Source organism: Xiphophorus hellerii, chromosome 15 (assembly GCF_003331165.1).
Source record: "Xiphophorus hellerii strain 12219 chromosome 15, Xiphophorus_hellerii-4.1, whole genome shotgun sequence".
Lineage (NCBI taxonomy): Eukaryota > Metazoa > Chordata > Actinopteri > Cyprinodontiformes > Poeciliidae > Xiphophorus > Xiphophorus hellerii.
This window is the reverse complement of record NC_045686.1, coordinates 24,108,053-24,180,141: the sequence shown is the minus strand read 5'-3', so window position 1 is coordinate 24,180,141 and position 72,089 is coordinate 24,108,053. Positions and strand designations below refer to the sequence as shown.

The window sequence follows — 72,089 nt, the reverse complement described above, 5'->3', positions numbered from 1 at the left end:
GGAGTGCAGCAGCGCTGCAGCGTGACGGCACAGCGCCGCCTCCTCTGGCAGAGCCCCCTGTCTTATTTTGCTTCAAACACTTGAAACCACATGTGAGAAAATATTCTTCAGGAAGTGTGTTCGAGACTCCTCTAAGCTCGTTTTTACTCTAGCCAAGCTTCTTGCACGTTTGGGTGATTCACCGCTTTGTTGAGATTTTGGGAGTCCACCTGAATGCACCTCCCCTGACTTCCAGACTGAAAGGAACGTTTTATCTGTTGGACCAGCCGTTTAAAAAGCAAAGCTAGTTGCATTCACACTGGTGCATTTCTAAAACAGCTGTTAAGTTTTGCTTTTGTGCAAAGCCTCTCTTTCTCCTCTCAAAGCATTCAGCCACTAAACCACAACGGCTTTCATGTTGGACTTGAAAGAAACTTACTGAGCCAAGACCCTAGAAACCTTTCCTTCCATCCTTTTGCTCTCCTCTGTTCATAGGTGAACGGGATCAAAGCAGGGGATGCAGTCTGATGGCTTCATGTCAATACCTAGCAGTATTTTCATTCATTCATTCATGTTATGACCTGTCAGTTTTTCTTTTTGGGAGTTAAATGAAAGATTAATGTCTGTCTTTGTTTTTTTTCTTCCAGGATGAACAATTCAACCATCTTCCTACGAACCAACTGTAGGTGTAATTCCTTCCTGGATGGAGTGTTCTCTATCAGAGGTGGGGACTCGAGTCACATGACTTGGACTCGAGTCAGACTCAAGTCGTTAAAATCATGACTTGAGACTTGACTTGAAAAAATGCTCAAAGACTCGGACTTGACTTTGACTTTCATGCCATTGACTTGGGACTTGACTCGACTTGAAGCTGTTTACTTGAAAAGACTTGATATTTTTTACTCAAAGTCTTAAAATTTAAAACACATTATTTATAAAGTGGCGTCATTAATTAATTTCACTCATTCCGTATCAATATGCGCAGACCGTCACTATGGTTTTCCTCTCTCCTTATGTATGTATGTGTACGTAGCTGCAGCACAACCAATCAAATTAACAGGATTTGGACGTTTAAAAAAACGCGGCAAAGCTACAGAGCTCAGGGAACGAAATACGAAATAACCGCTCGAATATGCTTCCGCGAGTAATTTCTTTTGGCTACGTAGGTTATGAACTTTCGACTAAAAAACGAACTGCAACTTGTAAAACATGCAAGAAGAGAATAGATGCCACGACGTCCAACTTTGTCCGGCATTTGAAGCTTCACAAAGATCGGTAGGTGGCACTTTTCTTTTGCTGTAAGATAGCTGACTTTAGCTAACTTCGTGTTAGCATGTGTACTCCGGGTTAAATTGGTGATTATTTACCATAAATCCGGTCCTTCAAATGCCTCCACAAATAATGTGCACCGTGTTAGCTCAGGAAGCCGGTGGATAGTGAGCGGGGCTCCGGAACAGAAAGCAGATTCTGGACCTGAACACAGGGAACAGAGTCTCTCTGTCCCATCATGATGATGAGCCGGGTCTAGTATCATCTAAGGATGGTTGGTGTATTTGAAGACATCTACGTTGGGAAATTATATTGACAATATATTGTTTACTGCAGTCAGTGCATTAAGTCAACTGTTTTTGACTTAATGCACTGACCGGCGTGACTGTCACATGTCGCACAGAACCCATTTCCAAGTAGTATAGCTTTGCTGGGGGAAAAAAAAAAAAAAAAGACCAAATACAGTGACTGTCCCAAATAAATTTTGTGTTTAGAATATCTGTCCCATATTTACGGAGGACTGAAACTAACATACTTAGAAATAAAAGCAGAAAAATAAATGCACCAGACCTTCCTGAGTTTACTTGTGATAACTTCATTTATACTTATTTTATTTTTTGAAAACTATGATTGTTGTAGTGTTGATGTTTATTTATGAATAGAAGGAGTAAACTAAAGTCAAATGTAATTCATGAAAGGCGGTAATTTATTTTCTGACATCTGTTTACTTCTGACAGATTTGAAGAATACCAGATGAATAAGAGGATCACAAATGAACCTCAAATACATATTTTAAAAAGAGCAAATGGTCTAATATTTGAATTTTATGTATAATTGCAAATTATTAAAAATAAATAAATAAAAACGACTCGAAATGACTTGAAATTAAAGGTTCCTGACTTGAGACATGACTCGACTTTTGCCTGTTTTTACTTGAGACTTGACTCGGACTTGAGGACAGAGACTTGAGACTTACTTGAGACTTGCAACACAGTGACTTGGTCACACCTCTGGTAAACACACATAATATACTTGGAAAATAAGATAAAAATGAGGTGGCAGCCATTGTCCGTTAGAATGTTTCACCCAAACCGCACATTTCAACCGGAATAACGTCCGATAAACGGCCCAATTAGCATAAGCTAAAGTTAAAGTTAACCACAACATTTGAGTAGAAAACTTACCTTATTATCGCTGATTCCCCAACGAGGCATACATCTTTAAAAACTTTATCCAGCTGATCTGTCCGGGCTTCAGATCGGCGCTGAGACCTTAGCCAAGCCCTTCAAAACTGCTTCCATAGGACGTGTCTTGTCCGCCGTCAGTTAGCTGATCGTTGCCGTTACTCACCGCGGCTTGTGGCGCCAGACTCTAACAATTTCGCCATCTAACAATTTAAAATGTAATCAAGATCAAGCGAGCTTTTGCCCTTCTGCTCCACGGGAGGTTTCTGTCCTCCCTGAGCTCGCCTTAGGACACCTGCGTTACCGTTTGACAGGTGTACCGCCCCAGTCAAACTCCCCACCTGCCACTGTCCCCGGAGCGGGTCACACCCCGCGCGACGGCGGGGCGCTTGACGCCAGAACCGAGAGCCCACTACAGGCTCGCCTTCCCGCCTCACCGGGTAAGTGAAAAAACGATACAGAAGAGATAAACAGAACAGTAACATTAGATTGTGTGTGGATTAGATTGTGTGTGGTTAGGTACGGAACAGTGAGCTGAACAAACTGTAGTTTGGAAATTATGTTTGTATTCAGGTGAGGCATGAGGTGGTTAGCTCTACCACTCAGTGGTCCGCTCTATGCTGTGCGGGTATGTTTCTTGAATATTTTCAGAATGCTAGTGGTACCCCTTATGGCTGCCACGCTGAACAGTTTGGCCATCGCCTTCGTTCTGGACCTGGGGAGACCCATCTCCCTCAGTACATCAGAGTTGCCTTCGTACCATTTTCCTCTGACTCCTAGCGGGAAACCGAAGGTCTTAACGTTAGCCAGGCCAAACATGTTGCGAACCAAGGGTGCAAACTTTTCGTATTTGTTGACTTTGGTCTCGGCTCTACGCCTCAGAGTAGAGGGTTTCATTTCAAAACAGATGGCCACGTCAACCACCAGACCTCTGCCGTTCTTTAGCATGATCAGATCGGGCACCGCGGTTCCCAGGTGAGGACAGGTGATCCTCTTCTCCCGCTTGACATCCCAGCCAAGGGTCCGACCGATGACAGCCAACATACCGCAGATGTTATTGTGGTTGGCCATTCTGTTCTTCTTGAAAGACTTGCATTGGCTCACAACATGGATGATGCCCTCCCACCCCTCGCCACAGGCCCTGCAGTTCGTGTTACCGCGACGCCAACGGCTGAGAGTGGTCAAGGTGCCAACCGTGCTGGAGCGAAGTTGGAGAGCCAGAATATAGTCAGACTCGTGCAATCCCCTGTGGCCACCCAGCCAGCTGTTGCTGACAGGGTCTCTGGCGAAAGTGGCGAGGCCGCGACCCTGGCATTTCAGGCCGCACCATCGCTCATACTCTCGGTCCCTCCATCTCTTACCAATCGCGATGGGGCTGGTCTGGGCTAGCCTTTCGAGAAGACTTCCCTCACCCTCCCCCCCAGTGGCAGCTACCCACCTTTTTTCGATCTCCGACTTGGGGAGCAGTGAGGGGGCTAGAGCTCTGCACTTGACATCTCCAGATTGGACCATCTTACACCATCTTTTGACCTGGCTAATTGGGATGACCTTTTCCAGCTTGGGCAGCCCCAGCCCGCCGTTCACCTTGGCGCTGTAGAAAAGGCCATCGGCGGTCGACTGACTCAGGTGAAGCCAAGATTTAACTCTGTTTCTTATTTCCAGGTCAGCTCTCCTCAGGCCCAAAATGCCAGCTAGGCTCATGTCGGCCCCGTATACTACTCTAGGGATACCGTAAGTCACGAGCATTTTGACTCTTTGGGAGGGTTTGAGGGGGGCACTGCTGATCTTCCGAAGTATGGGCGTGATCTCCTTCACCGGGTTGGAAGGCAGGATCCCCCTCTTCGGGTTGACTTGGACTCCCAGGTATTTATATGCCCGGGTCTCGTCAACCATTGGGACAGGGGCAGCGCAAATTGTCCACTCTGCGCAGTCGTTCACAGCCACGCTCTGCTTGGAAGCACTTAAGTAGAAGCCGCCACACTTCTTGATTTTGACCTCCAGGCCGGTGTGATCTAGGAATTTCTCTAGGATCAGGAGGTTCCTAGCCATGCCTGTCCAGGACCCACTGAGAAGGACCAGGTCGTCGGCGTAGGCGAGTGCGGTGATACTCTGGCCCGAGAGGGTGAACCCGGAGCCTCTCTGGTCCAGAAATGTGAGCAGTGGGTCCAGGCAGAGGTTGAAGAGCAGAGGGGACATTGGGTCTCCCTGTTTCACTCCGACCTTTAGCGTAATTGACCGAGTACGCCCCCCGTGGGTGAGTACCCTGGAGCTGGCGTGCTTGTATGAGTTGCTGATCAGGTCGCAGATGCCAGCGTCAACCTTCCTCAGCTCCAGCACCTCACGAATGTGCTGGTGTGAGACTGAGTCAAACGCGCGCGCCAGATCAATAAACACCACAGCGAGGGTCTCCTTGTGGCGAACCGCCCTCCGCACCACACCGTCAAGTAGCATCAGGTTAGTGCTACAGCCCTCGCCCCTAGTAAAGCCCTTCTGTGACGAGTGGGCAGGGCAGGCTTCGCTCAGTCTGTCACAGAGAATTTTAGACAGGAGCCTCAGGATGGTGGAGCTAAGAGAGATGGGCCTCCAGTTTTCTACTCTACTCAGCTCCACCAGATCCGAGCTCTTAGGGACCAGAGTTGTACGGCTCCTCTTGAGGAGCCTGGGGAGCTTACCATTGTATAGGATTGCATTGAAGATATGGGCCAGCTTCTCACCATCCTTGTCCCACATCAGCAAGTGGGGCTTCCTGGTGCCATCGGGACCGGGCGCACTCTTACCCCTAGAACCTCTGATGGCCGCCAACACTTCACTGGGGGTTATGGCCATTAGTAAGAGTTCATTGTTGGCTTCAGGTAAGGTGCCAAACACGCCCAGTTCCTTGTACCTATCCTCTTTCTCCCACAGTTCACTGTAGGCTTCCTCGATTTTTTAAATGTGGATGTTGCACGAGGTAGCTTCCTTTCCGTCCAGAATTAGGGATGCGGCAGCAGCCATGTCATTCTTGTACAGGCTCTGGATGGTCCTGTATTTATCCCTCCAGTTTGTCTTGGTCACACGGAGCCTACGAGGTTTCCAAGGCTTACGCACGCGTATTTTATTGGAGCTCCTCATCAGCTTCACATGAAGTGATAGGGTCCTGCTGACCAGAGCTGGCGAGGACTTGAGAGGGTGAATGCACCCCGGGGGGACGTTCGCATCGCTGAATCGATGTTCCAGGCAGCTTTTTAGAGTCCTACTAGGCTGGGTCGCCCGCTTGTTTGTAAGTGGGGGGAGGGGGGAGAAAAGGCCCTCGTGGTGACCGGCGTAATTGTCACCATGTTTCTTGGTTCTCGGTTTTTTACCAGCGTTGCCGTGCTTTTTAGTGTGTATGGAGAGGCCTCTTCTAGTTCTGAAACTAGAAGAGCAGATCTCACATACAAATGTGAAGTTGGTCGCAGGGCGGGCGCGCTTGTTGGCTTCGCATTTGGCCGCGTGGCAGGTAGCACTGTGGAGGCCTGGCTTCGAGCTGTCACATTTGATGCAGAACCAGCTGATTTTCCTCGCTTGATGTTTCTTGAGAAAATGCCCAAAGCCGTCCCTGGCCGTCTTTAGGACCACATTACAGAGGGGACAGGGCAGCTCCCTCCAAGGGACTTTTAGTCCTACCGTTGTTGCTACGGGGAGTTTGAGACCTGAGCCAAGAGCCTCCTTCACGTCCCCGTCGGAGTTAAAAAACATGATGTTACTGGCCGAATGGGGAGCCGAGGAGGACCACATCACTGCTGCTGAGGTAGTAGCTATAATAAGCGGAGGCCCGTGGCCGAAGATAGTATTTAAGGTCGTCAGGCTGGGTAGAGATGAAGAGGACGTTGCTGTTGATCTCTCAGGTCTTTAACTCTCAACTGCTGCGCACTCAACTGGTAAAAACCGGCTCAAACAGCTCTATAAGTGTTCCGTTGCCATAGCGACTGGTCGACCAATAGGGCGGAATGTGTGTTAAGGCAGCCTTATCCAGCATTGTGAGACATTCAGTCTGTTCCAAAGGGGATGATTGGTCTTGTTAAATGGCATCGCAGCACGCTGTACTCTAGAATGAATGTCAACATTGGTTTACATTGTTGTGTTTGTCTGATTAACCTTGTCTGTTTTGAGTTCCTAGTGCTGGCTGATCCGGTCGTAGAGGAGAGCCTGGAGGTGGAGATGAGGTGAGCGAGCTGGCCGAAACGGCAAAGTCGCTTACATCACTGCTCACCATAAAGAGGGGGAAAGGGAATTTTCTATGCCAATCTAGTTGGTTTTGTTTATTTTCCCTTTTGTGTCTTGTGTGTGACAGGATCAGCCAGTGTTAAAGTTCTCATCCTGTCTCTGTTGGTCAGGTCCGTCTATTTGAATTAATTTGATTTGATGTCAGTTATTTTAATCTCCCCTATGGACCCGATTTTGTCTTACTACAGGCTCAAACTCTCATCCCGCCAGGACACGCGAGGAGCAGGAAGGAGCGCCAAAAGACCACAGGAGACCGCCAAAGCCAGCCCGCTGGAATGGAAGGGCAAGCCGGAGCCCCCGCCACTCGGCCAGGGCTGCACTGAGCCGACAGACCTCGCTGGTCGACGAAGCCCCAACAAGAACCACTGGACAGTGGAGGCCAAAAATGCCCCACAAGACCTGCGACAGTCTCTCAGCAAGTGTGTGAAGACTGCAGCCACAGCCACACAAATATGACAACGCCCACTTCCATCACACATAACAGGCCCACAACAACCGCTTCCAGTACTCGGCCCGACCAACCACCAACCAACAACTCCCAAATGCTTCAGACAAATCCCGGAGCCAGAAACTCATCACCGCAAGCACCCCAAGTAACCAACATTTAAGTATGTCTACTACTATCTGATTCTTTTATAAACTCTATGTTTGCCTTGTATTTGAAGCTATTATGTTTTAAGGAAGGCAGATTATTTCCCTGTTTATAGAGATCAAACTTGAGGGTGTAATTTGGTGTGATCAGGTGTCGCATGGTGTGACTGTTGTAATGATACATTTGTGTGTTTGAGAAACAGTTTCTGATTTCGAGATTTAAACACAAAGGCAATGCTTTGTATTATTGTTGCCACAGTAGATTATGTTTAGTGTTTAATATTGTTTGGTGTTCTATAACATGTTAAAGTATAACGGAGCATGCAACACTAGGGAAGTAGTTACAGTGTGTATTTGTCATTTATTGTTTACGTCTGTTTTACTAGATCCTACTGCCATCAAGCTGGGCTGTGACGAAGCACCAAGAACGGTCCAGGCACAAGACCAGGACGCGCGGGAAGAAGTCCAAGTCGGCATCTCGAAACAATCTAAAGAAAAGAACTGGGCCACATGTCACATGGGCACCAGAGCCTGAGCCAACCAGGCCCCACGAGGCTCCAAGCTGAGCAGTCAAGACTGGGCAGAGATAGTCACAGATCAGTTAGTGTAATTTATGTCTAGAGCTAAAAATTGACAATCTACAAGATCAGCATTAGTGATTGACAATGATCGGCTCTCAAGAGAGGTCAAGGGGTTGATAGTTTAATCAGAGCGTCTTTATCCAGGTCTAACGTGGTGATTTTGAGTCAATTAACTTGCTCTATTTTGAAACCTTAACTCGTTATATATGGTTCTGTTTAAAGCAGTTAAGGTAGGCCTTAGGACGTGATTTAAGATGATCCAGGCTGAGGGAGATCAGATCTGGGAAGGCAGGCTGCCCACAGGACAGGAGCAGCAACAGAAGAAAGCTCATTCTCCTTCCTCCCAAGTCGAGCACAAGGAACCGTCAGCAGTGACTGACCATTAGATCATAAAGTTCTGGACACAGACCGGAAATTTAAAAGATCTTGAAGATAAGGGGTAGTCAGATCACTGAAAGCTTTGAGGTTCAACAAAAGAATCTTAAAATCTATATGGTAAAGGATAGGCAGCCAGCGTAAAGATGCCAGTGTTGGCATTAAGTGGTCATGCTTCCTGGTTTCTGTGAGGGGCCGTGCAGCTGCATTATGGGTCATTTGAGGTCGCTGAATCTAAGATTTATCCATCCCTCTATATAAGGAGTTGCAGTAATCCAGACGAGTTGTTATTGTTAAGGAAGAAATTATCTAAAATAGTTAACTTTGGAAAAAGTTTGGCTCTCTCTCTTCCTCTGGATCCCAGGTCCTCTCGGCGGGCCATGTGTGGCCACAAGGAAAACAACAATGCGTGTTGACGTCACAGAATTACAGAGTTTAATCCAATGTAAGACAATGTATAAACTTACACCAGAAACTGCAGAACAACGGAGACATACATTCATTTACCTGACATAAATGGAAAGAAGGAAAGAAAGAAAAGCAAAGATGTGCAAAGACATCTTTGGAGAGTTGCAAGAGCAAATCTAATGTGTTACTTCTGTGTAAAAAGTTTTATCTTCTTTTCTTTAATTTATTCAAACAAGGCGTATCTTTGCTCCTCCAACCAGGAGCTATCTCTGACCCTCTCCCTGAAGCCTAAAACCCCTGCCGTGTTTACGGCCTTTCACAGATGAAATGAAATGAAATGAAATTTATTCGAACATGATACAAATATAAAAATAAAATAGTGCACAGTAACAAGAAGTGCATAAAAAAGAAGAGAAAATACAGATTTTTTGTTTCAGTTAACATATCATGCTCAAAATGGGGTAGGAAGAAGTGAGAACTTATAAACTCCTACCCCCTAAACACTTGAAACTTTAGAGTCCTACTGTCATTAAAAAAATCAAAATCAAAGTGGCAGTCAGAAGTAACAGTTACTAATATTTACCTATACATTTCCCATTTTATGCTGGTTTGTCTTTCTAAACCCTTACACCAAGTTGTTATCTGCAATACACACCTTATTACCAGATGAGTGTGAAAAGCTACAACTTCTGTATTGTTTTCCCACATACAAAACAGTTGAATGTGAAACACAGTTACCCACCCAGCAGTTTGCTGTATGACACTGGGTAAACGGTTATAAAAATATGACTTTGCATGGATGTGTCTGCAGGCGCCCACATGAACCTCCGCAGAGTGAAATATGGCCGACCATGTCGAGGCCTAAAGACGTCTGCCACCCTGACACGCAGCATACAAGACCATCGTCCCACACTCCGAAACCCTCCTGAGGTGTGGTGCTGTATAGGTTAGGGAGGAGGGGGTGGGACATTCTCTCATACTGGCCCCCACCTGTTCCCTCCACCTCCACACCAGTGTAGTGCCAAAGGAGGAGAGCACAGTCCACAGTTCACTGCATTTAGATCTTTAAACAAATTCAGCTAACTGGTAATGACAGTTCAGTAAACCAGTTGTTGGTTGAGAACAAGAAAGCAGGGCACAGTGGCATTTGGCTGAAGTAAAATAAGAAAGCAGTAGAGTAGGTGACCACTCAACATGGCTGAGAGAGTACCTGCAGACATGTTGACATGAAATGCGACACGCACTGGAGCATTAATGAGAGCTGCATGCTTCGCTTTGTCATTGTTCACAAATAAACCTGCAACCGCAGGTGCAAATGAAGAACTACTCATAATTACACCTGAAGCAGTTTTATCGTTTCAAGTCCAAGTGCTATGTATTGCAAATTTTTTGCCCAGGTCCCTCTTTAAAGTGAGATCTAGATCTCAACGGGGTTTACCTGGTTAAATAAAGGAATATATAAGAGTTGGCCATGAAATATGGAGATGCATCTGGAACTGGGCATGAGAAACCAGGCATTATTCAGCTAAAATGACTTCATTGCCTAATTGTTAATAAGCCTGTGAACAAACCAAAATAATATCTGATTATCCAACTAAATGTGGGTTGCTCAGTGCAGTTGGTAGCACTGTTTCCTTGCAGCAAGAAGGTCCTGGGTTCGATTCCCAGCCTGGGCCTTTCTGCATGGAGTTTGCATGTTCTCCCTGTGCATTGTTGGTTTTCTCCGGCTTCCTCCCACAGTCCAAAAACATGGTCTCTTTAAATTCTCCCTAGGTGTGAGTGTGTGTGTGCATGGTTGTTTGTCCTGTCTGTCTCTGTGTTGCCCTGCGACAGACTGGCGACCTGTCCAGGGTGACCCCGTCTCTTGCCTGAAAAGTTCACTGAAGATAGGAACCAGCAGCCCTCCTGACCCCACTAGGGACAAACGTGTAAAGAAAATGGATGGATGTATGGATGTCAGCTCAGCACTTTGCCATAGTCAAAATGGATGTTCACAATGTGTGTCGTTAGAAGAAAACAGTCTTTGACTTTCCTGGTTCTAGGGGTACTTGATGGCCCATGAACCCAGCTCATTAGAAAGAGAAAACTCCATGGTTCTGGTGAAACATGTCCTCTCATAAGCTCTAGACAGTGATCCTTTAACGGCTCTCACACAGTCACTTCCCTCTGTTCCGCACTGGTCTCATCTCGTCTCGTCTCGGCAGACGGTACAAATGCTCACAATGACAAACGTCGTATCTGCATCTCCACAGCTCCTGCTACAACTTTTATTGTGTTCTCTAAAAACGGGTAGGCTAACAGTAGAGCTGACCAGAAGGTTTTAAAGATGGCACATTTTACTGGTCTCCATGGGAACACACTCCTCTCCTGATGACTAGTTCTTACATCTAATCTAGCAAGATCTACGCTGAGGCAACAAATGTAATTTATTAAAATAACATATGACAGCATCAAAGCTAAAGTGAAGGCTATGCACATTAACCTAACAAACCACTACATGACTACGAGTGCTCACAAGATATTTTCTATTTTCTTCAGACATGAAGCGGTCTGATGGAAGGAATCCAATGACATTTATTGAGAGCATCGATGGCCCTAAGCAGACTAACCTTTTCTCCTGAGAATTCTCCATGAACTTTACTCCAGACAGGATTCATCATAAATTCAGACTGACAGGAAAATCTGCAATATTGTCATCCTCAAAGCATTTCATAAGTGGTTCATTTCCAAGGCTTCTGGTAAAATTGCATGAGTGTCATGGATAATGGTGGCATGACAAAATGTGCAAAAGTTTATGGGATGTGAATAAATTTCCAGAGCGCTGCAGGCTGTGGAAGCTGCTGCTGTGACCAACCATTCTATACTCTTTTTTTCTATACTCTATAGGGTTTTTTGGGGAGATAAATGATTCAGTGTAGAACAATTAGAGATGCAAAATTTATTAGCCAACAAGTCAGTGTTGTTTTTATTAAAGTGCAATACTCTGCAGTTAATAATATAATTTCTTATAAGCAGTGAGAAACTGTTTTTCTTCTTCCCTGGATGTCACGTTAAGCAGACGTAGCGCTCTGCTGCCGGGTCTGTGCTGCCGGGTCTCTGCTGCCGGGTCCGTGCTGCCGGGTCCCTGCTGCCGGGTCTGTGCTCCCGGGTCTGTGCTGCCTGTAGCGTCTCTGTTTGCTCCAGTTTGTCAGGTTGGATTGGGCTGTGCTGCTGCTGAAAGGAGAACTTTACAGTTTTCTTCCTGTTAGTGTTCCAGTTACTGCACATGCACACAATGAAAAAAAAATAGACATCAAAGCTTCATACATGCAAACTTTAGCATGTGGAAGCCTGCTACATACAATGCAGACAGCCTCATAGAAAGCACACGCATGCCATTCCCACACTTTTATTAGAGCTGGTTTGGCAGCTGTTGAAGTAAACTACAGGTATGTTCTGTCTTCTGGTGGAGGAGCCTGATATGTTTATGTTAAAAAAGGTTAATAAGAAAGTTTTGTTCTTTGGAAAGTTAGAGTGCAGTTTCGTTTTTTTTTTTTTCTTTGCTGTGGGTCAAAGGGGCAGCATTATAGTAGTATAGCACAATCACCTTCAGTTGTTGTAAAAATGCTCTACATATCAAACGTGAGTTAAGAAACTGGACTTTGCAATTTGACGCCTTGAAATTGGTCTCTGTCTCTTTCAGGAGCTCCTGCTCTTTCAGCACTTCTTCACAACATTGCTTCTCATTGTGCTGCTTACAAACTGTCCTTAGGTGCGTTTGATTGAGAAGTAGTTCATATGAGGAGCTCAGCAGACTCACAGTTCAATCAGGTGTTTGTTCATTTATGCTGCCGCTGAGTCTGAAGGATCTGAGTGTGGAAGGAGCTGAGTGTGCAGCTCCAAGGAGGAGCTTTGTGGAAATAGGCGGTGCTCTGTGTGAGCAAGTGCTTAGTCATTCTAACTGGTTGCCATGGGAGATTAAAGAATTCCTCAGACATTCATAGAAGACTCGAAGCAACACTCCAGGCACGTTTTTGATGACGGAATAACATTATTACATCATATGCAACTCAAAAACATTTCTTTTTACATGACACCGCTCCCCCTCCACACGGGGTATAAAGGAAACTAGATGTTAGAAACACTCTCCATATTCAAACTGGATCTTACTGATGTGAAAAGCTTAAGAAAAAACAGGAGTGCAACATGACCCTTTACGATTTTAACTACAGTATGATCTGCCTTGAATTTGGAGTTTCTGACACGATCACAGTCCAAATTTTCAGCTTCAGATTTGGAGAATCTGTAGTGTAGTGGTTTTCCTGAGCCAGAAGAGAGATGAAATCCAGGCTGACTTTGAGTCAGACTGAAAGTTTAAAGTGGAATCCACAGCAGGGACTAACTCAAGTAAAAGCCAGTTTGCCACAGGCTCAGATGGGGTTTTTCTCTCTGCTCCAAAGACTAAGTCTGGAACATAAACCCTCTATGAAAGGAGTAAGAGTTGAGACAGTTGGGAATAAATACAAAGAGCAACACTGCTGCTCTCCCCCCTCCATCCCTCCACTCCATGCTACGGAATAATGGCAGTGTACAATGGGATGATGTGTTCTTTTGACCCACACCGGATGTGTCATCTTGCACCGCAGTGCAGAACTTCCCAGCATTGTGTACCATTGTGGCTGAGCAATACTAATACTTTGCAGATATTTCACAGTGGGTGAGTGCTTTCATTTTACCCTGGTGGTGGCGTTCCCTTCCTGAAACAGATTTCCCATAGAGGAGCTGCTCTAGCTTTGGTGGAGATGCTCCTGTAGGTCTGGTGGCTGAAATCTGTGGGTAATTTAGCTTTTAATCCTTATTAACCAAAAATGTCAGCAAGACCTTTTCCTTTTTAACCAAATAAAAGCATGTTAGCTGTTGTTGAGGAAAAATGATTATTTTTAGTGCTTAATACAGTTAATCTTACAGCATGTGTAAAAGGTATATTGAACATTCTTATTTTGAACAAATTTCTTAATTTTGAACAGGTTTGTGTTAAGGATTTAAAACTAAACTATTGATGGGTAAGTATTCAAAGTACAGGAACCAAATGCAGATCAAAGGGGATCTCTCAATGAGGCTCCTGCTGTGTTATCAGAGGACAGGAGGCCATAAAATTAGCATCTCCTGCAGGGCAGTATCACTTGATCCTGTAGGAGAGAAGTCTGTTTGGTTCACAGAAGATCAAAAGTCTTCCAGAACCAACATCTGGGATGGTGTAAAACTGAATACAACATAGAATGTTGAAACCACTAACATTTAATTTCTAAGACATTTTTCTAAGTACTAATAGCATGTTTTTAACAAAGATTGTATTATCTAATTTTAGAACTACTAATCTAGTAAATGATGAATGTATTTGAAAATTGTACTATCTGTGACAATATCAGAATCAAATGGAAATTGTTTGAATGAAAATGTTTTGTTTAATATTAGAAAATTGCTCAGGATTTATGCTAAATGGGGTTTTGTGAAGATAACCTTTCTTTGAACCAAATTACTGGATTTAAGTTTGTCCTGAGAATTTATGTAAGGAGAGATAACGGGAGAGACTCCGGATTCCACAGGTATCTGTGAAATCTTATCTTATGTTTTTCTTTACCCAAATGACCGTAGAATCCAGGAGGCCAGGATGCAGCTGTTGGCTCTTTTGTTGAACCAGAGAGCAAATGGCCTTTGATCTTTGGCGTAAATTAGGGGGAGTTCTAAGTTTCTCTGAGTGTCCAAGGTAGCTTCCAGTTGGTCAACCAGAGGTACGCCTTAATTGAATATATTAAAAAGGAAAGATACACCTTCAGTATAAGAGTTCGTGCACAGGAGTAATAATTCAGAGAGCTGCCACTATTTGCTTTTTTGCATCAGCTCTCTCCAAAGAACTACTAATCTTCTTTGGAGAGAGCTGCCTTTTCTTTGTCTTTTCTTTCTCTATTTTTTCCTGTCTCAGGTAATGAATGCATATCTCTGTTCCTCTGCAGTTTTGTTGTTAATTCATACGTTGCTTTGTATGGGGTTAAACTCTGTAATTCTGTGACGTCAACACGCATTGTTGTTTTCCTTGTGGCCGCACGTCGCCCGCTGAGAGGACCTGGGATCAGAGGAAGAGAGAGCCAAACTTTTTTTCCAAAGTTAATTTATAAATTATTCTTCCTTAATACTGTTTAAGGGCTTTTCATTGTTACTAGCTGACTGTGTCTGTTACTGTACAACAGTTTCTCTAAAAGACTCAGTTTGGGTTTTAATGTTGAAGCCACACACCTTCATCTGGTCTGAACCTGACCACAGCCGTGACACCTGGAGGGATTTTGATCCTCTTCATGCTGCGGTTTCCTTCCACTGAGTGGAGCTTCAAATTCAGACCTTCCAGCTGTGAAAACACAAAGGACTGAGTAAAGGTTCAGTCTGAGGCAATTCGGTAAAGTTAGTTAGTTTAGAGTTCCTGAAACATGTATCAAATATGCATGATCTGACGAGATCATATTTGAAAGGGGTTTTTTTGTCGTTTTTTTTTTTTCATTTTTAAACTCGTTTGCGATTAAAATAAAAAATGACCTTGTTTGGAAGCTTGAGTTCTTAGCAGTTTTTATCCAAGATGTATAAAAATGAAGTATACATGAAACTGATACAAGTGCAGGTTTTATAGTCTTTTAGTGCTTTTGGGGGACTGTGGGTGTCTGGTGACCTCAACTCACCGTTGGATGGTCAGGCAACTGCTCATTATCTGTCCTCTGATTTTCATTGTAGAGTTAAACCATTAAGGTCTGTATGATTTATTAGTCATCTATAAGTACAGCCTTATTGTAAAGTGCTACAATAATGAGCACTTTGTGTTCCTGCTCTTAGATTCCTAAATTCCATCCCCAAATTTCTGCTTCCTGTCATTCAAGCAGATCTTCAGTTCACATTAACTGTTTTCTGGCTGTTGGTTTCCTTCACTGCTTGTTTTTCCTCTTACACTGTCATCATATTCACTGTTATCAGAGGAAGGTCATACTGGAGTCACTAGAGGCTGTTTGTCCTTCATTAATCATTACGAGCTTTAGCTCACATTCCACTCCCAGTTAGAGAGTAACTGATAGATGTGTTATCCTCCACAGATAAAACTAGAGAAGTGTTGTAGATGTTGTGGAGGAGGAACGCCACTGAGCATCGGGGGAACTTCAACACATTAGAAATGCTCATGTAGAAATCATCAGGTTAGTTTTTTTTTATTTTCTCCACCTCGTGTGTAATACATCGTAAAACTTACGACACCATCCCTCCCGTCCCCCCCTCCCTCCTCAGCTGTGAAAATAGTTTTCCTGTCAAACATCTGTTAGAGGAATGTGGGGATGGAGATGGGGTCTGCTTCCTGTCAGTGACCCCCCCCCCCACTCCCACTCCCCTCACAAACACACATCCAACCACTTTCCCCTCTGCTTAATGCTTTCCCATGGAAGCTTCCATCCCTTCAAAGGTAGGAAGAGCTCCACCGTTACAGAACAATCCTCCAGTACCTCAGAGCATCTGAGTGTGTTTTAGAGAGCTCCAGGAGGTTGAAATGTAATAATTCAAACTATTTTCAAAAAGTTGCCTGGAAAAAAAAAGAGCCGCGAAGAACCAGGCTATTGTCCGACCCACGACCGGCTGCTGGTACTTTACAACTAATGATTAAGACCAGTCTGGAGTAGTGAAGGGATGAAGACAACTGGACTGTTTTTATTTGAACTATGGAGATATGATCACATCTCATATCTCATAATGAAAAGTAGTAGATCAGTCTATATGTGCAATAATAAATTTTTCTGGATAATTTATATCTAAATTAATTGTCCCAGAAATTATTGTGATAAACAATAACATTGTTATCTAATTGTTGTTTTGAGGCAATATTTAAGTAATGTATTGGCAATGGATTAATAATGCCCATAGATCAATAAACTGTAATTCTGTAAAGAACACTTAAAACTGGAACTAGAAGATATTTTTAATATCCTCAATATTAAAAATATTGAGGATATTTTTATCCTGAATATCTTTAATGATAAAAAAAATATTGAGGATAAAAAAAATAATCCAAATAAATGTATTATTTATGGATAAATAATCCATTTATCCATAAATAAATGGATTGTGATCCTCTTTGAAAACTGTTAATCATCAGAACGTCAGTTTAGCTCATCTTAATTTCACTTAATTTCACCACTTCGTTAGTTGACTTATTGCTTATTGCAACAAGATCATACTTGATAACCAAAAAGTAGGTGAATGGAGGAACTTATGAGGAATGTTAACATAAAAGCACTTCTGAATTATTTTCTTTAGTTGTTCTGCTAATAAGAGCTCAGCTGTTTGAAAGCAGCAACTCGCTCTGGTTATCAGGAAGTGACCAGCAGACAGAGGGGGGGCGGACGGACGGCACAGCCTGGTCATGGCTGCTGCATGGTGGCTGGAGAAGGGAAGCAGGCTGAGCGCTGAGAGAGAGAGCTGAGCGACGCAGCAGAAACACAAAAAACACTGAAACACACCAGTTCTGCGTGTGTCACCTGATATAAGATCACAATCATCCACACTGATTAATAGATATTATTGATTATATATATATGTATATATACTGTATATATATACGTATATATACTGTATATACACTGTATATACACTGTATATACTGTATATACAGTATATACACTGTATATACTGTATATACACTGTATATACAGTGTATATACAGTGTATATTACTATATATATATAATCTCATATATGGGAATGTATGATAATGTATTACATATTTTCCAACTTGCTGCAATATATACTTTTGTTTTGTGAAGGGTAACTAGTTTCTCTTCTAAACCCTTTACTGTCCTATCAGCAAAGGTCAGACAGGCTCCAGCAGAGGTCATCCTCACCAGCCTCTCCTTCGTTGTCATAGCGACCTCCAAGGTCAGGAAGCAGATGGGCAGGTCTGTGTTCTCACCACAGGCTGGGTTCGGTTGTGATTGGCCCAGTTCCTGTGTAGCTGGATGTGAGAGTGTTATCAGAGCCGAAGGGCAGGGGTGGGACGGGGGGGGGGGGGGTCTGACTTTGACTTCTTCAGGGCCCGACTAGAGCAGCTGGGCTGCTGCACAGGGTTCCTATTATTCATGTGTGGTGCTGGCATTGGCATTACTGGACACCGCTGTGCTGAGAGTGCTGCACCAACTGCCACTTACTGTACAATGAGGTCTGGAGGAGGACACAGCAGAGGAGGGTTCCTGCCAGGGCCCCTGGATGACAGTTCCTGCCAGGGCCCCTGGATGACAGCTGCAGGACTGAATGAAGAGGATCACAGGAAGGCTTTTACAGAATATCATGGAAGCATTTCCTACCAGTAATTTACTTCCTGCAACACATTCCATACATTAACCTTTAGAGGTTTCCATCCCTTTTGATCTGCTTTTGTTTTCACTGGCTGTTTAACTCGGTTCAGTTCAAATCCACTGAATCACAACAGCAAAGAGTTCATGTATCTATCCTCTACCTGACTTTTTAGTGACTGCCAGGTCCTGTTCCATTTCTCCTGCTACCCCTGGACACACGAGTTTAATTGCAGTGTTCATATTTTGTATTACAGATTAGCAATGCTACCTGGTTGCTTGTCAAAGCACACAGTTCAGGGTCTGAGCTGGATTTATTGCAGCATTGATTCCTGGGAAAATTAGAGGCTATCTTTGTATTTCATTGTTTGAATAATTTTTCTCACCGCTGGATAAGAATGTTAAACTTGTTTTAAAATTCTTTTATAAACTATTGCTTCTCTGGTGATTTCTGAAGTCTTTCCTGGTAATACACACCTGTGTGGTCCAGACCTGCAGACTGTCTGGTCCTCAGCTTTTACATGGGTGATCAAACTGAGGATGATTACTGCATCAGGTGCTTTAGACTTAGATCTACACCTGGATGCCTCCTTATCTCCTGCATTTTGTGAAGATTTCAAAGACATGCTCAGTTTTTCACACTGAGCTTCCCCATTTTTGCCTAACTGACCGTATGAAATCTGTTTTTCTATCTGTTTTTTTTTTTTTTACTTGGAATATTTAAAAATCTGGCGAGGAGCAGAAAGTGTAGATGACTCACTGGAGGCGAGGAACAGATCTGTTTTCTCCTGAACTCAGCGGTGCAGCCTGCTCTCTGCCCAGCTGCATGACAGCTCCTCCACATTACAGCTGCCTGATTACAGTTGTCGTCCTCTGCTCATCCTGCAGTGAAGCTCCAGCACCTCCCAGGCTCATCTTGTGGAGAAGACTGTCCTCCCCTCTGCCCTCCTCATGATCTCATGATTAGTAGCCAGACTGAGCAGCAACACGTGGCTAATCGCTGCTGTCTGCCTCCTCTGCTGCTCCCTACACCAGGATAATAACCTGACATTTCACCACAGGAGTTCTGTAAGGATCCATTTTATATGGGAACTATTCAGATTAACTGCATCACATGGCCATTATGAGTAAAATTGACACTGAAGTCCTGAATATCTGATACATGTGGCTATTGCATGATTTCACCATTGCTATCCAATTTGGTTGTTGTTATTTAAGCAGGTGTGTGCTCACAGGACCAGAGAGAATTTCATGTGGAACTCATGGAACTCAGCAAATCTTTCGTTTCCAGTTCAGTTTCTGCCATTGAAACCTGTAATTTAAATGTTAAGAGGAAAAGTTAAAACTTCAAATTTTGTGGACATAGTTTGGTATTTTTTGTGCTTTGAGATGCGAATCAGTTGCTCCCAGCTGTAAACACGATACCTTGTTGTTGCCATGGTTATGTGTCAAAACTGCAAATAAAAAAAAAAGAGCAAAAATCCTTCCGGCTGCACAGCATCCAAACCTTAAGGAAAAACCTTCAACAAAACAAAAGTAATCTGAAAAGTAAACAACTGAACCAATAAATGAATTTTGCAGAGTAAAACTCAAGCTTTGTTTCTATTGTCTGCTAAAAGCCAATAAGATGTAATTAGTTTTTGAAGGAAACTTTTCTAATGTTTTTATGGAGAACAGTTTGGAAATTGATGTAGCATTAACCCAGAAGGTTAAAGATCATGGGAGCAATGAGGAATTGAATCTCAGTGTGTGTGAAAGCAGCTGAAACACCAGAACATCAGTGAGGACGTGTTCAGCAAAACAAAGCAGAGCACTTTGATAGAGGAGATGCTGCTGAGGTGTTGTTGGTTTGAAATGAACAAACTGTCATGAAGGAGAATTCATTAAATCTCAGATGGATTTTTCTTCTCCTAGTGTAAGGTGTTTATAAATCACCACGTTTTGCTCTCTGTGAAAAGTATTCAATCCCTGGGATGTTTTACTGTTTTATTGCTTTTCCAATTTTGACAAAAACAAATTTCGAAAACCAATTTTAATGTCGAAATGAAAGCTGAGTTCTACAAAATGGCAGCCAAATACAAATATGTAAAAATTAAGGAGTAAAGAATCAACTTGCATTTTATTACTATGCCTAATGACTGACTGGCAGAATGTGAGTGTTGACAGTATTGGAGAAGAGTTCCTGTCAGCCTGAGGTGATGGCAAAACCTTCCAAACAACTCAAACAGGTTCAAGTTCTTCCAAGAGCTTTGCTGGATGCTTTGAAATTTCAGACTGAGCTCCAAAGACCCGGTTAATGTGTACTCAGTCGTTTTCAGTTTTCATTTATATCATGTTTGAACATTTAGTCTCCCAGGAGCCTTCCCAAGTGAAATAAATGATTTCAAAGTGACATAAGGAGGTATGTGTGGATGAACACAGGATCTACATGCATCCCTGCTCCAACACAGCTGACTCAAATGATCTCAGTTTGTACATAACTTCACATTTTTGTCTGTCTGATGCCATTGTTTTAAAATATCAAATCAAATGATCTGATCAGTTTGTTGTTCACTGGCCTTTAAGGAAATACTTTTTAACTCTGACTTGAGTAATTTCTTGGACGGTTACAGTTTATTTATACTTGAGTATAAATATGTTAAATGACGCGTCTCTTACTGGACACTAGACACTTTACCCACCTCTGATATGCAGACTGCATTTATGGGACAGCACTGGCTTATGTGTGAACACAGCCTAACTTGTGTGTGATATTTGTGTATTCTACCCACCTCTGGTTCTCATAAAAGGAGGATTAATGATTCACTTCCCCAGACCTCATGAAGACTTATGTAGTACAGGTTATGTCAACCCTGCAGAGTCTGCTGCAGAGAAAATTATCCTGGTTCATTGACAAAAAAGGTTGTTTTTTTTTGTTTTTTTATGGGAACAGTAATCCCAAAGAATTCCCAATCCGTGAGTACAATCACCTGGTGGAATTCATTCAAAGGTTTCCTTCCTGTTTTCCCACCTGCTTGTTTTCATCTAGCTCCCATTTCTTTGTGAAGCAGTAATGTGACACTCTGACCTGGTGAGCATTTAACTTCTATTACAAACTAAGAGGAAATAAAAGGCTTTATTGATTCATCAACAAAGGCTATAATTCTTGTATGGTACTCGCTCTGCCACACATTTATTCCCAGGTTCCTTTATCCAGCAGCAACTCTGAGACAAAGGAGGAGGAACAGCTCCATCATCCATGCCAGGAGTCCTGAAGGAAACGCTGCTGCTGCTTTCTTTGTGAGAACAACACTGCCCTCTGGAGTGTCTGGTGCTGCAGCTGCAGAGACTCGGAGCTGGAGGAAGTCTCCGTCATGGAGTGTGTCTGCAGATCCTTGGTAAGTTAAGGTGGGGTCATTTTATATATATAGAGCACATTTTCAGCAACAAGGCAGTTCAGGTGACTTGGACTGAATTATCAGTCTGAATGATTACCTGAGGGGTTTTAGTGTCAGATATCCATGTAACTAATGGCAACATGAATATGGAATCACAACATGTTTGTTGGGAAAGGTAGAGGTGTTATTATGATGATCAAACATAAGAATGCTCTGATAATATCTTGCATTATGTTGTGAAATCTGTACATTAGAACTGTTATTAAATAACCGATCACCTATGTCATAAACACTCAGTTGCTCAATAATACTCCCAAACTGTTGGCTCAGTCCAATTTATAGTTATTCAAAGAACCTCCTGTACAATATTGAAGTTTTTATATATATACATATACAATATTAATACTAACAATGTTACAATATCATTGAAAAACTGATTAATTTCAGGGACTTTGTCATTGAGTGAAACACATTATATGGATTAATTACACACAGGTAAATGTTTGGAAGCTTTTATTTCTGTTAAACGTGAGAATTTATTACTTACAGGTAAAGAAAGAACGGCATCTATAATTACAACATTACATTGTGACATAGATCCTTAGTGACTAGAACTTATTGGCATAAAACTCCTGTTTAAAACTGACAAGGCTTTTCTTTGGATGAAAATGAAACATCAAAAGAAGAGGTTCATTAATGTTTCATAAGTTCTGAACTGTGAGAAAAATCAGCATGGTAGGAGATGAACGTCAGTAAAGAGAACAGCAGCAGATCTGACTGACCAACCACAGGGACAGTCCAGCTGGCCGAGGGCAGAGTCAGAGCAAAGTATCAGGAATGATGGGGAAAACTGCAAGACACACAGAGAAGAGTGATCATCTGCAGCTTGGTCTCCATCTCAGTGTAACACCAGCTCTCTCTCTCTGTCAACTAATTGAGCTCATTTCTCCAGCCAAATGTGTGACTGGGAGCACAGCAAGGCTGAGCCTTCATCTGGCCTCAGCCTGACCTGATCATGTCCACAGGTTGTCTTCAAGGATCTCCATGTATTTAGACCCATCCATCTTCTCATCAACTCTAACCGCTCTGCAAATAGTTGCTGCAGTCGTCCCTTCACCATTTTTCTTTTTTGTCTTTCTCTGTGATTGAGGAGATTTGTGCTGAAAACATCAGGAAAGCCTGGCAAATTTAAATGCTGTCTTACATTAATTAAAACTGCACATGTCAGAGAAGCAGTTGTATTTTCCTGTATTTGTGTTGAACTGTGAAGGCTAAGGCAGGGACAGGGAGACGTTGGAGGTGTAGTGACTGGTCATAATCTGAGTCCAGACTAAACCTGGACAGCATGACATAGACTCAGCCAGCAGGTCCACAGGAGACTTCCAGCTTTCTACTTTTGGTTTTCAGTGAAGGTGGCTCCAGTTTGTGGAGACAGAACCATTTCATTTTCCCACCAAGCCTGACTGACCGCTGCACTGCATTTTAACCCCCCTCCTCCACACCTCCCCTCTTCCTTCCATCTGTTTCCAATCAACACTCACTGCCAAAACAAAGATATACTTCCCCACTAAGAGCCAGCTCACACACCAACAAAAGTCATACTGTTAGTAACCTCAACAGTTAGCGAGCGATCCCACAGGAAAAGTAAAGCTTACAAAACTTTTAGGATTTAAACGGTTCTGAAGAACTTACTTCCACACTGCCACCACTACTAACAGCTTTGAATGTATATGTGAACATCAATCAGACCAGAGAAGGCTCCAAATGCAGGAAGTAGATTAAAGCACAGAGCATTCTGGGTAAATACAACCAAAACAAACGTGTGAGTCTAGGGCTAGTGGGAAAATTAGCTTGTGGTGTTTTGCCAAAGACAAAAGAGAAATCCTAAAACCACTAGAATCTGTCTCCACTCCATTTTTGTTTCCATTTTGTGAAGAAGGAAGTTTCTCTCAGTGTCTACTCCAGAGGTTTTCCTGTCGTTTTCCTCAGTGGCTGTTGGTGCAGCGCCCCCACAGGCCTGCACTAATTTATCCACCAGTTTATCTATAATTAAGTGAATAACAATTTACTTAATTAGAAATAAATAAAGTAAATTACGCTGTAATACTCGCTGGACTTCTTTTCTTTTCACAGTATAACTATAACAATGCCCTTAGCATATAGCTTCTAGTAACTCAACTGGCGAAGGAAGGTTTTTTTTTATACATTTAAAGACAATGTGATTTTTCTCCTTTTTTAAAAAATTTCTGCATCATTCCGTTATGTAATCATTTATGTTAGTATTTATCCTTTGTGTTCTCTACATTGAACTGTTAGCTACCAGCAGGAGTGCAGCGTTAAACTGTGGAAGCATTTGTTGTGACAGAGGTTCTACTTTTCTCTGGTATGTGTGGAGAGCGTAAGAAGACACCCCGGGCTGAGGGGTGAGCCTGATGTCCTGCTCTCACTGACCCTCCACCAGTGAGAACAGCACAGAATACTGTAGAACAAGCAAGAAAATAAAATTTGTGCATTCTTGTTTAATCTCTCAGACAGTCAATGACTGATGTATTGATCCCCAGTGCTGCAGCGGTTGATGCTGTCTTGCTGGACTTGGAACAGAGGGCTGTGCTGCACTGGTTGCCTTCTGTATCTATCACTCTGCTACCAGATCCAGTAATGGCATTGGATCAAACTGGCCTAATCTGAGGAGGCTAGTGAAGAGGACTCAGGACCACCCAGGAAGGATCCAGGACAACCGATCTGCGGTGTTTCTACTGGGCCTGTGCTCACACTACCAATGTGATGCTCAACAAACATGAAGAAGAAATTCTCGTTTGTGTCCCTGAGCTGACTGATTAACTGGAGACCCAACATAATGTTTGTGGTGCTTTGTGTTGTCCATATCTAATTGATTACTGGTTGATTATTGATTATTACTAACATTTAAAAGGTTTTATAGGCCACCGAACAGAGTTCAAAGATGCATAACTTGAATCCACATTTTTTGCAGGAGAAAAGTGAGGCAAACAGTTGCTTTACATGGGAATGTGGTGAAGTCATCTCAACTTGTTTATTATTGTGTGAACTGATCAGATGTGATTTTCAATGTTACTTTGGAGAAGTAGCTCAGGATAAAATTATTGATGATCCCATGCTTTGTTTTTCAAACTGCTCAAAACAACACAAAGGTCTACAATTTCACAACAGAACAGGAGCGATGTTTCCATCTAATTGTCATAGGAATTTAAAGAAACTTTTCAAATATGGCAAAAAAAAAAAGAGAGAGAAAACAAAATTGCAGAATATGTGTGTTTCAATCTGCTAGTTTGGAGTGAATCAGCCAGGCTCCGCAGAGCTTAATTTCATCAGATGTTGGTACTGTGCATGACTGTTGTAAACAGGAAGTAGGGTCTGCACACTAGCATGGACCACACACCTCAGAAAAATGGAGTCACTTCTCTCCGTCGGGCTGGAGGTCTGAACTGCTCGATGCCTCTGGTAAGGCACAGACCCTCCAGTGGATGAAAGAGCCTCTCACTGGCCACTCTAACCGACAGTTTTCCCCTCTGGGCTTGAAGTTTGAACCAGACAGTTTTTTTTTTGTTGTTTTTTTTTTGGTCAGAGTTTGATTTCCCGTTCACATCTTTTCAAATGAATCAGACTTTATAGGATAACAAGCCAGAGCTGGATTAAAGACGACTAAACAGGGCTGGTATGAATCACCTTTAAACCAACCAGTATCTATACCACATGTCTTTTACAGTACTGGAAGAGAAGGAAACTGTCCTGACAAATGTTTGTCTGCTCCCTGACATTACAATAACTACCAATACTTTGCTATGGTAGTAGAAGCAAATTAATCCTTTCCATTATCATCACCCTTCTGAAATCTAGAAACTAGTATGTTAGTAATCTATTTTAGTCAGAAGTGTTAAGTGCGTTGTGTTTGTGTGTGATATCTCTACCATACACGTATGGAATGTAACTTCCTGTTTATTAGTCATTTGAGACACAGCCTCCTCGTGGCCCCACAGGCTAACACTGCATGCCGTTCAAGCATTTGGAGTCGCACGAAGCACGAAACAGGAGCTTTCGCACTCCATTTTCTAACAATATCCAGGATGTCTGGCATTCAGGCTCTTCCTGTGTAGCAGCCTGACACAGTCCCTGTAAATTCAGCCGCTTTCAGGCTCCTGACCAGGGTAAACAAACAGAACGCTAATGTCCAGGGCTGAGAAAAGGAGCAAGACCAAGATATAAGAGCAGCTGTTTGGTTTCTGCCCACTGACTGAAGAGTGAGTGTTGAAGCTTTAGACCTTCTGCCCACCCTGGCTGAGTAGAGGGGGAGGGGTACTCACTGCCTGCTCAAACCAAGGTGAAAAGGGTGCCATGGTCCTGGAAATGGAGACGAGGTGAGAGCACTCAGTATGACTCTGCCAGTTGGGTTGGGGGTGGGGTGAGCAGTTTGGATGAGTGCACTGTCTGCCTTGAGCCGTCAGGAGACAGAAATCTTTCTCTTGCTCCTTTCTCTCTCTTTCTCTTTGTGTGTGTGTCTCTCTCTCTCTGTTTCGCTCAGCTTCCCATCTGTATGTGATTTGGGCCTGGCTCAGGGAAGAAGCAAGCCCACAAGGGCAGGGAGGGAGGAGAGAGAAGAGAGGAAGTCCACAGAAGTTAGTTTTACAGGATTCAGCTCAGGCCAGTACAAGGGGCAGCGCTGGATCTGGACATCAGGAGGAGTGGAGAAGTGAAGTTAAAGGCTGAAGAGACCCACAGGACACTTCTGTGACTGAGACAAAGACGGGAGGGGGGAGACGCTGGATAAACCTAAATATGGCTGCAAAACCCTTGCCCTGCCTTTGCCTTGTCTCCATCCTCTCAGGAATTATCTGTTCAACTTCTGCCAGCCGGTTGCGGTACAAGGAACAGCAACAAACTCTCATGAAAGTAAGAATCTTATAGCTTTTGACTGGTCCGCTGTTCATGTTATCTGGCACTTTGCTTGGTCTGACTGTCCTGACCTGCTCCTGACATGATCCATACATGATTTTGGCTTGTAGGCAATAGGTCTGCTTTCTAAGTGAGTAAAACATTGTCTGTTTGAAACTTTACAAAGACTCTGCCCTGTGTTGGTAGTGCATTATGTCCATGTGGGTACGTGTTTGCATTAGGGTTACCCTGAGAATGGAGCTCAGATAATCTCTGGAGATACTGTCTCCCCTGCTGTCATGTGCCTGCTGCCCCTCCCTGACAGTTTCTTAATGGAAACAAGCTGCCAGTCTGTGAGCGACGGTCGAGGGAAAGAAAACCAAGAGGCAGTACATGAGAAACCATTATGAGTAAACAGCTTTAGTCCCACTGGCTTAGCTTAGCCTTACCAGATGAACGAAGTGTGATATGTCATGAACACAGAGGACCTTTTAAGAAGTTTATAGAACCGCCCTCATTTCTTCACACTTGACTTAGAAAGGCAGACCCTGTAGGGATATGCAGAGATGTGAAGTTGAACCGCAATAGGCTGCAGTTGGTTGTTGGTTAAAGTCAAGTCACAAATAGAATCAGAAAACTATTTCTTTCTTGTTTGTTTATGAAGGGGGCATATTATGCAAAATTTGCTTTAGGTACATTTTTATACTTTCATTTGGAAACAAAATGCCAAAAATAACATCCAGCAAGTTTTTTCTTGTTAATGTTCTTTGATTTCTAGAAAACAAGTCATTTAAAAACTTCCTGGTTATAAAGTCACAAAGAGTGGGCATTGCCCTTCACCTAGCAACCTTGGCCAACTAGCAATCCAAGTGGAGCTCCACCCACTATATTATTAGAAGACGAACACATTTGCTCAGCTAGTTTTACTGCTGTGCGAGCTGTACAATGGCTGCTGGAAAATCCAAGCATTTTTGGTTGACTTGCCATCCAGAAATCCCTACATCTTTGATGGTTGTGCAGGAGGCTCTTCTTCTAGTTCTGGACATTTAATATTCTGTTTGCAACCATTTTCATTTGTAGCAGTGAGTGACTGAATTTAATATCAACTTCCTTAAATAATAGTCGAAGTCATTTTTGCCAAAAGATGTGGCAATTTTACTTTTCAAAAATCACTTTAGGTAAAAAAATAACTTTGGCCATTATTTAGGAAGGTGATGATATAGATGATGGTCAGCAATGGGAGCAGAATCAGTGAGGATGAACAATAACAATATAATAATACATATCACAACTCATGATCTATAGCAATAGATCATTTGTCTGACAGAATAATCGATCATTTCAGCTATACAGAACTGCACAGCATTCTGGGGGATATAGTCAGAGGAGAGGTTTCAGCTGCTCAACCTTTCACGACCATCTAAGCAATGCTAAGCACTCACTCATCTGTTACCAAGCAACAGCAGCACGGTGCCTCATAACTGCCTAAAGTGGCAGTGTTATGTAAAATTGACTTTTTTGGAGCTTTACATCATGTTATAATGTTATTCCCTCATCACAAACATACCTGGACTGTTGACTTGATTTTTTATGCATGTTTGAGAAATTCTTTAATCTCCATGGCAACCATTGACCTGTGCAAAATGTCTGAGTGGACCTAGCTCCGCCTACGAGATGCAGCTCCTCCTCCTTACATTTGATATATACAGCATTTTATAATATCTGAAGGTTACATGGTTACTTGATTGTGCTATGAAATGATTCTATGTTGTTGGAAAACACATAAGACTATCCCTTTAAAAATAACAGCAGAGTGGAGTGAAAACTGTGGATAAAGCAGGACAGGTCATGCTACCACTTCGGCAACATTTGAGATGGTTAAAACTGAAAATCAATCAATAATTATCGATATTGACTTATATTGTGATATGTTTCTCAGTCATATCCTAAGAAGCAGCTTTCATTTTTTAGCAGCGACATCACAAACACCCTCTGTCATGTCTGCCACGGTCGGTCTTCCCACTGCATCCACTACAATACACAAAGCTGCCTCTCAGCCAGTCCACACCAGCCGCTTTCTGATGTGGCATTCCAGTATTTACAATGCATCAGTTCAGCTTGAACTGCCTTCAGAAAGTTCTGCAGAGTTGCCGTCAAACACACCAACAGGATCTGGTTCTACAGATGAACAGTTTGTAAAGTAAATACTCTCTCTGGCACTGCAGCTTCATGCCTGTGCAGCCACACCATCATCCTATAGTTTTGCGGGAAGCCTTTATTTCTGCTGAGTGTGTACAGTAAGTTTGGGTGAATAAACCTTCCGTCACATCTCTTTATCATCTGTTTGTTTGGTTAGTTTTTCCTGCAATGAGGAGTAAATCTGGAGTAAAACAGCCTGACTCGTCTCCTCCCATCGGTTTATGCTGTGCTGTCATTATAATCGCTTGGAGAAGTGGATGGTGGAGGTTGGGGGGTATCAGACACTAGATTCAAGTCTGGTGAACATCCTCAGGAAAACACAGTTCCCAGGTCATGAGAATCTCACCCGGCCTGAAAGTCTCAGGCGGCGTTTCCTCTCAGGGGAATCTGAGGTCAAAAATGTAAGAAAACAAAGAAAGAAAACAAAAGAGAAGCGGAGGCTCTGGTTTAGTTATACTACGCATTTGAGATTAAACATCACAGACTCTGCTGCAGTTTTCATTCCTTTTGCTGACCGGTTTAGACTGACTTTCAACCACTGAAAGTGTCACCATGTGCTGGTTGAATCAATGCAGTATGAAAAGTTTTTCTTTTTTAGGTTTGCAGCGATCTTAAAAAAAATTGGGTATCTGTTTGCATCAAAAAGATGTAGTCATAACCAAGATGACGCACTTTTTAGATGACATACCAAACAATTTCTTGTCTAGCATACACCAGTCATCAAAATTAATTAACCAATCTGCTGACAGTTCCAATTTTCTTCGCACAGTTGCTGAGGCCAGTTACAGAGCTCACTGGTGCCAAGGCCAGGTTCACCATGAGATCATGACAAAGTGGTATCAGACAAAGGGACACATGTGTTTTTGTTCTGGCTATAAGATGGACTGGGTGTGGTTTGCTGTGGTGACACAGAGCACAACTCACATACGGAGGCGGACGTCACAGGTTCGAATCCTGGTGCACCAGCAAAGGTCATCAGGCCAGGAGATCCCCGTCTCTCATTATCCAACAGATTGGGTGAACTACAGGATACCTTTTTGACCATGTGCTGCAGGTTCCGGGGAAATCCTAATCCTTAAAAGAAAGACACCTACCTCAGAAATGAATGAATTAATAAAAAGTGGAACAAATATTTCCAAATTCTTTCTGAAAGTAGAAAAGCGGTAATAGCTTGTAGGTCTCGAGTCAGTCTGGACAGTATTGATCTGCACATGATTTTTAGCAGCATTTATTTTTCCATCTAGATGTCATCTGTTATGTTTCACTGGCCACACATGGTCGCCATTGTGTTGGTCAGGTTGTCAGAAGGGTCATTTTAAGGCACAAAACAAGCACTAAGCTCTTGTTTGACCACATTGTCTAACAAAAATGTTGCGTGGACTGAAAAAGAAGGAACGTGAAGAAGAAAAAAGTTAAAGTAAGATTTCAACAGACCTGGATGTTTAGAATGAACTCATAAAGGAAACAAGTATGTGACAAAATAACAGCCATCTAAATGATTTCCAGCTAAATGAAAACCTTTTTATGACGGTGGCGCAACAAGCTAATTCTCACTCGAATGTTCATTCCAAAGCCACAACAACCAGCTGAAAACATGTGCAGAGGAGAAACGAACTGACATTTTTTAAAAGAAATGCTGTGTGAATAGCTTTTCTGTTAGCCACAAAGGGACACTTTATTTGTGAGGACAGAAAAAAAAAACCACAAGAACGCAGATTCTTGGTGAGAAAATAAAAAGTATTCTGCAGCTCCGCCAACCAGCGGGTCCCTTCTGGTTCTGGTTAAAGCACAAAGGAAAAACAGCTTTAATATGTGCTGAGCATTAAATTAGCTACGGCTTTCTACAGGATGATACTTCCCTTCATAATTAGTTCGAGCTTTATTTTTCTTGGTTCTTGTTCATATTTTACAGCCTAATCATCAAAGGTAACTCGGCTATTAAAACATTCCAACGCTTGAGCTGAAGTCTACCTGCACAAAAGTAATTTTGCATTAAACCTTTGACAATTTAATGGGCAAAGAGAAAGTTTTAGAGAAGTCCGTGCCATGTGCTATCCCAACCCTTAATCCTTAAAGCCCCCCAGAAGCCCTGGCCCCCTGCAGCTGTTTGACCCAGCACAGAGTCTTCTGTCATCTTCCAGTTGTTTTCTGTTGCTTTAATTGCCTTTTCTATAAACTTGTGGTATTTATTTTTTATTTTAGCCGAGTTAACTGAGAACATTTAAAACTATCTCAGGATGTTTTCGCATGGCAGCATGACACCTGAATAACGTAACGTCGCTCTGTGCATACTGATAGTGAGGGAAACCCACAGGAAAACTGTCCTGTGTGGGAGACAGCGTTCTGTTTTTCAGGATGTTTAACATGAGCTGGTCACAAACTCATCTTTGTCTCACAGTCCATCTGTGGATTGAACGCAGTGTGAATCACCAGCATTAACAGCTGGAGTGTCTGTGGAACGTTCCACCCTCTGAATGTCAACGTCCGGCTGGCTGCATGCAGCAGGGAGGTCAAACGCTGAGCTCACAAAGTGCCATTGTAGGCATCACTGGGAGCTGCAGCTGCTGAAGTTCAAAGATGATCTGAGACACGATGAGAGTCGGTGTGGAGCATCATGAGACAGGAAGCTTCAGCTCAGACCTGCTTCCTCAGAACAACACGCTGATATGAAAGAGACTTTTTTTCAACAGATTTAGGAGAATGATTGGAAAGCAAAGGATTACAATACACCGGGACTAACGTTGTTATATTAGTCATCATTTAACACATTAGTTTTAGTTTGATATTAGTAAATATTTATTTCCATCTTGCTGCTATTTGCTTCTCAGATGGTTGTGGTGGTGGGGAGGGGTGGGGGAACAGTGATGTGGCTGTGTTTTTTTCGAGGTATCAAAATGCATATAATAATATAATACCAGTTATCGGGCATAATAGCAATAGTAATATCAAATATTGACATCTGACCAAATTTTCAAATAGGTGCATCCATGCAGGCTGAGTCAGCTGCCTCTCCTGGTTCCCACGCCTCGCTCTTCTCTGCTCAGGGTGCTTAAGTTTTCTCTGGCAGTTCCTCCACCAGTTTGTGTTGGCACATGATAAAATCGCAGTAAAGAAAAGCAAAACGTCTAACTTTAAAAATGTTGACCTTCAAATGTTTAAGGGATATCAATACTACTGCGATGCGTTTGAAAAGACGGAAGGCCCGATGGAGAATCATAAGAAGGAGAGAAGCAGAGCAGGAGGCGGTGGAATTTATTTTGAAAGCTGTGAGGCAATCAGGGCGAGCTGAGAGGAGCGAGGTGGAGCGTTCCCCACCGCAGTGGTTGCAACAACAGTCTGGTGAGACATGGTTCGAGAGCCGAGGAGAATATACTGCAGGAATATACTGTGGAGAAGGTCAGTCAGTTGATTTCTCAAGAGCAGGAGGAGCAGAGCTGGAAGTCTGCAAATGGAGGCCAATAAACAAAACAGAGCAAAGCCACAGGGAACAATCAGGAGGGGAAGCAAGAAAGAAAATCCATGTGTGTCTGTAGGATGTAAGGCAGACAGACATTACACGGACACTAACATGTGCTCTGTGTGTTTAAAATGAGAAATTATTCACCAGGCATGAAGAGTCCTCTAGAATAGCTGGGATTGAACCAACCAGCCAATCAGAATGTTAAAAAGCTGCTAAAGATGCAAATATGTATTTATTATTATTATTATTATTATTATTATTATTATTATTATTATTATTATTATTATTCCCTTTATGTCAAAAGAACGGCCTTCCTTTTTCCTCCCGCTCCACACTTTCCCCAAAACACAAACAAATCATTAACGTTTATTATCGGTGATGAAAATCAACATGACATGTCATAAATCACAATAGTGTTAAAACTCACAAAAAAACAACAAAGCATCATCCATGCTGCTATTGTTGGTGATAACTATGAACAAATCAATCACACTGCAAAAAAGGCGAAGTCACATAAGCCCCGCCCACTAATATGATGACTGATCCATCTGAGATGGTTAGGGATCAGCCAACCAGTGTGACGGAGCACAAAGGCCGCGGCAGCCGCAGTCGCTCAGTCTGTGGTGAGAAGAACCAGAAGAAGATGAGCTGAGAAATCAACTGAAACTGATAGTAACAGTTTCCATGGGAATGAGTCACAGCCAGGCTGCTCTTATTTTAAAGATCTGCCGGTGTTACGACCATTCGCGTTCCCCATCAGATTCTGTTCCCCCAGCGTCTCTTCGCTGCTCCTCACCGCCCACTTGGCAAGTTACGCGCGCACGTGCTTGTTCAGCGCTCATAACAAGCACGCGCTTGTTCAGTGCTCTTGTCTATAGAGAACTACACACACCGCGAAAGCTCAAACAAGGTGTTTCAGCGAAGTTGTTCCACTTTTTTTCTCTCGCTTTTTTGCAACTGTCCTCATCATACACACGGACATAGTGTGTGAATCGATGTCCGGTAACACCCAATGGGTAAAGCGCAGAGTTGGAAGCCACGCCCCTTTGATTCAAAAACCTGTTTGAAACACACAAAAACACTTGACAAATTCTCTCGGGGATAAAATCACTGACGTTTGGAAGTACACTCTATATCTTAATGGAACCAAAGTTTAAATGTTTGACCATAATGTCAGTTACAGTTGGAGAAAAAAAGGAAAAAACTCAGCCTGACATCACCATCCTAGTCATAAAGGACGGCATGGCAGCATCGTGTTGGTGGATCGTTATTGGAAGAAAATAGGCAGTCACCCTGAGGAGAGAACATTAGGGGTGGGAATCTTTCACTGCCTCACAATTTGATTCTGATTCTTTGGGTCAAGATTCGATCATATATCAGTTTTTGATACAAAACGATTCCTGCTGTAATTTATTTGTACACAAAGGATCCTCGTGATCCAGTCCTCTTTGGAAAGGAGAATGACAAATGGAGACATAAAAGTGTCTTTCTCACATGTATTAAATTGTATATATTATGCATGCTTAGAAGGAATCCGCCCCTCCATGCATTCTCAAAACGGTCACAGAGAGACTGCCACACAGTCTTTCGTTATTTCATAAAGAATCATAAAAAAAGTACATCATTTCTGCCCATGTTGGGTTAACGTTGTCTTCTGAAAATACAAGAACCAGATAATAGAAACATGAGCAATGTTGCTATAGTGGGTGAATTTCTTTTTTCTTTTTCAGTGTCCAAGAGGTTCCTTCGTCAGTCAACAAAACGCCTGTCTGCCATGCAACTGCAAGGGCCACGCCGACTACTGTGAAGACATCACTGGCATCTGTATTGTGAGTATCGCTTTTAGACTGTCCTGGGTAATCACCTTGGTGCCAATTGTAATATACGACCCATGCCTGCCACCTCCAGAACTGTAAGGATCACAGCACAGGGGATTTTTGTGAAATGTGTGAAGACGGCTACATCTTGAGCTCCAGACAGGACGGGCTCCATGCCTGCGTCCCTTGCTCCTGCCCCCTCTCTGCCCCCTCCAATAAGTAAGCTGCTTTGCTCTTCCTCAGGCGGTTTCAACATTGCAAACACACTAAATCTTATCAAGTACTTTTTTATTTTTTGTCTAATTTCCAGTTCAAATATCTTAGGACATTTTAAATAAGACAAAACTAACTTACAAGTAACTTTTTAGCAAGATATAAGAGCTTGTTTGAAGTTAATAATTCTTAAAAATTGATAAGTACTAGTTCCACTGGCAGATTATTTAATTTTATAACAAGACATTTGGCCCATGTTATAACTGAACTAGGGGTTAATTAATTGGTAACGATTTCCTTAATTTTGGAAAATCGGTGATTGGTCGATTTTTACATGTGAAGCTGATCTTATCCAGTGATCTTATCTAACTTGGCAAAGGTCTAAGAATCAACCACTGTCTTCTTTTGCTCTCCGGTGAGAAAGATTTGACTAACAGGCCTGCCCACCAATGTCTGCACGTTTATAATTAACAATAATGACCTCAGTGTTGCCAACTCAGGAACTTTCTTGCTATATTAAGCAACATTTCAGAAAAAAAACATGGTATTGGCCAAAATTGGAATGGGCAAGTTCAGCTTTTTAAACGATCGGCCAGAAAACTGCAATCGCTGCACCCTTAAACTGAACTAGTACTTTCTTATTTATATTAAGGATTTACTGACATAAAATAAGTTCCTATGTCTTGCTGAAAATTTACTTGTAAATTTACTTTGTCTTTTTCAAGTGAACTAAGACATTTGCACAAGAAATTAGATTTTTAAAAAATGGATAATATTTTGTGCCTCTCTGTCAAGGTTGAGTATTGGCTAGTGATGTCTATTCTTTGACATACTTTCTTGTGTGTGTGTGTGTGCGCGGGTGTGTGTGTGTGCGTGTGTGTTTCCGGGCAGCTTCGCTGTGTACTGCAAAAAAGGGATTAGTACTGTGCAGTGCAAGTGCAAAGAGGGCTACGCTGGAAATCACTGTGAGAGGTCAGAGCTGATCAGCCTTTCTCTTTGTCCACATTGTTTCTCCGCTCTTTGATTAAAGTGATTTATTTTTAAAATCAGTAATATGTAGTGTTCAGCATTAACTGCATCACTTTCCTGTCGAAAGCAGTCATTATAACCTTGCATTCTACACTGTGCACACCACGCTACAGGTGTGCCCCAGGTTACTATGGCAACCCAATGCTGATTGGTTCATCTTGTAAGAGGTGCGACTGCAACGGCAACACGGACCCTAACCTGATCTTCAACGAGTGCCACAACGTGACGGGCCGCTGCCAGCACTGCTGGGGAAACACGGCCGGCGCCAGCTGCGAGCGCTGTGCCCCCGGTTTCTATGGCGATGCCATCAGTGCCAAAAACTGCAGAGGTAGGGAGAATGGTTTGGGAAGGGGGGGTGGATATCGCACGAAAATACAGTGCCTATTAAAAACATTCACTGGCTTAGATGTTGCTTTTTTGTTGATAATCCACCATTATCAACAAAATATGACCTTTATGACCAAAAACATTTACAAAATAAATTCAATAGTGAAAACTGATTTCTATGATATAATGACAGTTAAATAAAAACATTTAGCATATAATAAGTGATAGCTTAAAGATTCACCTCCTTTGAAGTAACTAAGCTAATTCCGCAAAGGTCCAGAGGTCACAATGAGTGGAATGGAAATCACCTGAATATTTATGCGGTCATTTATTTTAGGTTTCATATTTTTTATTAAAACAGTCAGTATTATGCAGTATTAAAATGAGCTTTACATCATCTTAAGATGTTTTGTCATCATCTAAATCATACCTGGGGTTTTGCCTTGATTCTTTCACGCATGCTTGAGAAATCCTTTAATCTCCATGGCAACCAATCAGCTGTGCAAAACGCCTGGTTGGACCTAGCTCCGCCTTCGAGGACAAAGCTCCTCCTCGGAGCTGCAGTTTCTAAGCTTCTGAGGTTCTGCCTCACAGAACAACCCTCCACCGGCTCCTTCAGACTAGCCAGCAGCAATTAGCAAACACCTGGTTAAAATGCACATCTTCTGAGTTCATAATATGAGCTACCTCTTAGTGCAACACTGGTAAAAACGTTGTTAAAGGTTTAATAGAGGAAACATGTTGTGATGACTTCCCAAAAGCGGATTTTCAGAAAGAGCAGGAGCTTCTTAAAGACATAATTTCCCCAATTTTAAGGCATTAAATTACAAAGTCAAATTTCTTTTAAGTCATGTTTAATATTTACATCATTTTCATAACAACTGAAGGTAACAGAGTTACTCGATTATGCTATAAAATTTTACCATGTGTCTGGAAAATACACAATGCTGCCCCTTTAATTGTCTTTATTTTGTCGCAGTCAATTTCATTTTCACATTAAAGGTTTTTATTGTATTTTTTTATTGGTTAAAAATGCCTGATTTTGTTGATCACAATTGATTTGTAGAAGCAATAAAAGGGTATAATAATCTATAAATCCGTTTTATAGGCGCATCTTTAATCTTCTTTGAAGAAGTCATGGGGTAACGTCAGTGAGTCGGCTGTCTGCAGGATCGGGACAGGAGGGACGCTTGTGGACACAGCTGTCATTAGCTGTGGTCTGTTTCAGTGACAGCAGTTGGGCGTTTCTGTAGTGGCAGCGTCGTGATGTGATTGTTCTGTCCCAGGCGCACCACATGCAGAGGCTGCAGTCCTCAGCGTGGCTGTCGCTGGTGCGATTCCCGGTCCACTTCTCTTCCTGTCCAGCTACCAATAAATAAAGACCTCTGGTGCCACAATAACCTTTAAGTCCTGACTACTTCAGATTAACAGGTGTGTACGACTGCGTGTCCCACAGAGGGAAAGCTGCTCTGTGGAAAAACAAGTCGAGGCCACCGCTCTGGTTAACGGATTACTGTACGGCTAATTCTAGAACGAACCCCTTCCACCTTGCACGGTGTGTGTTGCGACGTCGCAGGTTCTCATCGGTGTGTGTGTGTGTGTTTGTCCTTGTCTGTCCCAGTGTGCGAGTGTGACAAATGCGGCACCTTGTCATGTGACGACCGGACAGGAGTGTGTCACTGCAAGCCCGGAGTCAAAGGTCGTCTCTGTGACCAGTGTGAGGTGAGACCAACCGCAGCTCTTCTGCTCACTAATGCTGTAAATCGGTGGTTAGAGAAAACAAATTGTTGTATTTCATGAAAATGTTGAAGGACAGAATGAAAGTTTTCTAACACATTAATCACTAAATCAATGTTTCTCCTAGGCCTTCATTAAATATCTTGACAAAACATACAACATATTCATGCTGGAATAAAATATTAATTTCTAAACTATCTGAACTTCATTTTGACCTCAGTAATATTGTAATAATGACATATGTAAAAGTAAAATTGAGCAACAAATCTTAAATACTTGAACTCTGATTTATTCATCTGAATCTCAACCTGAGGTTCAGAATATGCTTTCTGATCCTCATCCGGAATAAATGAGTTTACCATAGTGTCAATGGAAAATCATCAACACAGTCAATATGCGTATGAATTATTTTCCACAGGATGATCAACGACTAAACAAAAAGACCTGCTGACTGCATCATACACAACCTTGTCAAAAATGTCACACTCAGGAACTACCCCGTTTTATTTTTTACAGTATGTAACAATAATTTATAATTACAAATATGGATTACGTAGATATTTGATACAATTCATTTTACATCGACTGCTACCAAAATAATGAATAACTCAGCTCCACACCTCCATCCTAACTGGACTATCATATAATACTCCAGTGAAAGTAACAGTAGCTCTGGCAAATTAATAAAAACATGGAGGCGAAAGAATTGTACATGGCAGCTAAAACTGCACTGTGGTTACATTTCCTGTCAAATGATGAGCTGTAGCATTTATTCAGTCACTGCACGAACAGAAAGGGAAAATGATCCCACAGTTCCCAGATTCAATATAACGTGACTTGTTTGTTTTTGGGGGCTTTCTTAATCCAGGAGGGTTACTTTGGCTTCTCCAGCTGTCAGGGCTGCAGGAGGTGTGAATGTGGGCCAGCTTCCCTCCGCACAACGTGCCATCCGCTCACCCACAGCTGTCCCTGCCGCCCGGGGGCCGGAGGCCGCTACTGCGAGCGCTGCCTCACAGGATACTGGGATTACAGTCAGTCCGGCTGCCGGAGTAAGTCAGGAGACCAAATGTTCCTTCTCTGTCTGCAAATTAGAAGACAGAGAATTAGAAGAGCTTGTTGAAGAATGCCGTGTGCATTCCTGTCGGAACAGGATGAACTCAGCCTTCCATTCCCAGGACTGGTGTTATCAGAGGAGAATGCATTAAGAGCTGTGACCCTTAGCCTGAAGACTCTGCAGAGAGCCGGATGACATCACCATGCAGCTTAAACGTGTATACATTGTGCAGCTGCTAAAACCATTAATCCCTCAGCAGGGAGACCACAAGGCAGATGTTCAGGCCTCCTGCCAAACCACCCTCTGCAGCTCCTGATATTTATATGGACAGCATAAGTGTATGCCATATCGTCTTGTTTGTGGTAATACAGGTGGATTTTTTTGACACTGGTATAAAAATTAATAATGCAAAATCAAAAGATGACACCAGTTAAGTGAACCTGTGCAGCGTGTGGCACTATGTGGTCCACACTCCTTACACTCCAACTATAGCAATGCTTCCTATAGTTGTTTGCCATCCACCAAGCTGGACAGCTGGTCCACGGTCTGGACTAACTACCACAGAATTCGCTGATATCTGTGATAAGGGACTGATGTCTAATAGTTTCTGTAGCTGCTGGTGCAGTTGCAGGAACATGAAAGCTAAAAACCAGAACACCGACAGACCATCATTGCTTCAGTGGAGAAGTCCGTCACACATGGAAAAAATGAAAATGAACAAAAATCCTGATCATTACAAAGTGCACAAGTTTTACTTTTTGTGGGGGTTTTATGCGACATATATTTTGGTGGGTTTCTAAAAGAAAGTTTTCCTTTTATATTAAAACAAGATTTTTAGTCTTGCACACAATGTTTGAGTTCTTAAAAAAACACTTCACATCTTGTAAAACTGATGTTCTGAAACACAGCGTTGTCATTTGTGCATTTAAGTATTTTTATTTAAACTTGGTGGAGGATTTCAGAATGTTTTCGATGGCCAAGATTAGTTTACGTATATTTATATTTATTTACCTATTTTATATTTTCTTTGATACACATAAACATATTGTGTGATTTTGTATACCTTTATATGAATACGTTTTCTATTATGGTGACTGTTTGTAATAGAAAATCTGTTTTTAAGTTTAAAATTACACATTCGGCCAAATTCAATTTGAAAAAAGCGTAAAGTGTGGCGTATTGTCTGTGATATCATTATCAAAGTATTTGAAAAAATGTACTGTGATATTTTGTTTTGGCAATATCACCCACCTTCATTGTACATACACGATGAGAGCTCTGAAGTGTTTCATCGGATCCTGACTGGACGTGTGTTTGTCTGCAGAGTGTGACTGCGAGAGCGGCCACTGCAACATGCACACAGGAGAATGCCTGGCAGAGGCCACTGTCAACCTCTGCTACAACGGTGAGTGGAGCTGAGCGTCAGCTCACCACCCAGCAGACAGGAGGAGAAGCGCTTCAACGTCTCTGTGGATATTTCTCTGCTTCCAGACTGTGATGACTGCATCTGGCAGCTGATCAGAGACCTGACGTTGTCCAATAAGACGCTGGACCAGCTGAAGGTCGGAGTGCTGAACATCTCCACGGGGGCCGCCGCCAACGACAGGCTCAAGTACTACAACTACACCGCTCACCACCTGCAGGTGAACCAGCAATATGTGGTCCTGTTTTTATTTTTATCTCATGGCAACAACAGTGAGATTTTATTTTAACATCACTTTGTAGCTGTTTTCACAAAATGCCTTAAAGCTGCAGCATTTAATTTTTGTTTTTTTTACATATTTATGTAAAATCACCGTTATCGCTGTGTGATGATACTGTTGGATGAAACAGATATTCTGTGAAAAAATCGAGCTCCTCTGCCTTGTCTCGGGCTAACTAGAAACTACCAATCACAGCCAGGAGGCAGGACTTAGAACTGTCAATATAAATACTGATCTAAATATCAATACTAACTGTAATAAGGTGAGTATTGATATTGGGATCAAGATTGGCACGTTTGTATTTCCGGCCCATATTCTCAGCAAATTACTCAAATTTGTTGACATGCAGGATCAAAATGCCAAAGATAAAAAAAATTCATTCTTAATTTAAGAGCAGTATTTAATACTTTTGTAATGTTTGCAGTTTTAATCTGGCTGAATATGATAATGCTTTTATCTTAAATATTGAAGGGAAAATGGTATTCATATTTACATCACATCCAGATGAAAGTTAAAGACTTAATTAATCAACAATTAAATAGAATTGAAGGTTATTGAATTTTTGCCACCATGTGGCTCTTATTGGGTGTTTTTATGGCTCCATTTTTGCTGAGTATATATTGAGACAACAGTTTATTTGAAAAGATTATAGCAATCTGTGAACTTTTAGTCATAAATAATGTAAATTATTGCAAAGACTATTTGCTAAAGAAAGAGAGGTTTTACTCCCACTTTTGGGGACGGCAGTCAAACAAATGATGTCTTAACATCGTTTCAAACCTTTTTCACAGTACAATGACATTTCCCTATTTTTAACTTTCTGGAACGTTTTGGAGTAAAGAAGCTTCACTGCTTTCCTTTCAGAGGCAGTTTGAAGTCTGGAGGAATAAGTTGTCTGCAATGAAAGGAAAGACTGGTGAGCTGGAAGATTCTGCAGACGCTGTGGTGGTGGACATCAACGCGCTCGGAGAGTCGGTCAGTAAAGTCTTCGTCTTCTGTTGGATTAAAGAAAAGAGACAGCTGGTTATTATGAGTCGTATTGTTCTTTTCTCCTTCAAAAATGAATTAATCCTATTCCAGCTCAAATCTCTTACCAGTTCATAGTTAAATGAACTATATTTCAATAAAGTAGTTTGGCCTTTGTGTCGATGGAATTCCATTGTTAGAGGCAAGTTTCATTTGTTAATAAAAGTTGTTTGGTTTAATTTTCAATTGTATTCTATAACCTGCAAGGTGCTTTGGAAAATGTAAACTTTTTAGGAAGACTCAAAGAATAAACCACTTACTGAAGGTCAAAAACAAAAAGCAATATGACGGCATCTGTGGCTCAGTGCAGAAGAAAAGCTGTTTGATAATTAGTAGATGGCGCTGTCCAAATATTGTAAATATTTTCTTTTAAAAACAACTCAAATCCAGTTTTGTTAGCCCTGATGAGACATGAATTGACCTAATGGGCTCCTGTAGAATCTGCTGTGTGTTTGTGTTTGTGTTCAGGAGAGCCAGATGAACAGACAGGGGGCTCAGTTGGAAACTGAGACGGCGGACATGTTGGCCATGGCTGAGCAGCTCGACACCAACCTCACAGATCTCAACAAACGCATCGAAGGTACCAACACGGGCTGTTCAGTCTCCAGATATATTCTGGCAGTTTTGGTGGATGAGAAAAACATGTTTAACTAGTGGAGCTTTCATAAAATCTGAACTTACAGGTGATACACAATGATTTGAAATGAAAAAGGATATGTTGAAGATATCACCACCAATGAATGTGTAAACGCAGACTAAACAACAGTTTGCCAACCAACTGAGGAGAAATAAATCCTGTTCTTTTTTGTGGTGGAATTTGATGCTGCTCTACCCCAGTGCTTCCCAAAGATTTTCTGGCCCCCCTAAAGAAGAAAATAAAAATCAACTGGACACATCGTTCAACCAGACATAAACCTAAACACATATTTTGTCTTCAAACTCCTCTGAAGTTTATTTCACACTTCAGGTTGCAACAAAACAAACTACAAACCATCTTTACAGTGAAACACTTTTGATTTTTTTTTTCTAGTCAGCATTTTATGTACTTAACAGCTATTTGTGTATGAAATGATCAATAACAGAGTAACAGCACTGATTAGGCGCCCCTCCCCTCCTGCCAGCCGCTCTCTCCCTCCCATACAGGTAGCTTGGGCAGCGTCCCTTCGAGAACGTGCTGAGGCGCGTTTTTTTTATTTTTTTATTTGAATTGTAGTAATGCCTCTACAACAGGGAGCTAAAGATGGGGCGGCAGAAAAAAAACTCCGGGGCACAAAACAGAAAACAGAAGAGGGGGAGGGATAAAGATGTTGGAGAGACAAAGAAAAGCTTTTCAAAGTGGTTGAAAGACAGAAGGTAAGTAATGTCAGTGTATCAACAAGAGAGTTGTAAATATTCAGGTTAGCTTAAGCTAGCCTAAAATGACAGGTGGTTGTTGTCTCCGTCCCGTATTGAACCAATACGGGACGCGGTTTATTCCGTATTGCTATAAATGTCTGATAGACACACCTATCACACACATCTCAACTGTCACGGTTGCTTAGAGACGGTTGCTATGCAGCCGCAGTGAGCAGCTATCAACCCGCGTCTTTTCAAAATGTCCACCCGATACTACACCGTACAGACAAATATTGAAATTAAAGTGTTTAATAACTTCCTTTGCAGGTGCTTGAGTGTCTGTTAACTTGATTAGACAAAGGCCCATAGAGTTCTCATTGGAGCCCATGTGTGTGTTGGTGCGTGTGTGTGTCCACAGATATGATCCACGACTGGGAACTGTACAACGTCCAGCAGGAGATGGATCCAGAGACCGTCAGGGGTAACACAGAGGTCGCACAGGAAATGGTGTCATGGATGAGACAGCTCGACTTGTCGCCACGGGAACCCATCGCCACGGACGAAACAACCGAAGCTCACGACTGTGAGGAAAACTATTTATTCATTGCAAAGCAGGATTCTGCACATATACAGTGATGACTTCCTGAAGCCGAGCTGTGATTGGTTCTGCTCTGCATTGGTTCATTTATTAAACCAGATCCTGTTCTGTCCTGGGTAACTTCTCAGTCAAACAGAGGGCAGACAAACTCATACTGAGACTTTAAACCCTGCAACTTTTAGATGTGCCTCTGCTGCACCACACCTGAAAAGAATAATTAGGTCATTAGAAAGGCTCTGATCTGATCTACACAAGGAGGAGGTAATTAAGCTATTTCATTCCAGTGTTTTGTACCTGTGGCACATCTAAAAACTGCAGGACAGTGGCCCTTGAGGACTGGAGTTTGACACCCCTGGCCTAAATCATATTTTCCCCTCAGGAAAGCTGTTGTGTTTCCCGTTGCTCAGGTGAATGTTGCATGGTCTAAGCCACGCCCCTTTGGCTCCCCTGTCTCAACAGCTTGCTCTGAAAGCACACAGTGCCTGTGAAATTCAAAGCTATGAGATCATTAGCACCTCCAGTCGTAACGAATCAACATTTGATTCTTGTTTCCAGTGCTGACGCGCGTCCGTCAGTTAGAGAAGAAGCTGGTGATCTCACAGGGCCGAGTCCCGTCCGTCCAGGAGATCCTGTCCCGTTTCTCCTCCAGACTCTCTGAGGCCCGGGACTTTCTGCTGAGCGCAGCCGGCACCGTGCAGGAAGCAGAGGACAAGAACAGAGCCAGCCTCCTCAAATTCCAGAGGAAAGAGGTGATTTCCCCAGCATTGTGCTCTTGGAACCACACTTTGTCGCTACTTTTTGATCAGAATGCACTGGTGGAGTCAATTCCCCATGACTCCGCCGTTAGAAAAGGTTCCAACGTGAAGTCGCTCCAGGTGGCGTCTGCTGATTCTTATCTCGATTTTGGACTTGGTCACGCATGTTTGGTCGGTCTGGTCCTCATGTTTTTTAGCGGTGAGAACAGAAATGCAAAACCATCTGTGGGAGTTTGGGAGCATTACATTAAAAGGGGGAGAGGCAGCGCTTGCTCTCATGATATCATCTCCACATGAGAAGAACTTTAGATTCCCACAGTACAGTGACTAATTTTGACAGACATATTTCTTCTTTGTGGGGGGAAATTTCTAATTAAAACAGTACCAGTTAATGGTTTGGAGTCCTCCAAGTCAAAAATAGGGTTATCTTAATTTTTTTTCTTATTATTTTTGTTTAAAATAAAAGACTAAATCAAGATAAAGGAAAACAGACTCATTAGGACTCCTGGACTACTGCAACAACCAAACATCAGGAGGGTAAAATCTCTCCCCGTTCACTAACATCTACAGCTAGTTCTTATTTCTGGCTTTAAAACGTTCCAGTTAACCACATTTCAAATTAAAAGCCTGCATGGACGCTTCACAGGGCGCATGCCTCTGAACATCTGCAGCTCAGGAGACCGAGGGAGAATTACACTTCAGGAACCGCATCCAAGGCAGAAACCAAAGGAGATCATTTCTTTTGATAGTAAAAGGAAAACTGGAATACCTGTTGAATTTTACTCTTCTGTTAAATAAGTCTAGAAATGAGAACTTTGTTTCTGCCCGTTTTGTGTCTTTCTAAGCGGATTCCACTGGGAAGTCTGGAATGTGGTGTGGGATTTTACATTTTTTTTCTTTTCTTTTTTTTTGTTGAAAAACATCAGACTGAATGTGCAATAAACCCCACAGATCGCTCTGAGGCTTCCGACATAACCCCAACTTCTTCTTTCTGCCTCCCACAGTGGATCATATGTTTCCATCTAGGCCTGTTGCGATAAACGATAAATCAATTAATCGTACAATAAATTAAAACTATCGACGTTATTTTAATTATCGGCATTATCGTCTCTTCCGGCCTTTTTCTCTTTCAGTTAATGACACTGAATGAAAAAAGGCTCAACTCCGGTGCTCTCCACTGGCCCTCCCTTCCTCATTTCCTTAGCGTAATGCCCAGAGGACACTACAAGATCTTAGAGCTGTCGGCCGATTGTCGGCCCATTTTCAAAACCTGACAGATCACACATTAGCCGACAGAAATCCTAGGTATAACGGTTCGATCGGGTCCTGCCGTGTGGTTTCCAACAATGGGCACAAAATAATGGCTACAAGTCCAGTGAACTCATTTTAAAACCAGGCATTAATCAATGCGTTACTACAATCTACCTGCAATGCATGTGGCTAGTGTCAGCGTAAAGTCCTGACTGAATGAAAATCATTAGAACCTATTTACGTCACGTTAACGAAGAACAGCTGAAAAGTTACCGGGTTTATCAACTGCGGTAGCAATTTCGCTCCAACTCCTCCCCTTATCATTTCTATATTCTTTGCATGTTGAATAAACATTAATGTTGTTTCCACATATCATCTCCGATGTCCGCTGGACTTCGGGTTGCGCCGTGTCAGCTGTTTGGGATTCCCCTCAATTTCCCCTCATAAAGCGCGGAGGAGAATCCGCGCTTTCTGATTGGCTATCTGTCACATTCAACAGGCTGAGTTAAAGCTCTCAGTGGGGAAAACCCCTGATTTAGATCGGAGCGGCAACGACGATCTACCGCAGGGTGCTCAAACCTTTTGAGACCAAGATCTACTTTTTCTCTCACCAGCCTGCTGAGATCTACCTCATGACACGAAGACATAAAAATTGTCAATTAAACTTTATTGACTTATTTTATATGCGAATATACATCAGTTATAGCAGAAATAATAAAGTGATAGAAAACCTAATGCAGTATATTTCTTCCTCAGTGAGATTCTCCTACCGTTTTACACTCTCTCTCTCTTTGTCGTTAAGCACACCCGTTGCCGTGGCAACCGCCTGAGCACCGCAAGCGGAGCAACGATTAGGTTAAAAACATAACATTCAGTCCGTTACGATGTCAAGTTTCCAGGCTTGATATTTATTTCTCGATTATTGGTTGATTAGCTAATGTAAACTCCTGCTCTGCTAGTCAGTCGGTCTTTGTCGCCTTTTTTTTGTTAATGGAACTGAAACGCACTGAATTGCGCAACACCTTGTTGAAACAATAATTACTGAGAATATAAATTTTAACAAGTTTTGTTGATTTAAAATATATATATATATTATTCTTTAATGAAGCTACAAACGTTTAGGATCTTAGTGAATATTTTGATAAGCGCGTCAGAAGAGGAAGTTCTGGTCTCATTGTCCTGGCGGCGTTCAGTTTGTCACCTACTGCCGAGATCAACTCAAAACCTTCCCGTGATCGACGTATTGAACATCCTGATCTACCGTAACACACCAAACACTACAGGATGATCGGTTACGAAATCGTAAGCGACAATCTTAGAACGGCCGGCGTTCTAACATTGTCTTAAGGGGAAAAATAGGGGCAAAAAAATCGTGTAGTGTGAATCATTGCATCAGGTAGTCGATGTGCCCATTTTCTCTATTTAAATCTAATTATTACTGAAGGACAACATAGTACAGACTTCATAATCTGCACTCTTTTGGTTGAATGCAGTATTTATTTCCACTTTGGCTTTATGTTGTTTAGTCTTTATTCAAGTAAATTTTTTGTTAATGGAGACTGAGAATCCATTTTATTTTTGTTTTTGGTTGTTTTGTTTATTTTGTTTATCAGTTCCAGTGTTAAGATTTCTTTTGAAAATAAAGTGTATCTATCTTTGGCAGGAAATCGCATGCATTATTACGTCATTTCCATTACATCAGTGTAAAAAGGTCTTCAGACAATATTATCGTTTATCGCAATAATTTTTGAGACAATTAATCATTCAGCAAAATTTGTTATTGTGACAGGCCTATACAGCACACATAGAAAAACCTCACTTAGGCCTTACATTATAGCAGAAAGTACCATGTACACCGTAAGAAAGGCTTACAGTATTCAATTATATTGACGATATTACATAAAATGAAACATCTCTGTGTGACATTAAATCAGACTATCACCTCTGGTCTGTTGTCTCCTCTCTGACTCTTTGCTCCTTCTGTTGTGACAATAAACATTTCTTTGAAATATATCAAAAGCAACAGTGAGAACAACTTTTGCAAAGAAAATAAAGAGAACTGGGTTTATTCCTGGCAACAACTATCTATAAAGGAATATTACATAAGTTAACAGCAACATTAATACTCATGTTAACAGGCATTTCATGATATATTGGTATGAATAACTAGTCATCATGTAACCAACATTTTGTGGACACAACAACATTAGTCAACTTACATGATTATTTGGAAAAAACTGCAACATCTTTTCTGTACTCTGTCCATCTGTGCTGAGCTTCAAGACTCTCCTTAGTGACTCACTGGTCTAACATCAGCATTAGCTATGCATGCTATTGCTTAGTTCAAAGTATCTTCATAATATGTCTTGTGGGGAGCCAGAAATCTGAATGGGCAGGGCCACCAAGGGCCAGCAAGGGCCACTCCTTTTCCAGTTCAGGCATTTGCCTTGTTAGGCCTACAACAAAGGTTACTTGCTCAGAGCTGTTGAAGCCAATAGGACCTCGTCACATCTGCAAAAAGCAGAGACGCGATGCTAAGGCCACTAAAACGGATCCCATCAAAACCTTGACTGCATCTAGAAACTGGTGACAAAGGGCAACTTGTGGAGAGCAACTCTCACCTGACATTATGTTTCTCTAATCTGAACCGTTTGCAAATTCAATTTTTTAGAAATTAATACTACCTTAATGTACATTAGTCAATCACCCCAATTTACATTATTTTTGAAATCCTGGGGGGAACCGGAGCACCCGGAGAAAACCCTCCATTAACACGGGGAGAACAGACAAACTCCCACATAAAGAGGCGCCTGGTTGAGAACAAAGGCCTCTTTTCTGTTAAGATGTCGTTTTAACCACTGCGTCACCGTGCTGACCTTTTTTTTTGTCTAAAATATGAGATGTAATTTGGGGTTTTGCAAACGGTTCAGAAATTAACTAGACATTTTTTCCTAGTTGCTCGATTAAGTAGTTTACTTGCTTTTCTTCTGTTTTTGTGATTTCCTGAGCCTCAAACTGTCTCGTATCCTTTTCCACACTGATTTTTTTTTTGCCGACTGCCTCCACTGGTTCCTCAGACAGTTTTTCCACACAGCTGTCTGTCACTTCGATGGGTTCGGGATCACCCACTTCCACAAGATCATTTACCTCCTTGGGAGATGCATGAGGAACATCAATGTCCTCTGACAGGGTTTCCTTTAAGAGACGGTCCTGATTCATGGCTGCAGGGTCAGAAATGTTGGTCGTGTGTTTCTTATTTGGTTCTTGACACTTTGTCACTTTTTGTCTTGGAGGTCCGAATTCATTTCCGTCTTGAAGCTCAGTTTCCATATTTTCCTGCTCTGTTTTGCAATTGAGCTCACAGCCGGAGTGCAGTTGTTGGAAGGCAGTCAGTTCTTTTTGAAGATTGTCCTTCTCAGCTTCAAGCTCGTTGATTTTTTGTGAAGAAGCTTCCATCTCTTTATCTACGTTCTGCTTAAATATTTCTGCCTACTGCATTAGACCAGAAACATATCCTTCGTGTCTGGCTTTAAGTCCCTCGTAAGAAATTGTTGCCAGGTCCAGAAGACATTGAAGATGTCTTATTGTCATAGTTCATTCCTTTTCCAGGACAGAGAACTCTTCTGTCTTTCTCTGGTCCAGATCGTCCTTTTCTTCTCTGAGTGCGTTGATAAGCTCAAGGTCATTCTTGGCTTTTTCCAAATGAGCTTCTTTCACACGAGCCATTTCAAGCTGATAATCCTCATTTTGCTGTCTAAGGGCAGAAACATCTGCTTCATACCTCCACTTTAGGTGTCGGTATGACCTCTTCATCTGCTTCAGCTCGCTCTGCAGATATTTCTCATTGTCGTCGTCATAGATCAGCTGCATTTCAACCCGCAGTTTCTTCTTGGATTTGGCTTGAAGCTCCTCGTAGCAAGCCTTGATGTGGTCCAGCTCCTCTTGGAGGGCGTTATTTTTTTCTTTCTCTGCCTTAATCTGTGTCATGAACTCTTCCTTGCTGACATTATCAGCTACCTGTAAGTGCTGTTGCAGTTGCTTTTTCGTCATGTCAGAAGCAATAACAGCAGGGCTGAGAGTCGCTGGACTGTTAAACTTTTCTACTGCGTCTAGTTCTGTCTTCAACTCTATGGTCCTGTTCATAAAAATCTTCTTGATGGCTTTCTGCGTCTGCAACTCATTTTTTGTGTCCTCCAGTTCTCTTTGGGTGGTCTCCAGCTTTTGGGTCTCGTCAAACAATCTCGCTCTCTCCTTTTCCAAAAGAGATCCAAGTCTTTGGATCTCTCTCTGGAGCTCAATGGGAGATGGTCTGTTCTCTACCCAGCCTTGTTCAGCTTTCTCACTGTTGGAGTAATGTTGCCTTGACATGTTTTCACAAAACAATGCTTGTTTAAATCCGCCGTTATCTGCAAACAATCTCCCTCTGAAAGCGCTTTGTTCCTAAGTAAAGAGTAAAAATCAGCAAGTGGTACGGGGAGCACTGATTGGACCCAAAATGTTTGCGAAGAAGTGAATAGATGGCTTGTGGATTGTGCTGAACATCAATTCCACAGTTGCGTATTCCACACCTCACAACATCCCTTGCTCTGCCTCTAAGATGGATCAGGATTTCTTCAGGTTGGTGTTCTTGCTGTACACCACTCTTTTTGATGTAACTTTTCATTGAGTCCTCCCATTCATCAACTGTAACTGTATCAGAACTCTCCCCTTTAAAAATAGGTGGTTCTCTTGCCTGGCTTCTGGAGACAAGCTGGACCTGAGAAAGATCTAATGAGCTGCATGGAACTTGATGGCTCTCATTTTGAGTATTTTTTATTGCAGTACCACTTGGGGTGCTTGAGTTCAGGTGTGCCACAACACTATCAGCCAGCTGTTGCCCTATTTGTTTGACAATAGTGCTCATCTGATCAACTAGCCCAGCATTATTAACATGAGAATCTGGGATAGAAGTGCTAGAACACTGACGAGGTTGAATATTAGGACAGGTCTGACTACTGGGTGTAACAGCTTCCCCAGTCACAAATGAGTCATTTTCAGTATTTACATCAAGTAATGCCCCATCCAACACTTTGTCACCCATTGAAAATGGAACAGGGGTGTTAAAGAACCCTCTACCTCTACCCCTACAGAGTGGAGTCATGTTTGATTGTCCAAAATTACTGAAACTCATTTTGACAAAAGTCCAAAAGCATTCAAAAGAAATATCCTTTCAGAAGGATTTATAAACACTCAGATGTGCTACTTAGACTATTGTTGAAAACCCAGATGGTACAGTGGAGCTCCAGCGACGTGAAGATCAGAAGTCACCAGCCCGGTCCGATGTAGTTCTGGACGAGTCACGGCACCAATGTGGCCTATGTGGTTCTGGTGGCTTCTCTTGGTGCAGAAATGAAAGACAAAGAGCTCAATCTGTGTGTGTGTGTGTGTGTGGGGGTGTGTGTGTGTGTGTGTGACACAGGAAAGTGCTGAAAGTGTTTCCTATAGGTGCAACTTCTGTAAATTATTTCACTGCGATGTGTGTGTTACATAGGCCTGTCGCGATAATCATATTGTAATGACGCCAACACCGCAGATTTAGTCCCGCCAACAGGGTTTATTAGAAATAAGTACAAGCTGCTATTTCTGAGGCTGCAGCTCACGCTTCTAACAAATGGGCACACTCAACTGTTAGCTTCACTGCTAACTCCCCTCTGAACTCACCCCACTTCCGGTCCTGGTACTCCCGCTCCACCGATCCCCCGCCCACATGACAGGATTATCACATGTGAGCGGGAGCCAGCAGAGTCAGACAGGGGAAGCCCATAACACTACATATAATAAAAAGGATCACATTGCAACTTATAGCAAATACAAATAACCATATGAACCCCAGCGGAACTAAAACACAGAATCGTTACAGTACGATAAATTAAAACTATCGACGTCATTTCAATTATCGGCATTATCGTCTCTTCCGGCCTTTTTCTCTTTCAGTTGATGACACTGAATGAAAAAAGGCTCAACTCCGGTGCTCTCCACTGACCCTCCCTTCCTCATTTCCTCAGTGAAAAGCCCAGCGCACACTACACGATCTTAGAGCTGTCGGCCGATTGTCGGCCCATTTTCAAAACCTGACAGACCACACATTAGCCGACAGAAATCCTAGGTATAACGGTTCGATCGGGTTCGTTCCTGCCGTGTGGTGTCCAACAATGGGCACAAAATAATGGCTACAAGTTCAGTGAACTCATTTTAAAACCAGGCATTAATCAATGCGTTACTACAATCTACCTGCAATGCATGTGGCTAGTGTCAGCGTAAAGTCCTGACTGAATGAAAATCATTAGAACCTATTTACGTCACGTTAACGAAGAACAGCTGAAAAGTTACCGGTTTATCAACTGCGGTAGCAATTTCGCTCCAACTCCTCCCCTTGTCATTTCTATATTCTTTGCACAAAATGTTGAATCAACATTAATGTTGTTTCCACATATCATCTCCGATGTCCGCTGGACTTCGGGTTGCATCGTGTCAGCTGTTTGGAATTCCCCGACGTAATTTACCCTCAGAAAGCACCAGGAGAATCCGCGCTTTCTGATTGGCTGCCTGTCACATTCAACAGGCTGCGTTAACGATCCCAGTCGGGGAAAAAAAACTGATTTAGATCGGAGCGGCAACGACGATCTACCGTAACACACCACACAATCTTAGAAAGACCAACTTCTAAGATTGTTGTAAGGGGAAAAATAGGAGCAAAAAATCATGTAGTGTGAATTATTGCATCAGGTAGTCGATGTGCCCATTTTCTCTATTTAAATCTAATTATTACTTTAAGGCAACATAATATACAGACTTCATAATCTGCCCTCTTTTGGTTGAATGCAGTATTTATTTCCACTTTGGCTTTATGTTGTTTAGGGTTTTTTTCAAGTGAGTTTTTTGTTAATGGAGACTGGGAATCCATTTTATTTTTGTTTTTGGTTGTTTTGTTTATTTTGTTTATCAGTTCCAGTGTTTAGTGTTCTTTTGAAAATAAAGTGTATCTATCTTTGGAAGGAAATCGCATGCATTATTACGTCATTTCCATTAAATCAGTGTAAAAAGGTCTTCGAACAATATTATTGTTTATCGCAATAATTTTTGAGACAATTAATCGTTCAGCAAAATTTGTTATCGTGACAGGCCTATTTCCATCCAATCATGTCTCAAACTTCTTCCTCTGTCACACCAGACGCCTTCATGTTCTTCATCACAACGCACAGGAATTCTGTGATCTTCCTCATTTACTCCCATCTGGCATCTTCACATTTAACCGATGCCATAATGATGACATAATGTTCTTTCATAATGGCCTCATGATGAAAGACCGTTTTGTGGAAATATTAGGGAGCCGTCAACCAATAAATTTAACTGTACAAAGTGAGCACTATGTCCAGTTTACCTGCTCTGCACGTCTAAACCATCTCTGCCTCGCCTCCAATTTTTTTCTCCAAGCCTCTCTGTCTGACCTTAGATGTAGTCCTATTCACATTATTAAATGGAAACCATTTAATATTTCCTGACATATGATATTAAGCAGTCTTTACTCTGTTTTTGGAAACACATTTATCTATTCACATAAAATACTCAGAGGTTTAAAAAAGTCATTTTCTTTAACTTAACGAAAAGGACAACCCCACCCAGCATCAGCATACAATAATTCTAAATGACCCCAGTGTTGTTTTTCTGTCTCCAGACAGAACTGCAGAGGCTGACAGAGGACCAGCTGGCCATCAACGGCACACTGGAGACCAGCAGAGCCTTCATCTCTGATGCTGAGAGGATGGTGGCTGAGGTGGACGCTATGGCGCAGGTAAGATGGTGGACAGCTAAATATAATGTTTAGCTATCTCTACATAGTGATAATTAAACACGTTATTCACATTTTGGTGCTGTTATTCTTTAAACTTTAGCTTTGTTAAAAATTACAACTGCACAATTGTCTGCTCAGTATTAACCTACAAAGAGCAAACTGTGATTTTATGTTTAGTTATCAAGTGCAATCCATTCATACAAAGGAGAGTGAAGACTGGAGCACTTGATAAAATAGCACTCCATAATTAAAGAATATTTTGTGGAAATATTTGGGCATCTCCTTGAAACATCAGCCAATCAGTGTAAATTGGTCCCAACTGGCTCCTCCTAATGTTCAATGACCTTCAGCATAGGTTCAAGTAAGTAAGTGGCTAATGTTTTGGCCTGGCCATCACAAAGCTATGACTTCTGTCCAATTGACAAGCTTGAAGGGAGATCTGAAAATGTGCGTTTGAGCAAGTGACGTACCGATCTGACCCAGTTCTGTCAGGAGGAATGGACCAAAATTCCAACAAACTGGAAAGAACCTGACTCAAGTCATAAGCTTTCTTCAAAGTCAGAAGTTAACATACATTTGCTTGGTTCTTAGTAAAATTATCAGTTAAAGTTTGAGGTTAAAAAAAAATTCTATCTCTTTAATCTGGAATTTATTGATACTAATTGACCTGAAACAGGAACGCTGGAGTCTGCTTTGGTGTCACATAGCCAGAACAAAAAACCCCAAAATGCTTCTTTTGATACAGAATATGTAAATGTCTGGCTTGAGCTGTGTGTCAACCTCTACAGAATGTGACAGAGTACCACGCCGAGATCGACGGCGCCAGCCAGAAGCTGACTGAGAAGACGGAGCGTCTGTCGCAGGTCGACAGAGACCTGGTCCAGAAGGCCGATGATCACGCTGCGGAGCTGGAGAAGCTAGCCTACGAGCTGGAGGAGTGAGAAACCTCTCTGCAACCGGACAGAAACCTCTGTACACACACATATCATGTTGCTGAAACAGGAAGTAGTTTTGCCATGTGAACACTTTGGCACCCCGCAGGCAATCAGTTCAAAAAGTTAACTTGTGGAGATGCTTTTGTGATAATGAAAGGATTCTGTTTTGTTTGTTTTTTTTAGCAATGCCGCTCTATTGCAATTTGGATGTTTTTATGTTACACAATAGCAAATTAAAGGTGCAGTGTGTAACTTTTATTTTAAAAAAGTCTTTACATATATGTTAAAACTCTCACCATGTCATGACAGTTTGAAACAAATAATCTGTGAAAAGATGGAACCCGAGCTATTATTAGCGTCTGAAGAAATGCTACCGCTCCCCAACTAACCTGAGCAAAACCAACCAATATTAACAATTGATATTTATTTCCATCTTGTTGCATTTCGTTTCTGGGGGGAACAGGGAGGAGTTGGTCATGTGACAGTGACAGTGCAGGACTGTGGGGAGTTTAACTGAAACAGCAAAGCAGCGGGGACGTCATCGATGTCAATATCAGCCCAATATTTCCTGTCTGTGCTTCCCAAGTGAATTGTTTTTTCTATCCACTTTAAATGATTTATAAATCTATCTTCTCCAGGGATCTGAAAGAAGGCGATGCCAATGGTTTTGTTCAGAGAGCAATAAGTGCTGCCAACGTCTATAACAACATAGTGAAATACATCGACGATGCTAACATCACTTCCCTCACCACGCACAACTTATCTCAGAGAGCAGAAGACGTATGCTGCCCGTTACTGTTCGCCTTCCACATTGTTCTACCTTTGTGAGTCAGTGTGACTTTAGTGACAGTTTTCTTTTGTGTTTTAGGCCATTGGCACGATTAAAACCCAGCTTGGATATCTGGTGACACAGAGTGAAAATGCCTTCCGGCAATCTGTTACACTGAGATCAGAACAGCATGGTAGGAAAAGTCCAAGTGTCCGGCACCTTCACTGTCTGTACTGTGTGGTGTGCTTCTGCTGCTCAACTCGTTGTTCTTTCACAGATGTAGATACGAAAGTGGCTGATGGTATGCTATATATCGAGGAGACTCAGAGGACCATGGAAAAAAATCAGAAAAAACTAGAAGAGATAGTGAATGACATCCGGGTGATTCAGACAGGTAAGAATATGTCCGGGTGTCTTTGTTCATCCGTTTGGGGAACTAGTAGAAACTGAGCCTGGAGCCGCAAAATAGATACTGATTGTTCATGACCTCTTAAAGGGGCAGGATATCTATCTATCTATCCATCTATCTCTATATATATGGCTATAGATAGATAGATAGATAGATAGATAGATAGATAGATAGATAGATAGATAGATAGATAGATAGATAGATAGATAGATAGATAGATAGATAGATAGATAGATAGATAGAGTGTGTATATACATATGCATATTTATATGTGTGTGTGTGTGTGCGTGTGTGGGTGTGTGTGCGGATGGCTGAGGGTAATGTAGAGAATGATCTTCCCTCAATGTGTGATGCTGTGGTATGAGAAAGACGAGACACACGTTGAGCTTCCTTCACATTAAACTGGAAGATTATTACTTCTGTGTTATAAACACACTTCATATACTTCATACTTCAGGTATTGCATACTTCAGTAGAGAACCATTAGCTTCATTACATAAGAAATAGCTGTAAACCAAATAATCATTCTTTTAACATGCTCCATTTAACATTATGAATTCCATCAAATGACAAAATTAATTCACAAATAGCTTTTACTTTTCTAAACCATGTTAACTTTGCAGTTAGTGCTTTAAATCCAATACCTTGTCCCCTTTTCTGAGACCTTTTCTATTTAACTATCAAAGTAGAAGTATATAGAATGGCTTTTAACTAATCTAATAGCTTTTACCATTTTTAATCAGCATAAATAAAATATATTTTAACATTTAAGCACCTCAGCTATAAACAATGTTCATTGTTTCAATAGAATAATATTTTACATCTCATATAAACTCTACTCTTAATATAGAACTGAAAAAGGCGCAATACTCCTTTAATGTTGTGCCTCGGTACTCAGCTTCACATATGTCCTAAATAAATGACCTATCTGGTTTTTGTAACAAACCCATAAAGAAGCATCAAATAAAATAAAATAAAGAAACCAAAATAATGTTCTTTGAGTGAAAACTCTCTCAAAAAGTGCAAAACACAAGTTCAAATGAACTCCACAGTCCTTCAGCTAGCTTACACACACGTGTAGAAGTCCGCTAGCATTAGCTCCAATTAGCCTTCCAAACAAGTCCCGTTTTTGTACACAATAACAATCACAAAACGAACTACGTGACTCATTAGTTGAGATTCAATTTAAGAACCTTTTCGACTCTGTTCTGTTCCCTCATCACAAACATACCTGGATGCTGCCTTGATTCTTTTATGCATGTTTAAGAAATCCTCTAATTTCCATGGCAACCATTCAGCTGTGCAAAATGCCTGGGTGGACCAATCTCCGCCGTCGCGATGCAGCTCCTCCTCAGAGCTGCAGTTGCCAGGCTTCTGCCTCACATATCCTACCTCTTTGATCCTCCTCCTTCAGACTAGCCAGCAACAATTAGCAAACTCATTATAGAATCACTTCCTAGTGAAACCCTGGTAAAAACGTTGTGAGCAGGAGTTTTTAAAGCCAGAGAGGCCCAATTTTAAGGCGTTATATTACAAAGTAAAATTTCTTTTGAGTCATATTTGATATAGGCTATACAACATTTTTATAACAACTGAAGATAACGTAGTGCTGTGCTACAAAATGCCACCGTGTGCCTCAAAAATACATAATTCTGCCCCTTTAACAGAATACGATCTACAAAACTGAACTGTCTCTTTTCTGTATTGCAAATTGTCATACTTTTATTAACCATGTCTGAATCAGTTTTTAACCTCCAATAGTCCTCCTTCATCAAACTGAAATATTCACTGACTGAGTTCAGTTCTCTGTTTTTCTGTTTCTCATCAATCTGCAACCGTTTTCAGACAGAACCCCTCAGCGTCTGAACTTTTCCTTGGAAGTGGCAGAAGAGACTCTGAACCGCTCAGCAGAGGTGCTTGAGACCGTCACTCCTATCAACAACAAAGTGCAGCAGTGGGCTCACAACATGAGAAACAACGAGTACTCTGCTGCTGCATACGAAAATGCTGTTGCATCTGCCAAGGAAGCAGGTGAAAAGTTTGTGTTTAAAACAGTTTCTGTGTGAAAGTTGTGAAAACAGTTAAAAAAAATAAAAGTCATAAGCTAATTTCTGCTCATGTTCCCGGATCTGTCCTGCAGTGGAAAACCTGAATGTTCTTGTTCCTGAGCTGCTGGACAAGCTGAAGGTGGTTGAAGAGAAGAAGCCTGTGAACAACGTGACCACCAACATCCAGAGGATCAGAGAGCTCATCGCTCAAGCCAGAAGTGTGGCCAAGAAAGTTAGTTTGTTACGTTTATGTTTGACTACAAACCACTTCACAGTCACAGTGAAGAACATGGGATCTACTTGGTAACCTCGATTCCATCCAGTTTACTGAGCCATATTACTCCACTGCAGTAAAATAATCTCTAAATAATATTAGAAAATCCCACCTTGAATTTGAATTCAAATATTCAGTGATTGAAAATAATAAATAAAATAAAGACCACATTTACTGGTAGTGGATACTAGGTGCCTTTCTACATGCTATTTTTTGTTTATGCCAAATTTAACCTGGAGAAGAGTCGTCTTGTTAGATCTGACCAAAGCATTCAGTTCCAGTTAAAGTCCCAACAGGGCTTAATCATCTTTGTTCGTCTGTGTTTATTGTGTTCGGACATCTGAAATTTTTAGTAATTAGTGCTATGTGTGATTTGATGATTGTGAACAAACATTGTATAAAATTTTTAAATTATTCAGAACAGCTACTGAAAGCAGTGTCTCCCAACTATTTTTCTTTTAGAAGACAAATATAAATGAACATTGACAAATAGAATAAACACAAGTCTGAAAATGCTGATGACTTTGGACAGAGATATGTGTTTCAAATAGTCCAAGATGTAACTACCTGTGACTACAGTTATCCACTTATACTTCTTTTCTTTGTTTCTTTCTTGTGGGTTAGGGTATAAAGTGTTCATATTACAAGAAGCTCTAACACATGGTTTTCATTTGGCTTCAGGTTCAGGTGTCCATGAAGTTTACTGGACGGTCTTCAGTTGAGGTTCATCCGCCCAGCAACCCGGAGGAGCTGAAGACGGTGACAGTCCATCAGCCTGTTCATGAGGGTGGACCCAGACAAAGACCCCATAGAGGACCGCTTCATCCTGTATTTGGGAGACAGAAGTGTGAGGAATCCAGGCAGATTGCATTTTTTAGGGTTAGAGAAAAGCTGTTTACCCTGACTTGAAGCCGGTGGTCATGGCAAAGAGAAAGAGCAGGGAAGAGACGCTCTCTTCGCTGCTAATCTTGGCAGTTAGTGTGAAAAGCTTTGAAGCAAGCCAGTTGGCCCAGACTGAGGGTTTCCAGGAGACGCCTGAGACAAAAGTGCAATTGTTTCCATTCAACTTGGAGTTCATCTGTTCATCTCATGACTGTTCCAACTCTCAGCCAGTCAGTGTGGTTTCTCTGGGAGTCTGTTGTTTTCCATTGAGTTGTCTGTTCAATTTCGTATTATTTGGAATAATAGCCCATGCATAAACCTTAATGGTATGCGCACATGAGAGCCAGATATTTAAAATTAGTAAAATACAGAATTAAAATGATCTTTCCCAGCTTGATATAAGATGGTAAAGCCATGTAAAAACTCACAGTGTGGAAATAAACTCTGTTTCTGTTTGCAGGGCAGGAAGGACTACATGGGTTTGGCCATCAAGAATGACAAACTTGTGTTTGTGTACAACCTCGGGAGAGACGATGTGGAAATCCCTCTGACCTCCAAGCCAGTCAGTCAGTGGCCAGCAGTCTTTAACTATATCAAAGTAGAAAGGTAAAGGACCTTTAAGAGTAAAACTCAAAGCATTTACTACCTTAGAATCCTTAGCTATCATTGATATTCTCTGGCAGTTAGCACTTATATTTGTCACAAAAATCATGTTGAAGAAATCCAATCAGTTTAATGTGAAGCTTATTTTCTTCGATTTCATTAAAGCTGCAGTATGTAACTTTTATTAAAAAAGCACTTTTTAAGTATTTGTTGAAACTGTCACCATGTAGTGACAGTTTGCTGTGAGACAGATAATCTGTGCCTTCTCCCATTGTTAACTAGAAACAACCAATCAGAGACAGGATTGATTATTCCTACCTCCCATTGCTCCTTTTCTCTCTGCTGTGTTGATAAGAGAGTGTGTTGCGAATGCTCAGGCTAGTTAGCATAGCCACTGATGATGGCAGATAAATGGGTTTCCCATAACTGAGTTGGTCTGTCATTAGCACAATGAGTAGTAGGTATCTGAGGTTGATTGACAACACTAAGACCCTCCTCGCTCTGATTGGTTGCTTTTGAAGCGATGTATTTCTTCAGACAACAATAGTAGCACAAGAAGGAGGAGGAGATTTATCTTTTCATCCTTTTTATCTTTTCTCTGTCTCATACAGTCACACCATAGTGACAGTCTTAATAAATCTGCAAAAACATATCTTTCATAAAAGTTACATACTGCAGCTGTAATTGGGGAATTGGCACTAAAGGACTACACATGTTTAAGTCATGGAAAACTTGTGGTAGTTTGTAGCAAAAATGGTTTACAGTAAAACCTAACATGGTCAGACTAATTCTATGAATTATGAATATCAGATGTATTGTTATTCATGATTTTCTTCTTGCAGGTTGGGGAGGCATGGAAAAGTCTTCCTGACTATTCCCAGTCAGGGCTCCACAGATGAGCAGAAATTCATCCAGAAAGGCGAAGCTCCCATCGCCGACTCACTGTTTGATATCGACTCCCAAGAATCTGGTGTTCTTCATCGGAGGTGTCCCACCAGACATCAAGGTAGTGAGTTTAATCCTAATCCTCCTGTAATCCCAGACTTTCCTGAATGTTGACAAATGTTTTTTGTTGGTTTTTTTTTGTCTCTAAACTAGCTACCTCCTCCTCTGAGCCTGGCCCCGTTTGTGGGCTGCATCGAGTTGGCTTCAATCAACAACGATGTCATCAGTCTGTACAACTTCAAAGAGACTCACTTTTTAAATATAGCTGATTCTCCTCCCTGCCCCAGGTACTCATTACAGCTCCTCCAGGGAGGATTCACACTCCTTACAGTACACTTCTTATGTTGCAGCCATTGAAGTGTCTGCAATGGCTCTCTTCCTGCAGGGACAGATTTAGGAGTCAGTGACACAGAGATTGCTTTCATAGATGAAAAGTAGTAGATAGAGTAACTTCATGCATTTTAAAACCATTTTAAAATCATATGAATATGGCAATTTTCCCACGTCGTATTTTTGTTGTATTTTTGCTTCCAGGGGTATAGAATATAAAAACACTCATATGGTGTAAAATCATGTTCAGGTCCTGATCACACATTCTCCTCTGTTGTCAGGTACAAGTTGGCCTTCTCCCAGAGTCGCATTGCCAGCTATCTGTTTGATGGAACGGGCTACGGACTCGTCAGTAACATTGAGAGGAGAGCCAAGTTTGGTCAAGTCATAAGATTTGATATTTCTGTACGAACGATCACAAACAACTGCACCATTTTCCTCATGGTCAACGGGGTACGTCTGAAACGGAGACCGCTTGCTTCGGTTCTGCCCATCTTCTGAGCTGTTATCTCTGCTTGACCCAGATGGAGTTTCCAACTTCAATGCAGCAACTTTTAAGCTTTTATTTCACATTGCAGCAATTAATCCATCCATTCATTGTCTATGCCGCTAATCCATGTAGGGTTTACATGGGGGTCTGCTGTTTGCTGGGGTCTGTCTCCAGCAGTCCACTTCTGAGTGCAGTGCTGGTAAAAACATTGTTAAAGGGTTAATAAAGGAGCCATGTTGTAATGACTTCCTGAAGGAGAAGTTTCAGAAAGAGCAGGAGGTTTTAAAGAAACAAACACATTTCAAGGTGTTAAATTAGGAAGTAAATTTCTTGTAAATCATATTTGATGTATAAAGCATTTTTATAACAACTGAAGTTCACATAGTGTTTTGGTTGTGCTATAAAACTGCACTACATCCTTTCACATTTGTTTTTCTCCTTTAAGAAAACAAACAAATGTGGAAAAAAAATACCTATAGGGAAAATTCCTACAGAACTGAACTGATTCAAGACTGAACTTTATCACCAGTTCTAATGTCTCTGTCTCTGAAATTCAAATATTAACTTGTCTTGCATGTCTGTTTTGAATCTGAGGTTAAAAGATAGAAGAAATTGTCACTTTTCAATCAGTACCACCATAGAACAAGATTAGAGAATACCTAAGTTTGGCCAAAAGGCTGTTTCATTTTCTGATCACAAACAACATGGTGGACCAGCTGCTCTGGTCCAATATGGACGAATGCATGGGTCACCAACCCTTGGGGACTGGGTCTAAGGACTCCTGAAGCTCCTAAGATCCATGTAGTTCTGAGGTTGGGAGGATGTTGGTTCTGTGGTACACCATGGACATCTTGGTGGTTCATGTAGCAGTCTGTATTACAACAGACTTGAAGAAGCCTCTGACTAAAGACACTCTGTCTAAGAAGAAGATTGTTAGGGTCCTTTTTTTAAAGATTTTTTGTGAAATCCAGAAAATTACAAATAGTCGAACAATTCTTACTCAAGGTCTAACACAGAGCACTAAGGTTGTCTGTACAGGAATTGCCAGAAATATTTTCATTCTAAGAGTTTACTGAGCCTAAAAAAATTATCATGTTCAAATAAGAACATTATTTGAGATGTACTGACTGGCATCTATTGGTCCAGGGTTTACGTCACAACCCTCGACCCTGCATGGAAAAGTGGCTATAAGCGATGGAAGGATGGAAAGATGATTTGCACCTAAATAAGCTTTTTTATTTATTGTGTTTCTTAGTGATAGACTCCATTTGGTTTGGTAATCTTAGACCAATAATAAAAGATTGTTGAGGTCAGTCTAGTGTCATATTGAAGACCTGCTGCTGGGCTTATTAGTGGAAGACAGACTTGTTAGCATCCATATTGCCTCTTTTTTGGAAAAGTTAATTTCGATTAGTTAAACATGATTTAAAATATGAGTCCTAAAAAATGCTCTTTCTTTCTTTCCAGAAAAATTTTTTCCTTTTAGAGATGAAGAATGGCTTCCTGCGCCTAACATACGACTTTAGCTTCAGCAATGGACCTAAACGTCTGGAGAATAACTTACCGAAGTTTCAAATAAACGATGCAAAATACCACGAGGTAGATCATCCTCTTATTTTTTCTTTTTTTAATAATGTTCCTGTGATCCAAAAATATTGTTACAACTGTCTTTGTTTAACAGGTGTCAGTGATCTACCATATGTTAAAGAAAGTTATTCTACTGGTGGACAAGACCCTTCTTAAAACTGTCGAGAATCCCCAAACCCCCCTGCCTTTCTCAGATATCTACATCGGTGGAGCTCCCTCCAGCATCCTCAAAACCAGGTGAGTCGCTAAGTAGGCCTGCAACCAAAGAAACACTGTCGATAAGAAGTTGAACATCTGTAGTTTCACAAAGGAAATGATTTAACAAGATGTATCCACACAGGCCGGAGCTGTCTTCTGTGGTTGGCCTGAAGGGTTGTGTCAAAGGATTCCTGTTCCAGAAAAAAGACTTTAACCTGCTGGAGGAGCCTGGTACCGTTGGGATCAGCAGCGGCTGCCCTGAGGAGTTGGTTGTAAGAGCCCAATTTACCAACTCACACTCCTACACTCGATGGACAGAGTGCTTATCTCTGGCAGTAATCCGAAGCACATTTAAGCCAGGGACTAAGACAGTGTTTTTCAAAGTGGGCCGTATGAGGGTCTCAGAAAGCTGGAGCGAAGTTGAGAAAAAATAAAAATAACAAAAAATAATAATCTAATGCATTTTTGAGTGTATTTTGTATAATAAAATATGGTCTGTTTTTCAATCAATATTACAGAACATAAGTTAAAATGCCATGCTCATCTTTCTGATTGGCTGCCAGTCAAATTTATCAAGCTACTTTGCTCCTCAAGCTAGCAAAGCAAGTTCAAAATGGCCACATTTCCCCCAAGAAAAAAAAAAGCCAATTGCCAATTAAAATCAGAAGGCATGAGGCAGCATTTTTGATAAACAAATTTAAAGATTATTAAACAGTGAATAAAAGTGTGAAAAAAACCCAACCTAGAACGTGATGTTTCTTGACATGTTTTGTTGCATTGTCTGTGGGTGTGCAAGTGGGTTCTTTTAGAAGCTAATGTTTACTTTTTTGGCATCCCTGATGGTAACGATGTAAAATTAGCCCTAAAATAAATAAAAAAAAATGTTAAGTAGTTTATTCACACACTGAAAATTTAGATAAAAAACTCAACTTCTAATTCAAGTACATTTATTCAGAGAGACAAAAAATGATCTGACATTAAAACAAGGTAATTTATCACAAAAACATTGGCGCCACTTTTACTTGGCCCTGATGTTAAAGGGGCAGTATTATGTATTTTCCAAGCACAAAGTGCCATTTCATGGTACAATAAAGTAACTGCAGCTGTTTCTATTACAAAAATGCATAAAGCTTTTCCAGTATTCTGCTAATTTAAAAAAGGATATGCAATTGTGGTGTTTCCATTAAATAAGAAACACGATTAAAATCACATATGAATACGTTTGTACATACAATAAGGCATTAAAAAAGCTTGCTGTGTCAACCTTCTACCACCACTTCCTGTTGTCTTCTTTGTCTTTTCCACCAGTAGGTAACATCCTGTTGTTGATCACATGACTCACACATGAAAAGTTTCAATTGCAGTTTTGCGAAATACACTAACTTCGATACAGCCAAAAAAAACACCTTATCCTGCCAACCAAAATGTTTTATTTAAAACCGAGAGTTTTTTCCAAATTGGTGTGTTTCCATTAAGCTAATTTATTTTTGGAAATCTAGTTTAGGAATTATAAGGTCAATGGAAATGCAGCTTGTGTTACCTTCAGCTGCAATGAAAAAGCTGTACATATTGAAAACAACTTAAAAGAAATTTGACTTTTTGACTTGAAATTGCCTTCTGTCTCTTTAAGAAGCTGCTACTCTTTCTAACACTCTCCCTTTAGCATGTCATCTCAACAATTCGTCTTTATGATGCCGCTAACAATCATTCTTAGGATTGAGAAGTAGCTCATAAGCGCAGTTCCACCAGGTGTTTGCTAATTGGAGGAGCTGAGTGGGGGAGGCGCAGTCAGAGTCAAATAAGCAATTTCTAAATAGCCTCTAAATGTTCTAAAAATGAAGGGTTTCTGAAACTGCAGTGTGTGTTTCTGTGCCAGATGTCCCGTGAAGCTTCGTTCAGTGGCCACAGCTACCTGGGATCCACCGCAAAAATTTCACCCTTCGACAACTTCGAAGGAGGGCTTAACTTCAGAACGCTGCAGCCCAGTGGACTGCTGTTCTACCACGCTCAAGGGGTAAGAACATCTTACACACACATTCCACAAACTTCTACATTTCCATGTCACATTTTTGTCTCGTTTTCTGACACCCTTAAAATTCTGTGAAAGTGACATTTCCTTCCAAAGTAATGATCAATTTGAGTTTTATAACCCGTGTAATCCTGGGAGCAGGTTGTCCATGGTAGGAAAACACTGCAAAATATTATAAAGTTGTTCAAATGTTGTTGAATGACTTTTTTTAAATGCATCACATCTGATGAGTATTAAAGAAACAAGTTCTGCTGCCTGACTAACTGGAAGACATTCCTCCTCAGTCTGATGAGTTTAGCATCGCCCTGGAGAACGGAGCGGTCACACTGAACCACAGAGGGTCAAAGGTCAAATTACAGAAGAAGCAATACAACGATGGAAGGACACACTTCTTACTGGCTTCGGTGAACAAGCAGAGGTAGGAGGTTTCAAATGATGTTTTTATTTATTAGGGGAAGGATGGCTGGGATGAAAGAAAGACCACTGGGTTACCATGACGAACCCAAACAGAACAGCTAGAGGGAAGCTGCCTCGTGTTGAAAACATAAATCAAACATATCTTTAAGCTTTTTGGTGTTTTTCTATTGTGATCACTTTTCAAGATGGTCTTTGAGATTTTCAGGAAGTGCTCTAGGAGATTCTCTGAAAACAATGAAAGAATATGAAAACCTAAACATATTAATATTCTGATATCTAACATTAATTTCAGTTTAATGCAGCTATAATTACATTTTCTTGTTTATGTTTTTTCCTCATTTTTCAATTTCTCATACTGTTTGTTTCAATTTCTCATACTGGCTGTTTGTTAAATTTAGTTTAACAAACAGTTAAACTAAACAGTCACTGCTAAAATGTATTAATGGTGGAGAAACAATTTACCGCTACAGGAAAACTGTTTATCCAGTGTCATATGTAGCCACCATAATTAGCCTGAGCATTCACAAGAGGCTATGCTACTTACAGGGTAGCAGAGAGCATGAGGTGGAGTAAGAGGGGGGGGGGATGGGCAGAGGGTGATTGACAGCGCTAAACCCACCTCCTGACTCTGATTGGTTGTTTCTAGTTAGCACTGGGATAAGGCAGAGGAGCTCCATTTTTTTACAGATTTGTCTCATATTAAACTGTCACACCATAGTGACAATTTCAACACTATGTAAAAAATTAAAGTTAAATACTGCAGCATTGAAGCAAAAGTTTCTAACTACCTCATTCTGCTTCACCTCAGGAATTTACTACTAGTGGACGACAAAGACAAAAAGGAGTTAAAGCGATCACCACCAACTGCAAAGTCCTCCTCTGATTCTCCCATAAAGACCTTTTACTATGGAGGCTCTCCAAGCAGCAGCTTAAAGAACTTCACTGGTTGCATCAGCCATGCATACATCAGCAGGTAAGTCTCCACCACGCTGTGAACACACCTTCCATCTGGTTCCACAGGCTTCCTTCTGTTCGATACTAAGGACCATGAGAATGAAGAGTTTTTGCTGTATTCTAATGCAATTTGTATTCTTTTCCTGTCACTCTGTGTCTGTAGACAAGACCGAGACATTGAGGGTGAGGACTTCCAGAAGTACACCGAGAAGGTGAATGTTTCCCTGGAGAACTGTCCAATACAGCGACCTCCCGCTGCACTGATGTCTCACCACAGGGGGTCTTCTAAAGCCAAACAGAGCCTGTCTCAAAAGGTAACACAAACACAGGGTCGGTTAGGTCATGTCTGCTCAGTCAGCTGCATAGCTCAATGAGAGCGGGTTCTCTGCAGACTCAAAAAAGCGCGTTTCTGCAGCGCAAAATATGATTGGTTAGTTCCAGCAGAAATCTTACAGAATCTGACAGAAATATGTCATCTCTGGTGACCGGATCAAAAAGTTGAACAAGAAAATAAGAAATCATAGGTACAATCCTTTGTGTCAGGGCCTGTTTAAGTAACATTATGTTTTGAATTATAATTTTAGTTTTATTTCTTCATTATTTGTTTTAACTAATTATGTCAATTTAACATTACTTCAGTAACCAAAACTGATTTTGTCCCAAAGCATCAACCTTTAGCCTTCCCTCTTCATAGACATCTCTGAAAAATCACTACTATCAGTTATTAAAACAGTGTAATCTACGTTGATGCTCATATTTTGGAATGTAATATGATTTGTCATATCAGTACCAGCCATTCTAATATCGGCTGGTACTGATACCATGCAGATAATATCGTGCATCCCTACTAAAAAGTCTTCCGATACCCCAGGTTACAACAGCAAGCTCGTGAAACTAAATAAATAAATGAAAGCCTGTTGTCAGAGATGTAAGGTTTTAAATGTTTTAAACAAAGAAAAAGTCCAACGAAAGACATTCATTTCATCCAGTCAGACATGGTCCTTCCAAAATGCCATGCTCGTCCAATTGTGTTACACTTGATTTTGTTCGTTCAATCAGGTGTTGCCTTTATCCGTGCTTCATCTGCGGACATATCTACTAAAGGTCATTGGGAATCTATTCCTGCCCATAGTGAACCCTAGAAGGATCAATTCTTACCCAACAATGCTTTTCACAGGTTGCCAGAGATAAGTCCAGTCATCTTCCAGAACTCCCCAGCTCTAATCTGGAGTCATCAGAGCCAAACAGTCATCAGAGCCAGTCTTGCCACCTCTCCCCCAGACCTAGATCAACACGCCAAGCCTTCCACTATGGTGGCGTTGCCAACAGCAGGCAGCACTACGAGGGAATCCCTGACTCTCTGTCTGAAAGGTTTGTCAGGCCCACAACCTGCTCATAGTAAGCCAGGTGTCTGCTCAAAACTTGCTGAGTACATGCATGCTTTTGTTTCTACATCCATAATGGGGTCCATGTTTCGTCTTCCAGGTGCCACTTGTCTCTGTCCCTGAAGATGGAGTCACCTTTCGGCCTCATCTTTTATGCATCAGATGTCCAAGAGGACAACTTTATGGCTCTGTTTGTGGCCGATGGAAAACTCGTGTTTAGTTTCAGTGTGGGAGACCAGAAAGTTCAAATTAGGAGTGAAGAGAAATATGATGACGGCGCATGGCACAGTGTAAGTTCACAGTGCGAGTTTTTCTTGTATGTTGGCGGCATATGTTCTCTTGTGTTTCAAACTGATAACTTGTTTTTTTTGCTTCAGATTGCTTGTGTTCGTGATGGGAGCATGGGGCGACTAACTGTTGACAGGCTGACAGAGTTTGAGGACGTAGCTCAGGCAAACAATGTCGCCTGGCATGTCAGCGACTCCCTCTTTGTCGGAGGAGTTCCTCCTGGAAAAGCACAAAGGAATATTCAGGTATGAGTTACAGTGTACCGCTGGTATTCAGTGGGATTGGGGACCAGAACTGCCTGAAAGTAGCTAACACTTGAGGACCCCTCTCAAAATGCTTTTAACTTCCTATTTTAACTGTTCAAATGTCAAATATCACTCAATGTGCATTAATAAGCACAGTGGAAACCATCTTACCGCTAATGCAGAAGCTAACATCTACAGTCTTATCCCCACTGTTGGGGACACAGCCAGTCAGCACAAAGGAAAATAAATGGTGCCTCTGAATTGGCTGTTTTGCAAATGTCAGCATATAACATGTCAAGTAAAATTGGACCGACATATTTCAGCTCTGCAAATACCATTTTATTTTGAATATTTTTCACAAATAAGTTGGACTTACTGAAACATCCAGTCAAAAGTCCATACCTGAACCCAATTGAAATCTGTCACAAGGCTTGAAAGTTGCTGTTGAGATAATCTCCAGCCAATCGAACAGAGGTTGAGCTATTTTATGAAGAATTTGCATATCTATTACTATATGTGTAGAACTTCACAAGACTTGCAGCTGAAATGCATCAGAAAGGTGGTTCTACAAAGTACATTCTCAGGGGGGAGAAATACAAATGCATGCCACACTTTTCAGATTTATTTTGTTAGTTGATCATGTATTATCCTTGTCCTATTTCTATTCACTACCTCTAGTTATTTGAATAAAATCCTGTGAAAATATTCATGAATTATGAATAATTTTCCACTGTAAAGTAACTATAGTTATACACCTAAGTTAACATTAGCAAATAGTTAGGAATATCACTTTGAGCTTTTTGCTAAACAGAATCAAGTAATGATCAGTTTCTGTGCAGCCACATTGAGACGATGGATAGTAAAAGAAAAACTTCATACGCTGCTCCTTCTGTCCTCTCCACTTTCCTGCCTGGGAAATGGACATCAGTATTGGCAGAACATCTTCTGGAGCTGGAGGAAAGAGAGAAAACTTACTGGAAGATCCCTTTCTTGTTGTGTGCTTAACATGAACTTTTTAGTAGTTTGTGTCTCTGATTTGGAAATAAAGGTCCAGTGTGTTTGTATTTCCTGCAGAGAAACTCGGCTTACAGCTTCACTGGCTGTTTGAAGAACCTTCAGCTTGATGGACGAAGGCTGTCCTCTGTGGCTGAGAGTTTCGGGGTCGGTCCATGCTTTGAAGGACTCTCTGAGGATGGAACGTACTTCTCAGAGGAGGGAGGATATGTGGTTTTGGGTATGTTGTTTCACAAATGCAGTTTCCCTATGTATACAGTTGAAACAAGAATTTTACAAAGAGAAAATAAAATGTCACATACAACTTTTTTTGTCTCACTGTCTGAAGTTAAATTAGATAAAACTTGGTTGGTACCCATTGGAACTTCAGTTATCAACGGGTTCCAAGCCCGACCTAGCAAGTCCAACCTTTGCCAAAGCTCCGCCCACTACTTGACTCTCCTCCCGTCAGCCTATCCGAGTGCTATAGTTAAAGCCACTTAAAAATATATTGTTTTTTTTTGTTTGTTTTTTTTACACATTTGTAAAAACCATCATGTCTTGATAGTATGAGTGTAAAAACACTCAAGCTTCTCTGACTTCTCTCTGTGGATCTACTGCTTTCTCCAGAAATACACCACTTGGTCAGAAACAACCAATCAGAGCCAGGAATAGGGTCTTATCACTGTCAATCACTCTTGTGTGCCTGCTGCTCACACCCTCCACCTTGCTCTCTGCTATGCTACAGCTGGTTTCCAACAGCTAGTTTCCTGTGAATGCTCAGGCTAGTTAGCATGGCCACCGATTATGACGGGTCAAAAGTTAAGTTGTTCCTCCACCAGGAACAACTATAGTTTGCACAGCTGTAGCAAACTGGCAATCTTGAGCAGCACGTACATGAGGATGCTTGACAGCGCTAAGACCCTCCACCTGGCTCTGATTGGTTGTTTCTGACTGAGCTGTGTATTTCTGCAGATGGCAGTAGGACCACAGAGGTGCTTGAGGCAATGGAACTTGATTTCTTTTCACAATTTATCTGACAGTGACAGTCAACATAGTGACAGTTTTAACAAATATATATACAGTACAGACCAAAAGTTTGGACACACAGTTGTGTCCAAACTTTTGGTCTGTACTGTATATAAAAAACTATTATTATAAAAGTTTCCTTGCAGCTTTAAACACAGCCTAATATGATGTTATAGATCTATTTAGATGCTACCTAGATGCTGATTTTGTTCATTTATCCTCCACATTTTAACCACCTGATATTTTCCAATATGCAGAACATTATTTCAGCTGACCATCTGTTATGTTGCTAGTTCATCAGGTCATAAGTTCTCCTGTGTCTCACAGACCGGTGTGCAATGGAAAAATATGTAGCTAGGTAAAATGACCTCATCTCTTTAGCAGCTGCAGGCAACTTGTTTCAGTAGAAGAGGGAGGTGGGGACTGCTGACAGGGAAAACGTTGCTTTGATCACATCTCCATCTCCGCCTGACCGATATAACACATGCTGAACATCCAGAGTTATGGGCCTGTGTGGTAAAAAGATAAGATTAGGAACAGATATCCAAAACATCTGTTACATGTTTCTGTGATTCTTCCTTCCTTCAGATGAATCCTTTGAGCTGGGACTGAGGTTCGAGTTAACAATGGAGGTGCGCCCTCGTGTGGCCTCAGCGGTGCTACTGCATGTGCGCACGGCAGGGGGTTATTTCATAATGTACATCCATCAAGGAGCTGTGAGTCTTAGCAGGCATAACGAGAATAGGACAGACTCTTTCTGACCAGTCAGTCAAACTATTTCCTTTTTCTCCTCCCAGGTGGTTGTTGTTGTTCATGACGGGAAACATGAGTTCTCTACGAAGGTGTCACCGAGACACGGTGTGTGTGACGGCTCCTGGCACAGAATAACAGGTCAGAATCACACAACAGGGCAGCACGGTTAAAATGGATGATCTGGGTAACGGTACTATTCATGGCCCTTTGCAATTTCACAAATTATTACTCTGCAAGCATAAACTTCAAAAGTATTTTGTTGACTAACTGTCCAATGAGGTGGAAAAAGACTCATGCATGGTTTCATATTTTATGTTTTTAGGAAACAAAATGTGCAATTGTATTCAATGCTGTTTACTCAGTAGAAAAATGTTTTTTAGAAGCATAGTAAACTTTCACCATTGCCCTAATTTTAGCACTTCCTACACATTCTCAGACAGAATCCAGACTCTGGCTGGGTCACTCCTAAACATTAATATTAAAGAAATAATAAGATGCATTGTTTGAGAAACTAAGATCAGTTGGAATGTTTGTATAACTGGACTGAAACTTTTTTTCCTCTTTGTAAAGTACCTTGAGCTGACATGTGTTAATAAGCGCTATATAAATAAACTGAACTGAAATTGAAATGAGAAGATCATTTTAAAACTGAATCTGTCAGGTTGTTGTTCCATTTGCTCCATTCCAGTGGAACTCTATGTTTCTCCTACTTTCTGTACTGAATAGTTTTTCTTTTCCTAAAGTGTTTTTTGTATAAATCAACCTCTATATAAGTGTAGTCCAATGATCATTGTGCCCACAGTGATCCGGGATGCCAACGTTGTCCAGCTGGATGTGGACTCTGAGATTAAACACGTTGTGGGCCCCGTGAACCCCCGCTCCACAGACACCAGGAAGCCGATATTTATCGGTGGAGCTCCAGGTGAGAAAGCACTGGCAGCAGCTCCTTGGAGCAAAGTCACACATTTCCTAACCCACTTCCTGTTCTTCTCAGATGACTTCCTCCCAGACAGCGTTGCCACCAGGAAGCCCTACATGGGCTGCATGAAGAACCTGACCATCAACAAGAGCCCAGCAAGCTTCAGCAAGACGGTTTTGGTGATTGGAGCCGTCAGTGTGGGAAGCTGTCCTGGAGCATAATGCTAATTTATCAGTAGCCCCATCACAGCACTGACCAAACTCATTTTAGAATTTCTTTTATTTAATAATACCCACTAAGATTGTGTTCATTCGCTCCACTGCTTGCTTCTTGGTCTAAGTCACCGTTTTTGTTTTCCACCAAGAAAATGACCAAAGCCTCCACATCAAAGTTTAAAATCTGACGAGGAAAAACATTTTAAGATAAAATATATCCTGTGAAATTTATTTAGAATGTAGACTTCCTTTATTCACACTCACCAGTGCAGAAAACACATAAACATTGCATCATTGCAAGGTTTAGTGTCCACAATGTCTCTTTCTAGGCACATTTTTATTAACATGGTCTACCTAAAATCTTGATTTTGTCTCTACTGTTTATATCTGATAATAAATTTTCTTTTACATCCAATTAAAAGCTTATCTATTTTTTTTAGCTTATTTACATAATTAGGAGAAGATTGGTTATTTTCTATTAAAGTACTGCTCAAATTTGTTCGTTTACAAGTATAATGACATGGACACAGGGAGGAACAGACACTCTGCAGACGGATCACTTCCTGGGATCAACTATCCAAAGCAGCAACCAGCCCACAAGAAAGGTGAAGAGGAAAGTCCAGACCAGGAGGAAGGGATGGAGATGAATGGACATGAGGAGATATTTATGACAGAAGAACAGCTGAACAAGTTGCTAGTGTGATCTACTATGATTTATGATGGCAATAAAAAGTGTGAAGTGAGCTTATCTGAGGGACAACCAGGTCATGTACTCTGGACAACAAATTAGA

The 72,089-nt window shown here is 41.5% G+C and overlaps 1 protein-coding gene across 1 annotated transcript; it reads left to right on the top strand.

Moving 5' to 3' along the window:
- Positions 1 to 25,911: 25,911 nt before the first annotated feature.
- Positions 25,912 to 71,719, top strand: lama4 (laminin, alpha 4). Its single transcript, XM_032584535.1, is given in 42 exon segments — positions 25,912 to 26,284; positions 33,656 to 33,754; positions 33,834 to 33,961; positions 34,847 to 34,927; positions 35,098 to 35,312; positions 36,933 to 37,033; positions 37,917 to 38,097; positions 39,427 to 39,507; positions 39,594 to 39,745; positions 40,670 to 40,780; positions 41,300 to 41,411; positions 42,585 to 42,749; positions 43,320 to 43,513; positions 52,485 to 52,601; positions 53,390 to 53,538; positions 54,175 to 54,316; positions 54,405 to 54,498; positions 54,583 to 54,699; positions 56,560 to 56,745; positions 56,855 to 56,994; positions 57,718 to 57,801; positions 57,803 to 57,883; positions 58,379 to 58,524; positions 59,364 to 59,478; positions 59,480 to 59,527; positions 59,620 to 59,753; positions 60,078 to 60,249; positions 61,754 to 61,885; positions 61,968 to 62,110; positions 62,214 to 62,343; positions 63,948 to 64,085; positions 64,385 to 64,518; positions 65,326 to 65,490; positions 65,635 to 65,785; positions 66,649 to 66,842; positions 66,957 to 67,146; positions 67,234 to 67,389; positions 68,464 to 68,623; positions 70,000 to 70,127; positions 70,209 to 70,302; positions 70,967 to 71,086; positions 71,159 to 71,719. Coding segments are annotated over 42 exon segments (5,640 nt in total). The 5' UTR covers positions 25,912 to 26,170; the 3' UTR covers positions 71,305 to 71,719.
- Positions 71,720 to 72,089: the final 370 nt, after the last annotated feature.